Genomic DNA, 72,089 nt, shown 5'->3' with positions numbered 1-72,089 from the left:
AAAAGGTTCAAATGCATTCAAACTTAATACCGGTTATTAAAATTGAATTGCGTCAAATTATATAAAAAAGAACTAGCATTTTATATAGAACCTTCAAAAGTGATTTTCTTTTTAAAATTGATATCATGATTTATTATATACATGTAATAATCATGATATCATATGTTTTTAAACTAGAATTATAAAAAACAAATAAATACCTTTTTGTAAACCTTAAATCTATGCAATCCTTTTGAAGAACACTCGCACGTCTTTTGTATGCACTAGTGGGATAAATGATACCTAACCGTTTAGTGTTATCTTTTGATGGTCAGGATGTATTCGCGATTTCTATAACCAAGTTATATGCCGATTACACAAGTTTTTTCAAATTGGATGATTTGATCATAAATCTTTTGGGATAAAGGATACCTAACCGCTTAGTGTTATCTTTTGATGGCCAGGTTGTATTCGCAATTTCTATTACCAAGTTATAGGCCGATTACGCAAGTTTTTTTCAAATTGGACGATTTGATCAGAAATCTTTTGTGATAAAGATACCTAAGCAAGAGAGTTCTAAGGCATAGATGATATCAAACATGTCTAATTAAATTTGTTAGTGATCCCATAAATCTAGGAATTATATAGCAAGATATAATTGACAATCGATATCTACCAAGTTGAATTCAAATGGATGGGATAAAGGACACCTAACCATTTATTTTTTTTGCAACTTGGATCCAAGACTTTGATAATTAATGTTTTTGGAAACTAAAAGGGTATTAATTATTGAAGATTAAATATTGGAAATACTAAATGATTTTTGTTAAAATTTTGTACTTAAATAATCCATTCCCATTATAATGAATTGTCTTTTTCTTTAATGACTAAATGAAACAGTAACATTCAATAGATACAACTTCAATGAATGAGTTCATGTCTTAAGAGACAATCTCATAAGAGATATGAAATTGTATACACTTAAAGTTCCTAGTCCTAAACTATTGCTTTGAGCAATGAACATAAACATGATGCCTAGTAAAGGCCTCACTGTGATGCTTAAGATGTTTCTAACATCAAGCTAGGAATATGTATTCATGACTTGTAGGAATTCTTGGATAATTTAAACATATATATTTGATGATATAGCAGGTCAAGCAATATTCCAATAAATACAGGAATATTTTATTTAAAGCTAGTTTAAACATTGGAATAATGCAAGGCTAAAAGAATAACCTTATGTGATCCAGAAGGACCATGTTTTATGGACTGAACACCTTTAAGCCCAAGAACTATAATAAAGCCCACATAGATGGATCTTGTTTCTTTTTGTAAAGAAATTGGTAACTGGAAGAGGATTTACTCCTCTTATTTGGAAAGAAAGTCTGGAAGAGACTAGTACTTCTTGTATCTACTAGATAGAACTCATACTTTTCATATAACACTTAGGTACTTGGTACTTAAATGTTAATATAATATTTGTAAATGGCTTGCAAATATTTACTGAAGAGTAACCAAGCTGAGCACAATCAAGTTGTAACTACACTCTAGGAGTTTAGTTTATTATTTATGCTTAGAACATAAATTACTGGTAATATAAAACAATATTTTTTTGGAACAAAGTGTGTTTTAATTTAGCATGTCTAAATTTATGTCTTAGTTATTTTATTCAAATGTTTGATCATTTACTTAATCGTTTTTCATAACAATAATATTCATATTCTGAAATGATTAACTTCTATTATGAGATTAGATCTCTTAATAGAATTATGAAGTAAATATCAACATTTTATAAATAAATTCAAGTTCTATTTACAAGCACTTTTCACTTAAACTTGTTTTAAATCAAACTTATCTTTGATGTTGTTATCTTTATTATATAAATGGCATTCACATATTCCAACTTCAAGAAAGGGATCTTTGAAGGCAAATATTGTAGTTTATTTGACATATGTGAACCTTATTTATATGGAAAAGGATTCCTAATGGTATTTTCACTAATGTGTAGAGAAAATAATTAAGGAACTATACACTTTGGTGTATGATTTCCTTTCTAATGAATGTCTGAGATTAAGCACAAGATACCAAATCAACTTTATGAAAAAATATAGTAGTTTTAATTATATTTTACGTGGCAAAGCATAATTGTGAAATCTTTGTTGAAGATTTCAAAAGTTGACATACAACCCGATAAGAACCATCTAAGGACTGAATGACAATAAAGGATGAATTAAATCTTACTTGGTATGATTTGCTTTCTAATCGGTAGAAATATCATCCTTTAATATTTTTGGGATAATACTTCAATCACTATTAATTGTATCTTGATACAAATACCAACTAATAAGTAGATTAAAAATTTTATAAGATTAAGTATGGAAAGGCTCCATCCTCATCTTACTTAATGTTTTATGGATTTGAAGCCGATCTTGGACTAAAGCTTCTAAACCCAAAATCTACTAAATACATATTTGTATAATACTCAAAATGTGGCTTAGATTGTAATATGCAAACCCACCAAGAATAGGTCCTCTTATTCTTGTGAAAGTTAAGTTAGTAGAAAGCAAGTTTCTAATGACAAAGCAAGTGAGAGGTACATGGAACTTGAAGCAACTCAAGAACCATAACCTTATGTAGTAATAGTTGGCACTAATTTTAATAGGCATTGTTAAGATTGAATAATATCTATTCACAAACACAAATTGTTCGCATTAATGGTAGAATTCATCAATGACTTGAGAAATGTGGAATCTCTCATTGATGAGATTTTATTGATGGTTTCTAGGAAATCCATCAAATACCAAGATGTTATGTTAGATCTCGAATCTAGTAAATGACTTAGAGTCGTGAACATGAGATAAAATCCATGTATAAGAATCAAGTATGGGCTTGATTAAAATTTATCCCTATAGCAAGGCTAGAAGGAGTAAATGATTCTTCTAGAAAGAATAAATTACATGGATAACCATACACATTTAAAACAAGACTTGTAGTAAAATTATTCTCTTACACTCATGTCATTGACTGTGGTCCTCATCATACTCATGACATTGACTGTGATCAAAACTTTTTTTTCACAAGTAGCTATGATTAGATCAACAAGGATATTATTTGCTATAAATTCATATTCTTAATATGCGATATAGTAAATAGATTTCAATAAAGTCTGCTTTTTTTATAGACATCTACTAGAAGATATCTATATAGATTATCCTAGAGGTTTTCTAAATTCAAGTTATCCTAACAAAATGTGTAGAGCTTGAGATCCACTTATGGATATAAAGCAAACATCTAAATGTTATAATCTTCATTTTATGTAAAACCACAAGGTGTGTTTTTATGTCAAAATGAATAGAACATGTGAGATTACTAAGAACTAGTGGGAGCATAGTGAAATCCCTAATCTTGTATGAATGAGTCATATTTAATCATTTGAAATCACATTCTGACTAAGCAAGGTCATTGTCACCTTGACTCGGAAAGTTTTTCTAAAATGAAAGACTTAGGAAGGAGAAGATACATTCTTGGAATGTAAAATCTATAAGGGATAGATAAAATGAATGTTAAAAGTCTCATGTCCTTATACATATATTGGCAATATCTTGAAAGGGATCAAGACACAAGATTCTTTTGGAGAATTCTTGGCATTGTCATATGGCACCATTTTGAGCTAGCCTCAAAAGTAAATAGCTCATAGGCTTGAACTAAATGAAATGATTTATATTCTATTTGCTTGGAAAATAAATTCATCATTTACGCCATATTATGCATAGGAAATATTATTTGATCATGTTGTAAGCATGTCATAGGATACTAATTGAATACATGGTTAAGTCACTAGATGACAAAGAAAGCATTATAAGAGTACTTTAAAAGAACTAAGAGAATGTATATGAGACAATCAGTTTGGAAAGAATCTTTATGAAAAGAGATACACAAGATGTTAATTTCTAAATAGATATAAATAATTATAAATTATAATTGGATTTTTACTTCATTATGGAATGAAAGGTAAGTTTTGTTGGAATAAGGTCCAAGCAAAACATAATGACACAATCTACTATAGAATAAGAATACACTACCTTAGAAGATGAATTCAAATCTGATTGGATGAATGGAATCATTGAAAAACTATGTTGATTTTTTCCATTCGAGGATCACATAGAAATCTTTGTGACTTCGAGAGTATACTTAATCGAGCTAAGAGACTCTATGTCACGAAAGAAAACCAATCATATCTCCAAGATATTTAACTATACCTAGAGTAAAGTTAAGTATGGAGATGAAAGTACTCAAAGAATTCACACAAATTAAATTTTGACATGTCCATTGATAAAGTCATTCTTTTGAGCTAAGTATGATTGGTCACACTTCAGCTATAAGACTTTCTTATTCTATAAATGGGTTTTTTATTTGGATATTGGAACATTATAACAACAACTATTAGATAATGTTATGATATATTGGGATATACTCATCACATTAATACTTGTTGTGTTCTATATTAATATGTTTAATCCATGAATAATGTTATTATTCTAAAAGTTCATAGTCACTTATAATTGTGGGAGCAATTATGAAGTAAGACTAATATGAATTGGATTGGTTGACTCTCACTAGATGAAAGTAGGCAAATGGTTGTAACCAAGTTTCATAGGTACTTGTCGGAGAATTAGTATTGAACTGACCCACATCAAGATCATCTCATGGATCGCTATCTTGAATGATACTTGATTAAAAGGTACTATCTTTGTATCCTTAACACCTGAGATACATAATGGGGCTTAAGTGTAGGGAGTACTATGCTTTGATAATGGTCAAATGTTGTTCCTTAACCGAGCAGTTATAAAATTCATTTTCAGGTATGGTGTGAACTATACAAAAGGCTTATGTAGTCAAGATGGGATTTGTTCCTCTTATGTGTTGATAGTTAGACATCTAAGGCGCCTTACCAAAAGTTGAACATCTAATGAGATTGATCGCGATCCGAATCTCATGTTCAACACGATGTCTGTAGCAAAGGGATAACTGATAAACTTACCTTATACACCAATTGTAGCCTTGATGTCTGCAGACAAGAGAGAAGAGTGAAAGGCCTAATATGCTCAAGAATCATATTAAAGTGATATTGCTAAATAAAAAATGATATTAATGGGTCACACCAACAACAACTTGATACAATTTATTATTTATTAGAAATTGATTTGAATAAATATTCAATAAAACTCTTATAATTAAATTGGAAATTATTTATTATATGGAATAATAAATTCCATTAGCAAGTAACTTAATATATATTAGATGATTTGATTTATAAGTCATGTACAAACTTTTAGACTAGTTGAATCCTTTTGTCTTTTTCCTAAAAGACAAGATTTATATTTTATAAAAGATTTTCTAAAAGTTTGACTTTCTTTCTTGTTCTTTATGCAATTTTCGAGATATGCATAGAAAGAAGAAGTGTATGACTTGTCTAATCATGCTTTAAAGGCATGGGAGACATACTTAAAGTGTTAAGGACTAATGGTTAATAACTTCACTTTATGCATATAAATAAGAGAGCTTGCACTTGGATTATTTGATCGTTCATTCCTTGATGCAAAATCCGAATGCTCTCTTCCCTCTCCCTTTCTCTCTAGTTTTGGTTAGAAAACTTGAAGAATACTTGCATCTTCATGTCTTTTTAAGTTCATATTGGTTATGAACTTAAAGCTTGAGGGTTTAAGAGTTTTGGACTAGCATCTACATCAAGTTGAGTCATTGTTGATCTCTCAAAGGTTCCACATTCTTCATCAACTTCCAAGCCTCCCGAGAGGACCCAAAGAACTACAAAGGTGTTGTTATTTCTTCACCTCTTCTTTGGTTGGTGTTTTAATCTTTCTATAATTTGCAAGAAGATCCTTGGTGGGTATAAAATGTTTATGTTATTTCAAAAAATTAAAGTCTTCCGTTGCCATATTTTTCTAGTTTATGAAACTATTTTTGAACTAAAACCCAACACAGAGGTCGGCCCCAGCACAGTCGCAGCCTAGGCCAAAGCGGTTGAAGACCGCTGATGTCAGATCTGGTGGCCGAAAGGGCCGCACTTGCGGGAAGTGCGGCAAGGCACGCTATGGTGCTTGTCGATCATCATCGGGGTGCTACAATTGTGATCGTCAGGGTCACATGGAGAGGGATTGCTGCCAGCAGACTCCATCACTCAATTCCAGAATTTGTTATCATTGCGACCAGGTTGGCCATGTGAAGGCCAATTGTCCATGGCTCGCTGCCAGACCGGTGCAGGCTACAGCACCTGTTACTTTGAGGATCACTGATGGGAGTCAGGGCAGGGTGGAGCCCCCGAGGGCTCGAGGTCACGCTTTTCACCTCGCTATCGATCAGGCCAGGACAGCACCAGATGTTGTGACTCGTATGTTTCCATCCCTTATCTTATTGATTATGTTTGTTTTATGCTCATTTATTTGTACCTTTGGTAGGTACATTTCTAGTGAACTCCTTGCCTGCTTTAGTGTTATTCGACTTAGGTGCGAGTCGGTCCTTTGTTTCTTGGTCTTTTAGTATGGAGTTTGCTTTGCCTATAGGGGAGTTGGAGTGTCGATCGCGAGTTTCTATCGCCAACGAACATGAGGTTTCTGCTTCTTCGGTTTATCAGGGTTGCATTATGGAGAACTTCGGGGTATCCTTTCCGATCGATTTCATTCATATTCCCATGTGGGATGTATGCATGATTGTGGGTGTGGATTGGTTGAGCCGTATCAGTGTCATGATCGACTGGGAGGGTCAACACGTGGTAGGTCGAACCCCAAGTGGGGGAGAACTGGTTATTTATGGAGAGGTCACCAGGTTGGGTTCAGGGCAGGGCTCGGCAGTATATTCAACATAGGTGTGCAGATTACTTGGCTTATGTGGTGGACACGCGGGTTGGGGATTAGGTATCGGTTGCTGATGTTCCAGTTGTCAGAGAGTTCGTTGATGTATTCTCGGAGGAGTTGTCCGGTGTGCCTCCTGAGAGGCAGGTCGAGTTCAAGATCAACCTTGTGCCAGGTGTGGCCCCTATTGCCAAGGCACCATCCCGATTAGCACCACTTGAGATGTAGGAGCTGTCATCTCAGCTGCAGGAGCTTCTAGGCAAGCAGTTCATCTGTCCGAGCAGTTCTCCATGGGGAGCGCCGATTCTATTTCTCAGGAAGAAGTGTGGATCGCACCGGATGTGCATCGATTATAGAGAGTTGAACAATTTAACGGTGAAGACCCATTATCCCCTTCCACGGATTGATGATCTCTTTGATTAGCTCCAGGGAGCATCTTGGTTCTCCAAGATAGACCTGAAGTCTGGGTACCATCATGTTAGGGTGAGAGAGGAAGACGTGGAGAAGACCGCATTTCAGACTCGTTATGGGCATTACGAGTTCGTGGTGATGCCTTTCGGGCTCACCAATGCGCCTGCGGTATTTATGGATTTGATGAATCGGGTATTCAGACCGATGCTCGACCCTTTAGTTATTGTGTTTATTGATGATATATTGGTGTATTCCAAGACTAGAGAGCAGCATGAGGAACATCTTCACGAGCTTCTGGGGGTTTTGAGGCGAGAATGGCTTTATGCTAAGTTCTCAAAATGTGAGTTTTGGTTGCGAGAGGTTCAGTTCCTTGGACACCTCATTAACGAAGATAGTATTTTGTTCAATCCAGCCAAAATCGAGGCGGTGATGTAGTGGGAGGTTCCAAAATCTCCCTCGGATATTAGGAGTTTCTTAGGTTTGGCAGGGTACTACCACAAAGTTATTCAGCATTTCTCCAACATTGCGGTACCCCTCACTCTTCTGATGAGGAAGGGCTGGATTTCTGGTGGGGCCATGAGCAACAGTCAGCATTTGAGACCCTTCGGCAGAGACTTTGTGAGGCCCTAGTTTTGACCCTCCCTGAGGGAGTCGAGGATTTTTTTGGTTTTCTGTGATGCGTCCATCACCAGGTTGGGAGCAGTCCTCATGCAGAGAGGAAGGGTGATAGCTTATGCTTTACGCCCTCAAGATTTGGAGGCATTACCTCTATGGGGTCCGCTGTACTATCTACACGGATCACAAGAGTTTGAGGCATATTATGGATCAACCGAACCTAAACATGAGGCAGCATAGGTGGCTGGACATAGTCAAATATTATGACTGTGAGATCCTTTACCATCCGGGTAAAGCGAATATGGTGGTAGATGCCCTAAGCCACAAGACGATTGGCTCTTCTGTTCCGTTCTCATGTATGAGGATATCTGTGGATTCTCCACTTGCGAGTTTGATTAGGGAGGCTCAGAATGAGGGTCTTCAAGAGGAAAATTGGAAGATTGACAGTATCAGGGGTGAGATTACATAATTTGTTCCAGACAGTCGTGGTTTGTTGACCCGTTGCGGTCAGGTATGGGTTCTTATGTCTGGTGGTGTCAGACTGATTATGCTGGAGGAGGATCATATGTCTTGATTTTCTATCCATCTAGGGTCCACCAAGATGTATCGGGATCTGAGGTTGAGTTATTGGTTGTCGTGCATGAAAAGGGAGATTGTCTGGTACGTCGAGAGGTGCTTGACATGCAGGATGGTCAAGGCCGAACATCAGAGGTTGCATGGTAAGCTATAACCTTTAGAGGTTCCCATGTGGAAATGGGAGCATATTTTGATGGATTTCATCACCAATTTGCTGAAGACAGCAAAGGGTTTTGATGTTATTTAGGTCATCGTGGACCGATTGACCGATAGTGCCTACTTTCTGGAAATTCGGGAGAGTTCGTCGGCCGAGAAGTTGGCCGATGTGTATATTCGTGAGACCGTTGCTCGCTATGGGGTTCCGATCTCTATTGTTTTAGACCATGATGTTCGGTTCACCTCTCGATTTTGGCAGAAGTTTCATGAGGAATTGGGACGAGGCTGTATTTCAGCACAACTTACCATCCGCAGACCGACGGCCAGAGTGAGCGGACCATTTAGACTCTCGAGGATATGTTGTGAGCATGCGTTATTGATTTTGGTGGGAGCTAGGATGCCTACCTACCTTTTACAGAGTTCTCCTACAACAACATTTTCCATTCTAGCATTGGTGTTCCGCCTTTTGAGCTCCTGTATGGGCGGAGATTTCGCAACCCAGTCTATTGGGATGAGGTTGGTCACAAAGTCATGGGTCGGATAGAGGTGGTTTTGCACACTACAAAGATGATTCATCAGATCATGCAGAGATTGCACACTGCTCAGAGTCAAAAGAAAAGCTATGCCGACCGACGCCGAACTGAGTTGGAGTTTCAGGTCGATGACATGGTGTTGCTAAAGGTCTCACCTTGGAAAGGTGTGATTCGCTTCAGGAAGAGGGGGAAGTTGGCCCCCCGATATATTGGACCATTCCAGGTTATTGCCAGGGTTAGCAAGGTTTCTTATAGATTGGATCTTTCGGAGGAGCTCAGTCAGATTCATAGCACTTTCCATGTTTCGCAGTTGCAGAAGTACATATTGGACGAAGATGTTGTGGTATTATTGGATGATATTCAGGTTGATGAGTGCCTGAACTATGTCGAAAGGTCGGTAGCAATTCTAAAGAAGAAGGTAAAGTTTTTACGGAGCAAGGAGGTACCTTTGGTAAAGGTATAGTGGTAGCATAGGAGGGGATCTGAGTGGACCTCAGAGCCGGAGGCTGAGATGCAGGAGCATTATCCGGATTTGTTCACCGCAGCAGGCTTCGAGGACGAAGCCTACTCTAAGTGGGGGAGAGTTGTAACATCCTAATTTCCAGGTATGGGAGTTATTCTTTAAAAGGCAAGTTTCCCATGGAACTCAGCGAGTTGATGGCTTCAACTCGACGTGTTGGAAGGTTTTGGGTCGCATATCTTTTTAGACCAACTCAGACAAGTTGGTGAGGAAAAATCGATGAGTTGGAAGCTAGATGAGAAACCCTAAATTTTAGGGTTTGCACCCTATATAACCTACTTAATTCTTTGAGGTTGATCTTTTATTAGCCTCCAAACCCTATTATCGGCTTTATGAACCCTAATCTTTATTCTATCCCATAATGTGAGTTACTATGGCATTTTGGAGCAAAAGAGGGAGAAGATTGAGAGAACGAGGCAAGGATGTAGCAAGCTAAGCTCACATCTTTATTTTGGCACTCTTTTGGACCATTATAAGTATTCAAGATCTGAATTTTATCTATCTATGTAGCTAGATCTTGAGTTTGGTCAATTTTCCTCCTTATTCTTGGATGTTGCAATGGATGGAGTTCATAAAGTTTGCAACATTATGAATCTCCAGGCCAAGATGGTCTTATAGTGGGTTAGATCTGGTCTTTTGACAAGCCTTGATGCCATGCATGGAGTTTAGGTCATATTTTCCCTTTTTGACCCATTTTGGGTTGAAGGCATACATGTCTATAAAGCACCAACCTTTGGGACATTTTTAAGACTAGAATCTCTTTTGGAAAGGTTGGGTTCCAGATCTCAAGAATTTTGTGCTTAATGGTCTAGCCTTTCAGTTTTCAAGCCTTATGGAAGGGTTTTTGAGCTTTTGGAGTAGTCCCAAAGGATAAGGTTGGAAACTTTATTCTTTTAGACACATTTGGAGTTCAGATCTGAGCCTTAGAGTCCCTGAATCAAAGAATCATCCAAATGTGTTAAGTTAGGGAAAACTCGACGAGTTTTCTAACCAACTCGGCGAGTTGGCTAGGTTTTCCCTGACTTTATGAGTATTGTAGAACTCAACGAGTTCATAAGTATACTCGATGAGTTGGGTCAACATGGATTGTTGACCTCTACTTTTGACTTTGACTTTGATCATGGTTGACCAAGCCGACCTTTAAGGGCATTTTGGGTATTTCGAGGTTTTAATGGACTTGGTCGCATGGTGGTTGTAAGCATTTGAGTCGGGAGTTGAGGTTCAGTGTTAGATTGTATCATTTCAGCTACTTGTGAGGTGAGTCTTCCTCATTATGCCTTCGGGTTGAAGGCACCAAGGTCGGCTTATTGGTTGATAAACAGATATTTGTTGATATGTTGAGTATGGAATAGATATGAATGCTAGAATTGATATGCTAGTCTGGTAGATCTGTAGGACTACCTGTGATACTATATGTTTATTTGTATATGATATTATATGTTATATGTCGACATATTATGTAGGTTGGGTTGAGGTTGTACTGCTCTGTGCTGTAGCCCACAAACCCTGGAGTATGCCAGATATGAGCTGAGGGCGAGGGAGGGCATGTCAGACTCATACTGAGGACTCATGAGCATTCTAGATATGAGCTGAGGGCCAGGAAGGGCATGCCAGACTCGTACTGAGGGCTTATCAGTATTCAGTTCAAGGATTGATCAGATCGGGGAGCAAGCCAGACATAAGTTGTGGGCCGAGGGTAAGCCATACTTATGATGTGGGTTCAGGGGTAATCCAGTATGTTAAGTTGTGGACCTATTGCATGTTGTTATTATACTAGTGATATTTGTTATGTATCGGTATTTTAGGGGAACTCACTGAGTTCGGGCTTACAATTTTGAATTATGTTTCAGGTACTTCAAATGATCGCGGGAAGGCGAAGGCGTGCACCTCCTCATATTTTGTTTAATGATTTTAGGATTTCTCTGATGTGAAACTTATTTTGAAAATAATTTGTAAACAATGATGGTTTGGGATTTATTTTAAAAGTTTAAAGTTTTCAAGAACTTTTCGAATGTTACAGTCCAGAAGCAATCCTTGGCCCAAAACATCATTAGACAACTCCCAATATGAGCCCAAATCCTCTTCAAATCTTCTATGACCTAATGTCCTTCATGTCTTCACAAATTAATTAGCTTAAAATATATTTTTGCTTCTAATTTCAATTCATCAACTAGCCCATTTTGCAACATCTTTAAATGTCACCAAGCTCCATATTTTTCAATCTGCATGTGCACTTAATTCCCAAAATCCCTAATCGTCTCCATTCCGCGCTAGTCTTCTAAAAATCCGCAATTAAACACAAAAACTAGAAATTACTCGATATAGATAAAATAATAAAAAATATACGCATAATGATTAACCAAAATTAAAACAAAATATGCTAAAATAAACTATAAATAAAATGCACATATCAGTGTATAAGCTTGCTTAATTTTTAGCTTCTTAAAATAATTGTTCGGTGAGACCATTAAATTACCTTATAAGTTATTTGAGATTACTTATTATAAACTAATGAGTGTTTTTTAACGAGTTTTCTAAATGTACCTTTATATATGTTTGTTTCATTACATTAAATGTCAAAAAAAAAATTAAGCTTATAATATCTAAATTAGGGATTGTGCGGTAATTATTAATTGAGTCAAATCTAATTGAGTCAATGTCATATTTACTCAGACCCACTGTCTTTTATCAAACCCTATAAAAGGCATATCCTAAACTATAGGAATGAGTTATATGCTTTATCAAACCCTATAAAAGGCATATCCAAAACTATAGGAATGAATTATATGCTTCTAATTTGACTGAGTCAGACTCAACCTCTAACAAAACCCAATAAAAAACATATCAAACAACCTCTTAGATAGTAACTAAACATAATCGATCATATTTTCAATATAGAAAATATATGTTATCATCATAGTTACTTATAACTGTTAATTACACATCTAAAATGGAGTTGAAAAAAAAAATAAGCATCTAAAAATCATATTTGAACAAAAATAATTTAAAACAAATGATGCAAATAAGTTTTTAGCTTAAAATGAAAAATACCATTCAAATATAATGTTTTGACTTTTGGCTTTCACTTTTGCATGAAATCATAGTAATTTCTAAAAGTTTCAAGTTTAGCTATGTAATTCTTATAAAGAAAATGATAAATAGCCTTTTATTCGAGTCTATCAAATATAGTCTTATATGTTTTCTCAACTCTTACATATGAATCTGCTCCACAAGTTTAAATAGAAGATGAAACAAGTGTACAAGTCCCTAAAATATCATCTTTGACTATGCGAAGTGCTTCGACAACACACTTAGCATCCATTCGATATTGTGGCGATTCCAAAGAGCATGACACTCCAATTTCAAGCAATAAATGCAAACAATTTTGTCTTTTCATGTAACATGTTTTCTCTACTATACCTCTCTCATTCTTTCTCAGAGCAAGGTTCTCATCTTCATCATTTAGAAGCAACGGATCTACGATTTCAAGTGCACCAACACCCATGGATTTCTTAGCATAATGGTGTAGGGTAAGTCCATCTCCAAACATGGCATCCGTAGGTTTCTTACTTGTGATCATCTCTAGCAACAAAATCCCATAACTATACATATCGCCACTTGGTGATACGTGGCTCCCAAGCCCATATTCTGAAACAAATATTTTTCTCATTATATTAGTAATATATGTAATCTGCCAATCAATAACAGTAATAAAGAAAATCTCCGAAATTTAGTAACTATTTTTGAAGTATTGTTTATGTCCTTCAAACAACTTTTTTAAATTGATAATCGCAATCAAGGAAAACCTCCAAAAATAACAAGTGTGTATTCATCACATTATTCTTTTTAGAGTCAACCTACATTGTTTCTACTCGATAGATGATAGGTATCTGAATTACTATATATTTTTTTGATACTAACTGAGAGTTTGTAATTGCTTATTTAAAATATTTATTAGTTTATTGGAGTTTGATATCACTAATACGATAATTTGAAAGTATGTCACGGCAAAATATGTGCTTAAAACCTTTTCTCGGTTTGCTAGCGGAGAAAGGCCGAGTGGTTCCAATCCTCGACGAGGATTCCAAAGTACCCCAAGAATTATGTATTTTTTACAAGCTTTTAAATAAACAACATCGTTACTAACAAGTGCTCACTACCCTATAAGTCATTTGTTTTTAAAAAGTTTTTTAATGACGAAAAAATTATTCCAATACGAGTTGTCATCTACTAACATGTGTTTTTGACATAGTTACCAAATGAAATTAAAGATTTTAAAATATTTTTGCGAGTTACATGAAATGGTTTTTATTTGTGTCACCATCCTAAATCTTACTATAAATGTTAGCGACATAGGAACCTTAATTCCATAAATTATCGACAATTTAAATATACATGAAATCGAACCTAATTTTATCGCAAATCATATATTTATTTTTAGCTGATTTTTCCATATATAGTTTTTTTATTATTTTACAAAGAAATATATAAGTAAAATGATCCAATAATTTGTTCATATGAAGATGTGGACGGAGAAATGTGGATCATTTTACTTACATATTTGTTTGCACAATAATAAAAGAACTATGAAAAAATCAGCTAAAAATAAATATATGATTTGTGATAAAATCTTACTATAAATGTTGGCGACATAGGAACCTTAATTCCATAAATTATCGACAATTTAAATATACATGAAATCGAACCAAATTTTATCGCAAATCATATATTTATTTTTAGCTGATTTTTCCATAGTTCTTTTTTTATTATTGTGCAAACAAATATATAAGTAAAATGATCCAATAATTTGTTCATATGAAGATGTGGACGGAGAAATTAAATTCCCCCCCCCCCCCTCCCTTCTTTCTCTCTCATAATTTTATTTAAATTTTTTAGAAGTGGTTTTTGGTGATGATTTTTTATGTAAATGGTGATGATTTGACACATAAATAATAGAACTTTTTATGTTATAGTGTTATATGGGTAAGTGTACATTTATAGTGCAATGAATTTTTTTTAAAAAACAACTATGTATAAAGTATAAGAACATTCACAATAGAGTTTGTTGGAGAGTTTTCTAAATGAAATAAGTTGGTTAAAATCAAACAAGTTATATTAAAAAGAAAATCACAAGGTAACATTTTACTTTGCATGTAAATTTGCTAATTCTGTACATAAATATGTTTTTTTAATTATAATGATATTTTGTTTGTTTTCCACATAATGGACTTATAAATAATATTTACAAAAGAATTTATCATGATATAAATATCTTGAGTTAGAGTTGTAATAATGTCTCATCAAAAGGCTTTTTTGTTGTGGATGCCTTAAGGTTGGATGGAGTGGGCTCTGTAAGAGCTCAACACATTCGAGTTGTATTCGACAAACACTACGTCACGAACTAGGCATGTTGAGTTCGGTAGTCTAACTCGGCAATTGTGTTTTGATTAGAGAGAAAGTGAATAAAATTTAAAATTTGTATCGTTTTTTTTTTCAAAATAATTACCTTTTTTTCTTAAAAATTTCAAATTTTTAATACTCTTACAACCTTTATAAATACAAACAACTATCTTATTTTATAACACACAACAATCTTCAATTTTTCACTCAAACACTTCTTATTTTAAGAAAAAATAGTTTCTTCCAATTTTCCATCCAACCAAAAACTCCAAGAAAAAGCAAAAAATAAAAAAATAAAAAAATAAATAAAAAGGTAAATGTCACTGTAGCCCAACCAACTTACTGGTTTTGGTTTAAATGATCCCTAAACTTAATTTTTTTGCTTTTTAGGGTCACAAAGTGCATGCTGACCGGTTTAAATGGTCTCTTTCACCGTTGAAAACCGGTTGCTTATGCCACCTCTACATTTGAAGCTGATGTGTCACCCACATCAACATCATAATTTCAGGTTTTCTTAATGACGAAGAATTTTTGACTAAAAAAAAGAAATAAAACTAAAATCATCCATCTTGTTCTTCTTCAAAAAAGCTTTTTGTTGCTCCCCATTCAGAGAATCCAACCACCCATCTTCCTCAAACAACTTAAGATTGGAACCTCATCGGGACTCTACAGATGCACTCTATGGCAATAAGTTTTGATTTTTTTGGTTTTGTCGGCAGTCCATCTCATCGACTCTGCCATTGCAAGTGATTGTTTAGGGTCCGATCAGATCTGTGAAAAACAAATCTCAGTGGTGGCTATAGAGATGGAGTCTTTGGGGATCAAACTAGAGAATCGATTCAACGAGTATCAACTTCTTAACCTCTTACATTGAATCAATGAAATGGGTATTGACTCTCAAGCGAGCTCAAGGAGTCCTTCAATTCTGGAGATTCCAACCATTTCGACGACTACGGTTTCTTCTTCGATGGAACCTGATGCATCAGTCGATGTACTTTCCTTCATTATCACTGTATCATCATGTGGATCCTCATTATTAACAGCAACGTCTTCTGAGGGTGTGTGGTTAGTACATAAATTTTGATAATGGAGATGATGTTTGTTAGTGGCTAGATTGTCTTCTGAGGGTGTAAGTTTGTTGATTGATTAGGTGGTGAAGGTGCAGATGGGGAGACGGATGTTGAATTTTGGTAAGGGCGGTTGAAATCAATGAAGTGATTTCTGGTCACTGTGGCAACATAGTCTTTTGGTAGGGTAAGGATATTTATAGGGATGTGTCCTAATGAACTTGAATCCTATTTGAAATTAGTAGGGTTCATGTGATCTAGTAGTGAAGGAGAAAGTGAGAAAGAGATGAGGGAGAGTCATCGCCATTGTTCACAATGGTCTGGTTCTGAACGATCCACCGACTTCTTTACTTTTGTACTTACATGGATCCGAACCGAAACAAAGAAGGCGATAAAGATAAAACTTAGTAGGCGGTGAGCGGTCAACAAAGGGAAGGGTTTCAATTGGGGTCGGTGGACCTCTGATTAGGAGATTCAGATGAAGCCTCTGATTTAGGTGAATTCGATACCGGTGAATGCATCTTTTAGATTCTGGCTTCACGATACGGATTCACTGAAATAGGAGGAATTTGGATGTGTTTGTCGATGAGGTTTCGTCAGGGAGAAAGGGAGTGGAAGGGGTAGCTGATGTGAGGAAAAGAAATGGTGTTGACTATTGTTTTTTATTCCCTCTTAATGATCTGTCTTCTTCGTGTCGATGATACGAGATATATATATATATATATATATATATATATATATATATATATATATATATATATATATATAGAGAGAGAGAGAGAGAGAGAGAGAGAAAGAGTTTGAATTCCCTTTTTTTTATTACTCCAAAAGTAAAAATGTCATTTAATCCAAATTTAACTGGTGAAACCGGGAAAAATGAAATTCAATACCTTTTTTAATAAGTCAATTCTAAGTTTAAGGACCTATATTACCAAAAAAAAATATGTAAGGGACCTTTTAAAACAAAACCGGAAAGCTGGTTGGACTACAGTGACATTTACCAAAAAAAATACCCAAAACACAACCATTTCAAACCCTTCATCAACTACCTTCTTCCAAAATCAAATTAATCATATATATTCATATCCTAGTTACCATTATCCTGGTGCGTACTACACTTCATATCCTATTCATATTCCAATCTCAATCTCAATCCTAACCATAGTTCCAATTCTAATCTCAAGTACAATCATAACTGGAAAATGACTTCAACCATTTGACAACCTTCCCAACTTTCAATTCCAATTCTAATCACAATCTCAAAGCTAATTCCAAACTCACTCTCAACCTGAAATCATATCTCAAATAGATTTTGAGCATGAAGAGATTGAACCTCAACCAAAACCCAAGCAAAAGGAAAGGTACCTTCTAAGAATTGGACACCAAAGGAAGAAGTGGCGTTGGCTCATGCGTAATTAGATGTTTCGGAAGACCCAAAAGTCGAGAACAACCAAGATGCGCTAACTTTTTATCGGAAATGTGAAGGCGTTTTCTATTAGAAATGAAGCTTGGAACTACATAAAAAAAGATCAATTTTACTTGAAGTGGATGACCACCAACAAAATTGTCATGGAGTTTAATGTGATATGTGTGACTGTGAAGTGGTAGTGACAAAATGGTGCGAACGATGAAACAATATTGCAGAAAGCTCTGTCACTTTACCAGACTGATAACAGGGCACCTTTCAGATTTCTTCATTTTTGGAATATTGGGAAGGAGTCGAAAAAGTGGAAAGATATCAAACTTCGGAATCATTCACGGGTGGTTCTAAAAGAACCAAAACATCTGAAGCCACTCATAATCAATCGCCGGATGCGTATTTCGGGATTGACCTCAACGAAGATTAGTCTATTAAGGTTGCAAGAGCTAGTCGTCCCATGGTAAGAGACCAAGCAAGGGTAAAGGGTTGCAAATAGTTCGAGTGACATCAAAAAAATAACAGTCGGGATGAACAACTTAAAAACTACTTCGAAGTAACACTTGAGTGTTGCGAAAGAGAAGGAAAAAAGTCGTGACATGAAAATCTTAATGAAAGATATTAGTTACCTTACTCGAAACAAAAAAGAATTACGTTAACACCCCGTTCCCGAGTTCAACTTAACGAGAGAAAAGAAATGAAAGGGATGGAAGTGAGAAGAAAGTAAAAGAAATAAATGTTCCTGAGTTTCATTAAAAGAAGGAAATGGAAGGAAATTGAATAATCATATTTCCTCCTAATTTTCCTTCCGATGTCGACGGATTTGGAGAGAAAAAACAAAATGTTTAATCTTTCTTTCATTTCTCTCTGACTCGGGAACACGAAAAATAAATTTATTTTCCTTTTATTTCTCTTCTTTTCTCTCTTACTTTTTTTTCTCTTCTTTTCTTTTTCATTTCTAAAACTCGGGAACGAGGCGTTGTCAAAGACGTGATTGCAAAAAAATATAATATGTAGGTTTATCTATGTTTTGTATTTTTAATATCTATGTTTTATTTTTATATTTTTTTAAGTGTTATTGTAATTTTCCTTTCAAGTTAATGAAATTTTAGTTTTTATAAAAATTAATGTGTTTAAATTGATTTTTTTTTATATATAAATTAATGTTAGTTTAAAAAAAAAAAAAGTATAGCATTACAAAAGTGACAAACGATTCCTTCTAATGATAATCTTTTGAAGAGGCCTAGCAAATGTGACGTAACCTAGAAAATTTAGTGTATCAAGAGTAGCACCACACCCTTTAGTCCCTTTAGTCTAAACACTAAAGGTTTTCTTTGCATTTTCAGTTGCACAATATGTAGTAGAAAAATAAAACTATATCATGATATCTTTTTGTATGTCTAGATATGGGTATATTTGTATTATGCATATGTATATGTGGATGTCAGTATGTGTACGTATATATGTACGTAAATTATGTAAATCAGATAAATTAGTTGAGGTATCAGCACAACATACCTGGAGCTGCATATCCGACGGTTCCTCTAACTCCAGTTGAGCTGCTCTGCTGTCTAATTTTGTACTCAGGTTGAAGGATCTTTGAAAGCCCGAAATCTCCAACATGTGCAACCATGTCTTCATCAAGTAGAATGTTGCTTGGCTTCAAATCACAGTGCACAATAGTCTTTCCTGCGTGACGATGAAGATATTCAAGTGCGTAAGCCACATCCAATGCTACACACACTCTTTGAAGTAGACTGAGTCGAGGGAGCTTGTTTTGCACGTCATGCAACCATTGATCTAAAGTTCCATTAGGCAAGAACTCATAAACAATGGCTTTAAATTCATTTCCTTGGAAGTCGATGCCACTGCAACAAGTTATAACCTTTGCAAGGTTTCTATGTCGGGCATTTTTCAGAGCTTCACACTCAGCGATGAAACTCTTGGAACCTCCTCGACGATGGAGGTTAAGTACTTTGATAGCGACAATCCCACTATCTGCATCGAGGTTTCCTCTATAAACTGATGAAAAGCTACCCTCACCGATGAAGTTTTTAGTGGAAAACCCATCAGTTGCTTTGTAAAGCATCTCGTAAGAAACCTGAATGAGAGACTCTCGGGACATAGGCTCATGACTTACATCATCTTTGATTTCACTTTTTCTTCGATAAAACACAAAAAACACCACCACAGCTATGCCAATCAGAACTGCAACAAAAATGATAGCTAATATAACTGCAAATCTCCGCCAGTTTTTCCTCTTTGGATTTGTAGAATGGCACTTCGGCAACCGGAGTTCAGGTACGCCACCACAAAGCCGACTGTTTCCAACAAGAGATACTGTACTTGCGTTAGCAAACACTCCTTTGCTCAATACCTCCCCTTCAAAACCATTGAATGATATGTTGAGATTCTCCAAAGGAATTTCTTCAAGGTAAGTTGGGATCTTCCCTGTAAAGTTGTTATGCGAGGCGTCAAAAGTTTGAAGGGCACGCAAAGATCTCAACGACGATGGAAGAGTTCCCTGAAAGAAGTTGCTGCTTATGTCAAGATTCACAAGGCTGCTACAGCTGCTAATGGTGGTAGGAAGATCTCCTGACAATCGATTATTTGCCAGAATAATTTCGTTTAAGTTCTTAAGGTTGCCAACCTCTTGTGGAAGTTCTCCCGACAATCGATTGCCACCCAAATTCAAGCTAATGGATAGCGTTGAGAGTTCAAATAGTTTCCTGGGTATTTCTCCAGTAAGGTTATTTCGATCTATGACTAACTTTATCAACCTCTTGCAGTTCCCTAAACTTGATGGCATGCTACCATTAAATTCATTTAAGCCCAGGTCGAGTTCAATCAATAATGAAAGATTTCCTAAAGAACCAGGAATGCTCCCTGAGAAAGAGTTATTCTTAAGATCTAGTTTCTGTAAACTTCCAAGATTGCTAAAGTTCACCTGATTAATTGTGCCTGTGAGTTTGTTATTAGACAAGTCTAGAGAAGTTAGGCCGGAAAGATTACCAACCGATGAAGGAAGGCCACCAGAAAAAGCATTTGAAGCGAAGCTTAGAAAACTTAGTGTATTCGACAAGTTTCCTAGAGAATATGGCAAAAAACCTTTCATCTGATTGTAACCAATATCTAACATTCTTAAGTTTTTGCAAATCGACAAAGCCTCTATGAACGTCATTTCATCATCTTCCCCGCTCCCAAAATGATTCGAACCTAGGTACAAGACTTCAAGATTACATGCTTCACGAGAAGTGATTACTAGTTTTCCAGAGAAGTTGTTTCGAGAAAGATCAAGGATTCTAAGATTTGAGGAACTGAGAACAGATGTTGGCAAGGGACCTGAAAAGTGGTTATCGGGAATAGAAAGTGCCTGAAGATGAGGCTGCATCGAACCTAAGTTCGTGGGTAGTCTACCAGTGAGTCGATTATCATCTAGAAGTAGTATCTCTAAAGAGGAAAGATTGTAAAGAGAAGGTGGGATGGAGCCAACGAGTTTATTTTCAACCAATACAATAAATGTGAGGTTACTCAACCGATGAAAGACATCTGGAATGCTGCCACCGAGTCCACATCTACCAAGGGAAAGAATTTCAAGGGATGTAAGATTCCCGATGAACCTTGGAATCCCACCTGAGAAATTGTTGACCGGAAGTATGAGTTGGTTTAGCATCAACAAGGATCCAAGTTCATCTGGGATCTTTCCAACCAGATTATTTTGACCCAAAACAAGCGACCGGAGGTTGGAGCAATTCGATAAGCTGGCGGGAATGTTACCAACCAGAATATTTTGACTCAAGTCAAGCACCTGGAGGCTTGAGCAATTCGATAAGCTGGCCGGAATGTTTCCCTCGAAAGAATTGTTATAAAGAGATAGTTCTTGTAACAGAAGCAGCCGGCCAACTTCAGGTGGAATCTCACCGGAAAGGAAGTTGTTTTGGAGCTGAATCTCCCTGAGAAAGGTTAGATTTGCGATGGAAGGAGATAAGGAACCGAGTAAGCCTCCATTGGAGAGATTCAAGGCCATGACTCTTTGGTGGGTGGGGTTGCAGGTCACACCTTCCCATTGGCAATGAAGGGAATCGTTCCATGAGATCATGAGATCTTTTGGGTCTTCTTTAATCTTGGATTTGATTGCAAGTAATGCGACACGATCCTCAACACAGGTGGTGCAGTTCTGAGCATGGATGACTGCCGGAAACGCGGCAATGTTCATCAAAGTGATGAAGAGAAACGGGGCTGCATGTCCCTTAAAGAATGGTAGCCGTTTGGCACTCATTTTTTGGAAGCTAAGGCAATGGTGAGTGTGAGTGGGTAACTAACGATTTCTGGTACTACTTTGTGCTTTATTTTCTTTAAATTTACTACATATAAAGAAAGTATCTGTTTCAGCATTTTACACTTTCATGGCGTCTCGATTGTGACGTGAGTGGCTGATTTTTTGTCTAACATATTATAGATATAAATGGAATCAAACCATAGTCAACGGGGTGAATGTTTTCATACTAATTTTGGTTTGTTCTTTAGATTTTTCTTGAAATTGAATGCTACGTATAGGAGTCACGATCGACAAAGTCAAAACTATATGTCCATCATATTAGACTTTCATTGCGTCTCGATTGTGACGTGCGTGGCTGATTTTTGTTAAAGAAATTTATGGATATATGACATAGACTCGTAGTAAATGGAGTCAACGAGTGAATAATAAAAACCCATTTAAAGGAAGTCGACTTTGATTTTGTACATTCACATTTCCATCGTATTAAGTATGTATTAAGTATCGGAGTTGATATATCCACTTGTTTATTTCATTCTTCCACTTAATATAAAAGTGGTTTTCCTTTTGGGAGCTGATAATTCTACAGATATTTTTGATACATCCACTAATTTTTCAAAGAAAATGACAATTATGTCCCTGGATCTATTTAGATTTTAATTGATTATTCACAAGCATATTTTTATTAAAACCATTATACCAAAAGAGAAACGTGGTTTCCAGGAATACACTCCACAAGAATCCCGTCCTCCGCTGTCGTCACTTTCACCTTAATTTGCTCTTAAAGGGAAAACCACCCTGCAAAAACCAGAAGGAATTCATTTTGGAAGTGAAGAAGGAAACAAATTCTTCAGCGACATTCCCACATTTATCCCATAGCACCACTCACGAACGGATTAAATCGGCTTCTGATGGGTATGCCAAAGCCAAATAAGTTATGCCAACCAAAAATTCAGGTCTGAGTTGGCTTTAGGTTTAGAACGGAGTCAGCAACGTTTTCATTCTGGTGATGCGAACTCCGAGTGACTCCGTTTTTGCTGTTTTTTTTTTACTGTCGAGTCGACTCACACGATCCTAAAGCGTGCTTGCCAAATGGGTATGTTGAGAGGAGGAACCCTACATTGGCGAACATTAAACACGGTGTTCCGATGATTGGGTGGCCGCTATATACGAAGCAGAGGATGAATGTGACGGTATCAAGCAATGAGATATAGGTGGCAATGAAGTTGCCGGTGGCGGAGAGACAGTGGTGGTGATGGTGGAGATATTGAGAAAGATGATATAGCAGGTGGTGAGCGTGGTTATGGAAGATGAGGAGGAGGGCAAAAGAATTGAATAGTTGGATGTTTAAAGAATCTGAATGAGATTTAACGATTAATTAATTATAAAGGGGGCACAATTGTCATTTTGCTTTAAAATCCGTGGAAGTATCGATTACAATCCTTGGAATTATCACCTCCCTTTCCTTTTTGTGCCATTCTTTTAATCAACAAAGATATAAGAAAAAAATATTTTTAATTACCAAAAACATATAAAAAGAGAGAGAAAGGAACTGTTTTTTTTTTTTCTTAATTTATCAATTGCTTTTTTTTCGTATATAAAAATATCAATTTCTTTTTGTTTAATTTTTCTTTTTATGACGATGAACACCAATTTTCATTATATATCACCTTGAATATTTATGTTTTTTTAACGGTGAAACTTTTGAATCCATTCCAATCATTTACAAATGGAAGCAACAATCTTATGACAATGTCCTTTCCAATCAGCTTTAACATTTAAAACTTTGAATCTATTCCAATACAAATGGAATCAACAATCATATGACTGTTGGGTAATCTTGACATGGGTCATAGGTTTATTGAAGTTATGAGTATGGGTAAAAGGGTAGTATTTGAATGTTTATTTAATGTTTGAATAAAGGACTTTGACCAAGTTCAAATTAAGAAAACGTGATGTATACTTGGTCACTATAGGGTGCTTTTCTTTAGGAGTGATGGCTAATTTTTAGGTTTTAGGTTGTTTATTCCCGTTGGTTTTTTGTAGGCTATTTATAGCATGTTGCTTTTGATTAATAGAGAATGGTTGAGTCGAGATTAAAGAAAAGTTTCCATCTGCTTTCTCCTTTTCTTTTCGTGTACAGCAACAACAATGAACACTTCCTTCTTTTCTTTCTTATTTTGTTCATGGGTTGTAAGGGCTGGTCCAACATTCGGTATCAGAGCCCTAGGCTCAACACGTGGGATCTTTGAAGAGGTCCTATGTGAACCTGTTGCTGTTGTGGTTCTATGTGAGCCAAAGCTCTGTGTGAGCCGAGTTCATAATCCAAGAATCTGTGTAAAGAGAGTTTTGAACAGCAATCTGGGTGAGGTGAAGCAAATCCGAGTTCAAAAGCATGAAACCTGTGTGAGTGAGTGAGTGTTGAAGATTGATCTGTGTGAAGAGAAAGTTGTGTGCTAAGAAGTGTTGTGTGCTAAGAAAGTGTTGTGTGCTCAATTCAAGTTCTGGGTGAACAAAGAAGACTTGGACCTGTGTGGTGAAGCCAATCTATGTGAAGAAGTTAGTCAAAGTGAGAAAGATCAAAAAACAAGATTTATGTGCACCTGCAAGTGTTGGTGGGTGGTTTGAAGAAAGAAAAAAAGATCGAAAATAATTTAGATCTGTGTCATCTGTGTGTGTGTGTGATCTAAATTGGTTGGTTCTGTACAAGAAGAAAGGTCAAGTTAAGGAAGATGTCAGCAACAAACCCGGGAGGATCAAGACAAGTTGTACCCATGACCAGTCAAAGTATCCTGTTGCAATTCCCCAAGTTAACAGCTACAAATTATACAAGTTGGTCGATTATAGTGGAGTCGATCTTACAAGTATACGGCTTATGGGAAGTGGTTAATCCGGAAACTGGAAAAGCGATTTGATAAGAATAAGGAAGAATTAAGAACAAACCAAAGTGAAATTCAAAAGTAACTTAATGCTTGCATGAAACTCAAAAGGCCTGAGTTCGAGATTCAGGAGTCTCCACATGAAAACAAGAAAACAAGGGAAAAAAATTCTCTGCCCCTCCTCCAGCCGTCAATGCCTCCCTATAACCCTACCCTAGCAAAAAACTAGGCTTCCTAAAATAACTCAATAATATCCAACTAAATAATTATTAACAGAAATTAAAAATATAAAACTGAAATTGACTAAACACCCCCTGCAACTTTCTTCCCTCTTCTGCGATACACCTTAGACCATCTCCCGGAACTATTCATATCAATACTCCCTCCCTGAAAATTCACCTTGTCCTCAAGGTGATGCTCCTGAAACTGATTCTTGATAAAGTCACGATCTTCCCAAGTAGCTTCTTCCTCTAGTAGCCCAACCCACTTCACCAGCCATTCAATGCTGCCCGAACTATCCCGACTCTGCAACACCTTTTCGGGCAACAACACTGTTTCAACCCCAGTAGCCAACTCTCTTGGAATATCAACCGAGACCGGCTGGTCTCCCACTGCCTTCTTAAGCTGTGAAACATGGAAAACAGGGTGAATGGCAGCAGTAACAGGTAAACCAAGTTTGTAAGCCACCTTACCTATTCTCTCCACAACCTCAAAAGGTCCATAAAAACGCGGAGCCAGCTTTTCGTTCCGTTTGTGCCCAACAGTAACCTGTCGATACGGTCGAAGCTTCAAGTACACTCGATCCCCCACCATATACTCCACATCACGATGTTTCCCATCCGCTTGAGCTTTCATCAACTGTTGAGCCCTTAGCAAATGACCCCGGAGTTCCTTGAGAACTTGATCCCTACGACTCAAGTATTCATCCACTGCGAATGTAATAGCCAACCCATGGTCATAAGAAATTAATTTGGGAGGGTCCCGTCCATACAATACTTTAAAAGGATTCATGCGAATCAACGAATGGTATGAAGTATTGTACCAATATTTTGCCCACGGCAACCATTTTACCCATTCCTTCGGCTGAGCTGATGAGAAACACCGCAAATAAGTTTCCAAACTTCGATTTACTACTTCCGTCTGACCATCCGTTTGAGGGTGGTAAGCGGTACTTCTTTTCAAAGTAGTTCCTTGTAACTTAAAGATTTCCTTCCAAAATAAACTCACGAACATCTTATCTCTGTCTGATACAATTGAACAGGGTATACCATGTAAACGTACCACCTCACGGATGAAAGTAGCCGCCACTGATGCTGCCGTGAATGGATGTTTCAGCGGAATGAAGTGGGCTGATTTGCTCAAACGATCCACTACTACAAATATAACGCTATACCCTGCTGATTTCGGCAAGCCTTCGATGAAATCCATAGATAAATCCTCCCAAATCTGGTCCGGTAACTCCAATGGTTGTAACATACCCGCTGGTGCCAAGCTTGAATGCTTATTACGTTGACAAATGGTACATTCAGCCACGAATCTTGCAACATCGCGTTTCATCCCCACCCAAAAGAACTCTCTTACGAGGCGTTGATACGTTTTTTGCATCCCCTCGTGTCCGCCGGCTACCCCTCTGTAACGCCCGCAAATATGGGCTAGTCAATTTAGAGGCAATAGGGGTCGAAAACGACTTTTCGACAAAAGATTATTTAGAATAAATAATCTTAACCAAGTTGTGGAATATGTCACAAGGTTTCCGTACATATAAGGAACGCCGAAATCCGAGTTATAACGAAGAAGTTATGGCCCGTCGAAGTTTCGCGACAGAACCGGCACGATACCGGAAAGCGTAAATAATGAATTTACGATAGAGCGAGATTTAGCCTTAGCGATCTAAACGGAAGTCGTAGAATATGTTAAACTAAGAACATCGATAAAAAGAACGCCCAAATCTGACTTCGTATGAGAAAGTTATGATTTTTCTAAGATTCGGCTTAGCAGTGCACGACCCGAAACTCGAATTTTAGTTCGAGTGGTTTTTGGCTTACGCGACCTAAATGAGAGTTGAAGATCTCATTAATAGGAACTCAACGGCAAAAAGATGGACGAAAACGGAGTTCGTATGAAGGAGTTACGAATTCTTCGCGGTCATTTAACAGTCTAAAGGCCTCCTACTGTTAAATTTGAGATCGGTCGAGAATTAGCCGACGGAGTCTAAATGAAAGTTGTAGATCTTGATTTTACCTACGCGTGGATATAAAGAACGTCGAAAACGGAGCTCGTATGCGAGAGTTATGATTTTTCTAAGTTCGAAGGCTGACACGCGATAGGGGGTGACGTGGCACCACCAGAATTGGACACATGGCACCACCAGAAGGCCACCACATGGACCAACTCGGCGAGTAGGCCCCCCCTACTCGGTGAGTAGACCAGTCAGCACCCCTATAAATAGAGGTGTCGGGCATTCACTTCTCTTCACACCTCTCCAACATTCTTTCTCTCTCTACACTCTCTCTCTAAGCCTCCTTAAGCCCCCTAAAGCCTAGGTAAACCCCCTAGCACCCGAAGGAAGCCCCGAGGCTCCCGGAGTCCCGAGAAAAGAGCCTTTCGGCTCGGGAACGCTGCTCCAGCGAAGCCCGGTTTTGCGAAAAACCCGCTGTAAGTGAGCTGTACCTACCCTATCTTTAGTATAGCTTATGTTTTAATATAGTAACATTATTAGGGACTTATAATGAGTATTTGGGCTATTATTATGAGTTATATTGAGTGTTATTTAACGCTTATATAATAATAATAATAATAATAGCTAGACTATTAGTTTGTCGCGGTTATCGTTAGACTAAACCCTAGTAGTATTGATACTAGGTTTTCTCGAAGGAAATTGTTTTGAGAGTATCGAAGCGCTGTCCGAGTGCTGAGTCACCACCTACTCCGGTGAGTGCATAGTTACTTTCATCTTACACATAAATATGAAGTATTTTATTATAAATTTACATGCTAGGTGTGCATATTGTCTAAATACTTGCTGTCTATGCTGGTGAAAGATTTTTATACATGTTTTAAATGATGTAAACTGTATAAAGTATTTTATATCTACAAGATATGTTGGGTAAAACATGGGTAGATGAATGATGACGGATAAAAGCTGAAATAGAGGAACATTAGTAGTACGGACCTAGTGCCCTATAGGTATACATTGGCAGCAGTGGACCTAGTACCCTATAGATGGGCACTGGCAGCTGCGCTCCAAGGATAGTATCGGCAGCTGCGCCTAATAGGGAGCCTTATGACCATGACAGTAGTGTTTAAAGGTCAATACCGGCAGAAGCGCCTCATAGAAAATGTCCTAATTCTGGCAGCTGAGCCTAAGTGACAATAATAGCAGCTGCGCTTGACCAATGTGTCATTGGCAACAATGGACTTCATGTTGTTTCCTTATGATGATCCTTAGGAATGAATGAATGAGAAATAGCTGATTCTTAGGGTAGATCTTTAAGAATAAAGAAGATAATGGGGATGGGTAATTGGGTTGATTGTTTGATTGTTTAAACATAATAATTATATTATTGTGGGTTGAAAACCCTATGTACTCACCAGGTTTCCCAACCTGACCCACTCAGTTTATTTATATCACAGGTGTTGATATGAAGTGACATTACACTGAGAGATTTAAAGAGATGTAGATCACTAGTGTAAAAAAAAATTGTAAGTTCTGTTTATGCTTATGTTTCTGTATTAACGATGACATCCCAAACGTTTTAAAATGAAATAAATACGTTTCTTCGAAAATGTTTTAATAACGTATTTACCATGTTTTTCTGGGAACAAATTCCGCAACATTTTTATAAAATGAAGTACTCTGATTTTTATAAAGCATAAACAACATCGGTCTTTTCTGGCCGTGAAAATGGGGATGTCACACCCTCCATGACATTCTTGACAAAGCAGCAACACCCATTTGGATGCTCGGGGAATGACTAGACGACCCTTGTATCGCACGTGCCCTTGATCGATGCTATACCCGGGCAATTCCTCACCTGAAGTCTCTAATTTTTTTTGTATCTCCTCCAACTTAGGTTCATTGAGCAAATCAGCCAAGAGCTCACTACCATGACTTACCTGTGAAATTGTAAGTTCTGCTAACTTGACACCTTCTCCTCGCCTGAACAACGCATCGGCTGCCCCATTTTCCTTTCCCGTCCGATATAAAATTTCAAAATCGAAACCGGAAAGCTTTGAGACCCATCGCTGATGCTCACCCGCCACTACTCGTTGTTCTAAAAGATACTTTAGGCTTTTTTGATCGGTTATTATCGTGAACCGGCGTCCCAACAAGTAGGGTCTCCATTTTTGTACCGCCATTACAATAGCCATTAGTTCTTGTTCGTACACCGAATTGAGTTGTGCCCGGTTGCCTAAGACTTGGCTAAAATAAGCCACGGGCTTATTTTGTTGCATAAGAACTGCCCCGACTCCGAACCCTGAAGCGTCTGTCTTTATTGTAAAAGCTTTAGTAAAATCCGGTAACGCTAACACAGGCACTTGTGTCATCGCTTTTTGAAGTTGCTGGAATGCTTGTGATGCTTCCTCTCCCCAAAGAAATTTGTCTTTATTGAGTAAGTCGGTCAACGGTCTCGCGATCCTGCCATACCCCTGCACAAATTTTCGATAATACCCGGTTAGTCCCAAAAAACCTCGCAGTTCTCTGATCGTTTTAGGTACTGGCCATCCTAACATTGCCGAATTTTTGCTAGGATCAGCTGCTACGCCCTCACTGGTCACCACGTGACCCAAATAGTCAACTTGAGCTTGACCGAAGACACACTTTTTTCTATTGCAAAATAACTTCTCGTTTCGCAAGCATTCAAACACCACCTTTAAATGTTGTTGATGATCGGCTAAAGTTCGACTGTACACGAGAATATCATCAAAGAAAACTAAGACGAACTTACGTAAATAGGGACGAAAGACCTTATTCATGAGAGATTGAAATGTTGACGGAGCGTTTGTGAGCCCGAAGGGCATTACTAGAAATTCGTAATGCCCTTCGTGAGTTCGAAAGGCCGTTTTTGGCACGTCTTCCCATTTCATCCGGATTTGGTGGTAACCCGATTTCAAGTCCAATTTTGTAAAAATTGTTGCTCCGTGAAGTTCGTCTAGTAACTCGTCAATGACCGGGATTGGGAACTTATCCAACACCGTAGATTTGTTTAATGCTCGGTAGTCTACACAGAAACGCCAGCTTCCATCTTTTTTCTTGACTAGAAGGACCGGGCTTGAGAACGGGCTAGAGCTCGGCCGTATGACTCCGGCAGTCAGCATCTCTTCCACCATTCACTCTATCTCGTTTTTCTGTAGTTGTGGGTAGCGGTATGGTCGCACATTAATGGGTTCGATGTCGTTTTTTAACGTGATGGCATGTTCGTGACCTCGAGGGGGTGGCAACCCTGTCGGCAACTCAAATACATCCGCGAATGCCTTCAACAGGCCTTCTAGTTCCAGGTGAGTGCGGTCCTCCTTATGGTCGTTGGCTTCCAGTTGTCGTACCGCAATCAAGAACCCTTGGCTAACCTGGGTTATACCCCTCACTAACGATTGTAGGGACGACTCTGATCGGTTCAACCCCGGTTCACCTTGTAGAGTCACCTTACGACCCTTATCCTTAAATGTCATGGTTAGCTCGCGCCAATTATTCCGTGTGTCGCCTAGTTTTTGCAGCCACGCGATACCCAATATGACGTCCGTGCTTCCCAATTCCAGCGGGTAAAAATCGTGAGTCAAGTCATAACCGGGCAGCGATAGTAGCACATTTTTACAAATCCCAATGCTTCAATCTACACCTCCGTTGCCCAACCTAATCTCCTTCTCGCGCGTGCCTGAAATGGACAACCCTAATGGCTGGACCAGCCATAATGATAAGAAATTGTGGGTTGCTCCACTGTCAATGAGTACCACTACCTCGCGTTGTCCGATGGTACCCCGTAGCTTCATAGTGTGTGGTGCGGTCAATCCGGCGACCGAACTAGCAGATACCGCCATCATGTCTAAGTGTGTGTGTTCTCCCGGCTCTGTCTCTTCATCTTCCTCTTCTTCCCCTTCTTCATCACCCACCAACAACACCTGAAGGGTTTTCTCTGGGCAGCGATGACCTGGACCGAACTTCCCGTCGCAGCGAAAACATAACCCTTTGGCTTTCTTGTCTGCAAATTCCGTGTCGGTCATTCGACGGAAGGGGGTGCGGATTGCTGTGGTTTTAACCGCGCCCAGCGGGCGGTTCACATTGACTTTTGTACTTCCTTTGTCTGACCCTGTGATTGTTCCAATTCCATTCTCATCTACCACAAGTGCCATTTTCATCGCCTGTCCCAATCCATGTGGTTGCAAGATCCGAACCGACTTGCGCAAGTCCCGTTTCAACCCCTTGATGAAAGTCCCCTCCAAAATTGACTCCTGGATGCCCTCCAGGTGTGCAGCCATCTGTTCAAAACGCCCCACGTATTCACGGGCTGATCCTATCTGTCGTATGTTCAAAAATTGTTCTTGCAAACTACCCTCCTGTGACGTCTGGAAACGTTCCAGCAACCTATTCTTTAAATCTTCCCAACACCGGAAAGGCATCCGATTATCACTCCATCTATACCATGCCAGTGCCGACCCTTCCAAACATAGGGCCGCTGCACGTAGTCTCTCACCCAACGTTGCCAACCATTGCATATCAAAGAAACGTTCCGCTTTGTAAACCCACCCGTAAACATCTTCCCCTTCAAACAGCGGCATCTTGAGTTTTCTCAATCTATAATCAATGTTTGGGACCCATCCCCCTCCATGTCCTAGGTTAGACCCAAAGCATGGTCCCATTCGAATGGGTTGTGTGACCGGTTGTTCCTCGGTTCCCCAGCCCTCCCCCATATGTGCTCGGAATTTGGTGTTGCTTGACCCAAATTTTGGACGCATGTTGTGCAGCGGAACCGGATACCCTGTTCGTCGTATAAAAGCGATGACATGGTCAAGGGCGGTTGCATGTAGATGATAGGGGTTTGTGGCCATCCTCCTGTTCCTGGGCGTTGGTGATTTGGAGGTGGCATCGAAAAGTTCAGGGGTGGCAGCGATTGAATAATCGGTCGGCCTGTGGTGATGGGTGGTGGTAATGATTGGATGATTGGCGGCAGCTGCGTGACGGGCGGCGGTCCTGTAGCGGTGGCGGGTGGCGGTTGGGTGGCAGGTTGGGCCACCTTAATTAGGAGTGCCATAACTTTTGCATGGCGCTGATCAGCTAAGGTTTGGCGCTTCTCTGATTCGGTCCTGATCTCTATTAATTCCGCCTCCATCTTCTCCATCCGATCCCATGATGAACTCTCTTCAAAGACTGAATCTTTATTCAAATTACGGGCAGCGGTATCAGATCTGGTGTCGGGTTTCGGCATCGTGCAGGAAGGTGAACAGTAAAACGACGTGAACAATGTTTCAATGAACAGTAACGAGGTGAACAGTACTCCAGGAAAGTGCTCTGGTACCAATTTGATAAGAACAGGGAAGAATTAAGAACAAACCAAAGTGAAATTCAAAAGTAACTTAATGCTTGCATGAAACTCGAAAGGCTTGAGTTCGAGATTCAGGAGTCTCCACATGAAAACAAGAAAACAAGGGAAAAAAAATTCTCTGCCCCTCCTCTAGCCGTCAATGCCTCGCTATAACCCTACCCTAGCAAAAAACTAGGCTTCCTAAAATAACTCAATAATATCCAACTAAATAATTATTAACAGGAATTAAAAATATAAAACTGAAATTGACTAAACACCCCCTGCAACTTTCTTCCCTCTTCTGCGATACACCTTAGACCATCTCCCGGAACGATTCATATCACGATTGAGGAAAAATCTGATGGCAAGAGCATTTGTGTTTCAAACCCTACCTGAAGATATATTGCTTCAAGTGGCTAAGCATAAGGATGCAAAAGATGTGTGGGAAGCGCTTCGTGTGCGGTATTTGGGAGCCAAAAGAGTTCAAAAGGCAAGACTTCAAACACTTAGAACCGAGCTGGAGATGTTGAAGATGAAAGAGGGTGACACGATTGATGAGTTTCCGGGGAAACTTAGTGAGATTGCATCCAAATTCAAGAGTCTTGGATCTAGCTTAGAGGATGAGATAGTGGTAAGAAATCTATTAAATTCGGTTCCTAAGAAATTTTTGTAGATTATTGCGTCTGTTGAGCAATACTCAAAGATAGAGGACATGTCACTTGAGGAAGCGGATGAGATAGTGGTAAGAAAACTATTAAATTCGGTTCCTAAGAAATTTTTGTAGATTGTTGCATCTATTGAGCAATACTCAGATATAGAGGACATGTCACTTGAGGAAGCTGTGGGAAGGTTGAAGGCATATGAAGAGAGAATCAAGGTTCTTGATGAAGATGAGAATGATCAAAACAAACTTTTACTGTCAAAAGAGGAATGGCAAGAGAGAACCAAGCGTGGTAACTTTAGTCAAGATCAATCTGGACAAGGAAGAGGTCAGGGTCAAGGAAGAGGTCGAGATGGCCAATTCAAAAGCTATGAAGATCGAAGGGAGCAAGGTATGTATCGAGATAAGCGACATATTAAATGTTATGATTGTCAAGAATATGGACATTATGCAGCTGAGTGTCCTAAAAAGGAATTAAAAGATGAAGAAGTTCACTTGACTAAAGATGATAATGAGTCAACAGCACTGCTTTGAAGAATCAAATTCATGTCAAGCTTAAGGGGTTGAGTGTTGGGTAATCTTGACATGGGTCATGGGTTTATTGAAGTTATGGGTATGGGTAAAAGGGTAGTATTTGATTGTTTATTTAATGTTTGAATAAAGGACTTTGACCAAGTTCAAATTGAGAAAACGTGATGCATACTTGGTCACTGTAGGATGCTTTTCTTTAGGAGTAATGGCTAGTTTTTAGGCTTTAGGTTGTTTATTCCCGTTTGTTTTTTGTAGGCTATTTATATTTATAGCCTGTTGCTTTTGATTAATAGAGAGTGGTTGAGTCGAGATTAAAGAAAAGTTTACATCTGCTTTCTCTTTTTCTTTTCGTGTACAGCAACAACATGGAACACTTCCTTCTTTTCTTTCTTATTTTGTTCAGGGGCTGTAGGGGCTGGTCCAACAATGACAATATACTTTCCAATCAGCTTTTAACATATTGACAGTTTGATTCAAAACATAAAAACCTTATTTAGTAGTCAAATGAAATCAGCAGATGAGACAAATGAAATTAGCAATATAATCAACAAATTATAAAAAAAAAAAAATTGAAACACATGAAAATCAACTATATGATCATCATATTAAACCCATATCAGATAGATAATCCCTGATTTTAGGTGATGAATCGTCTAAGATATAGGTTGCTTATAACTCCATAAATCAAGGTGTAGATTGATAATTTTCATATCAGATAGATATGGGTTTAATACATCACATTATGAACATACTAAAACAACATAATAATCAAATACCTTATGAACCGATTAAAAAAATAAATTCATAAAAATAAGACAAATGATATCAACAAGATAACCAAAATGTCCTTAAAAGAGATGAGTCATAAGACTTATTAATCAATTAATCAAGAATATAATCAAACTTGTAAGATGTTTTATTCTTTAAGTCTGATGACTAAACAGATGAAATCAACAATAACTAAAGCAGTGGCGACAGGGGAAGTACCTGCAGTGGCCGGCGAGAGGCGAAAAAGGACCGCAACCAGCAACCTGCGAAGAAGGAGCGGCGAATAGTGATGAAAGAACGGGATTTTTGAAAGCCGATTAGGAAGGATGTTGGCTTAAGCCGTTTCAAAAAAAAATTCACTCTTCATATTTTTTTTCTAATTTAACAATAGGGGTATAATTGGAAAACTAATTTTCTATTAAGTGGAAAGATAAAATAAAAAAATGGATATATCAGCTCCCATATCATGATTTAGTTAAGTTGGAAGTTAGATTTATTTGTATAAATGTTTAGTAAAAATTAGTTACAAGCTTCCATATAAAATTAATAAAAGTTTAGATTTAACTAAAAACTCAGGAAAAAAAACTTCATGTTTCTAAAAGCTACTTAATTCAAGTAGCATTAATTTTGAATAAAAACAATTTAAAAATAAAAGTTTGTTGTTCGTTTATCTTATCGGCTACATAAAACTTTTTTATTTTATATATATAAAATAAAAGCTTTAAGACTATATTCTCAAACTAAGCTTTGATTTAATGAGTTTTTTTTAACGTCTAAAAAAATTGTTGTCAAACATGCTTATTATGTTTTTTCTTTTCTTTTTTTGGCGTGTTCGGCAAAACTAGCTGGTAGTGGGTAACGGTTAGCGGATAGTGTTTGATTTTGGAGCATTTTGTTGAAAGTTACTCCGTGTAGCTTTTGATTTTGGAGCGTTTTGTTTATAATAAAACTAGTAATTCAGGGGTTGTTATGCCCTTTTTGTTTTATTGATTCCAAGAATTCACGTCAATACAATCGATGGTATTTATACAAATGGCTAAACAAGGATAACTATAGAATAACTTAGGATAACTACTAGAAGATAAACATACAAATAAGATAAACATATGGAAATTCAAAATCCTTCACTCCCCCTCAAGGTGGATCGTGAAGATCACGAACGCCCAACTTGCCAAGTAAGAAACCAAACTGTGTCGCGCCAAGAGGTTTGGTAAAGATGTCAGCAACTTGATCATATGTACGGATATAACATGGCTGAATATGCTTGGATTCGACTCGTTCACACACAAAATAACAATCCATTTCGACATGTTTGGTGCGTTCATGGAAAACCGGGTTATTTGCAATATGTCTATCTGCCTGATTGTCACAATAAAGCGGTGTAGCCCCTTGTTGAGGAGCTTTCAGATCATGTAAGAGCCAGCGTAGCCATAAGACCTCACTAACAGTGGTAGCCATGGCTCGATACTCAGCCTCCGTCGAGGACTTGGAAACCACAGATTGCTTTTTAGTTTTCCAAGAAATGGGAGCACCTCCCAATGTAATGAAGTAACCAGTTTTAGAGCGTCTAGTGAGAGGACATCCAAGCCAATATGAGTCGCAATAGGCCTATAAACGTAGATCACCATTAGAGAGCAAAAAAATCCCTTGACCCAGTGTAGCTTTTAAATAACGAAGTATACGATGCGCAGCATCAAGATGAAACTGTCGAGGTGATGCGACAAATTGACGCAAAGTATTTACTGCAAGGGTGATGTCGGGACAAGTGACTTGGAGATATAAAAGCCGACCAATAAGTTATCGGTATTGCCCTGCATCAATGAGAGGACTATCCTTTGCGTCATCAAGACGAATGTTTTGTTCCATTGGAAAAGAGCTGGGACGGCAGCCTTGAAGTCCACTATCAGCAAGAATATCTAGTGTATATTTTCTTTGACTTAGAACCATGCCGTCAGATGTCCTGGAAACCTCAATACCAAGGAAATACTTTAATGTCCCCAAATCTTTGATACTGAATTTTCTATCCAAATAAGTCTTTATCGTGGCAATTCAATCGGTGTCATTTCCAAGTAGTATAACATCGTCAACATATATAAGGGCAGCAACAAAGGTGGTACCTTTCTCGAGAATAAAAAGAGAATGATTCGCCTTAGAGTGCCTAAAACCAACAGCCAACAATGCCTCTGTGAATTTGTTATACCAATTACGAGACGCTTGACGCAAACCGTACAGCGACTTGTGAAGCTTGCATACTCTATTGTCTTCGGCTTTAGAAAATCCTTTAGGTATCTTCATATACACTTCCTCTATGAGATCCCCATGCAAAAACGTGTTGTTTACGTCTAGTTGATGAATAGACCACTTTCTTTGAACCGCTACAGCTAGAATAGTTCTAACAGTAACAAGTTTTGCAACCGGAGCAAATGTTTCATGGAAATCAATACCTTCCACTTGAGTGAAACCCTTAGCCACTAGTCGTGCTTTATAGCGCTCAACTTCTCCTAAAGGCCTATATTTGATCTTGTAAACCCACTTCGAGTCAATAGCTTTCTTGCCAGGTGGTAGCGTTGTTAATGTCCAAGTGTGATTTTGTTCAAGAGCAGTGATCTCATTCTGCATTGCTTATCTCCAATTCGGATTTTTAATGGCTTGTGAAAAATGTTTAGGCTCATCTTGTGTAGAGATAGCCATTAAGAAATCTTTGTGTTCATTAGTAAAATTTTGATATGTAACAAAGTGAGAGAGAGGATGTACCGTCGAGGTTGTTGAAGTGGCGTTGGGAAGAGAATGGTCGCTGGAAGGAGGCAAGTTGACTTCATTATCACTGAACCTTTGTGGTTTCGTTTTAATTCGATCAGGTTTATGTTGTTGAATAACTTCAGTGTTGATGGAAGAATCTTGATCTTGTGTCGGCGTGAAAACTGGGCTGCTTGTTGGATTAGTTTGTGGCCCATCATTGGAAGAAGTGGGCTGCTGATTTTCGATGTTATTGGATTGCCACTGGTCAGAATTTTCTGCTTTAGTGGGCGGTAATGGGAGTGGGTCAGTCACGGCAGTCCAATTATCATCAACATGTAGCTCTCGATGCTTGCTGGTGGTATTTTGGTTTGTGACTTGAAATGGAAAATTGCATTCAAAGAACCGGACATCTCGTGAGACGATTACTTTCTTTTATCTTAAATCATACACTAGATAACCCTTCTGTCGTTGTGGATATCCAACAAAAACACAAGACCTCCCTCTTTCTTCAAACTTATCCTTTCCCATTTTGTTATCCTTTATATAAACTAAACAACCAAACACCCTTATGTGATCATAATTTGGTGGGTGACCAAGTAATATCTCGTATGGTGTTTTGTTTTGGATTGTTCTTGACGGAAGCCTATTTATTATGTAAGTAGCGGTCAACACACACTCACCCCAAAACTCAATAGGTAAGTTAGCCTCAAACCTTAAAGCTCTTGCAATCTCTAATAAATGTATGTGCTTTCTCTCAACAACCCCATTTTGTTATGGGGTGTGGATGCATGATGTTTCGAGAGCTATCCCATTATCTTCATAAAATTTCATCATATGGTTTTGGGACAAACTCACCACCATTATCACTTCTAATTCTTTTAATTCTCTTTCCAGATTGTGTACTAATCATATTGTAAAATGCTATTAAGTTGGAACTTGCATCTGACTTATTTTTTATTAAGTACACCCATGTAAATCTACTGTAGTCATCATCAATTGTTAAAAAAATAATGAGCACCAGACATTGAAGGTACACGATATCCTCCCCATATATCACAGTGGATTAAATAAAAACAAGCAATGGTTTTAATAGAACTATTTGCAAAAGGAAGTCGATTTTGTTTTGCCCGTAAACATGAATCACAATTTTCTATACTAACTATGCTACCTATCGAATGAATGTGTTGAAGTCTAATTTTTGATGCATGCACCAATCTTTTATGCCAAATTTCCGAGTCGATCTTTACTGTGTGACATCCCCATTTTCACGGCCAGAAAATACCGATTTTTGTTTATGCCTTATAAAAGTCAGAGTACTTCTTTTCATAAAAATGTTGCGGAATTTGTTCCCAGAAAAACACGATAAATACGTTATTAAAACATTTTCGAAGAAACGTATTTTATTCATTTTAAAACATTTGGGATGTCATTGTCAATACAGAAACATAAGCATAAACAGAACTTACTTTTATTTACACTAGTGATCTACATCTCTTTAATCTCTCAGTGTAATGTGACTTCATATCAACACCTGTGATATAAATAAACTGAGTGGGTCAGGTTGGGAAACCTGGTGAGTACATAGGGCTTTCAACCCACAATAATATAATTATTATGTTTAAACAATCGAACAATCAACCCAATTACCCATCCTCATTATCTTCTTTAGTCTTAAGGATCTACCCTAAGAATCAGCTATTCCTCGTTCATTCATTCCTAAGGATCATCCTAAGGAATCGGCACGAAGTCCATCGTTGCCACGGTTTACACAATGGGCACTAAGTCTGCATAGTCGTCAGGGCTTAAGCACTAAGTCTGCATAGTCGCCAGGGTTTAGGCACTAAGTCTGCATAGTCGTCAGGGTTTAGGCATCAAGTCTGCATGATCACCAAGGTTTAGGCATCAAGTCTGCATGATCACCAAGGTTTAGGCATCAAGTCTGCATGATCACCAAGGTTTAGGCACCAAGTCTACATGGACGCCAGGGTTTAGAGTACACCGGGTGAACACATCGTTCACAACACCTACAGGTTGCGAGCCTGCTAGTGTTCCACTGGACTGTCTAGAATAGTCTGTAATTGTCATCCATACTCTGTTGAATGACGGGGCCATCATTTGGGAAAGGCTTCTCACATCGTCCACCTCTCACCCTCACCTCGTGGTCTATAAAACCTCTCAACTCATATTCCATCTTTTACATCTACCCATGTTTTACCCAACATTATCGTAGATATAAAATACATATACATTTTAAATCATTTAAAACATGTATAAAATCGTTCATCTAGCATAGACAACAAGTACTCAGATAATATGCACACATAGCACATAATTTATATAAAATACTTCATATCTATGTGTAAGATGAAAGTAACTACGCACTTACTTGATTAGGTGGTGATTCCGAACTTAGACAGCACTTCGTTATCTCAAAACAATTTTCCTCGACAAAACCTAGTATCAATACCACTAGGGTTTAGTTTTTAACGTTAACCGCGACGAATTAATAGTCTAGCTATTATTACTATTATATAAGCGTTAAATAACACTCAATATAACTCATAATAATAACCCAAATAATTATTTTATGGTTCTAATAATGTTACTATAATTAAATAAAAGCTATATTAAATATAGTATAAGCGTAGCTCACTTACAGCGGGTTTTTATTAAAAATCGGGCTTCGCTGGAGCAGCGTTTCCGAGCCGAAAGCTTTTCTTCTCGGAGCCGTCGGGCGCTCCGGGGCTTTCTTCTCGTGATAGGGAGGGGTTTAGGAAGGCTAGAGAGAAGTTAGAGAGAGAAAGAAATGCTTATGGTGTGAAGAAATAATGAAGGGTTCACCCTTTATTTATAGGGATTTTATAGTAAAGTATCCACTAAGTTTCGTCCGTATATTCCGCGTATGAGCTCCATTTTCTACGTTCTTTATATCCACGCGTTGGTATTTACGAGGACTACAACTTTCATTTAGACCTCGTCGGCTAATTCTCCTTCTATCTCAGATTTACAAAAACGGTATCGTATTTATCGCGCTCGAAGAGTAGCGACTAAGCTTCATCCATATCTTTCGCATACGAACTCCGTTTCCAACTTTATTTATATCCACGCGTTGGTATTTATGAGTACTACAACTTTTATTTAGACCCCGTTGGCTAATTCTCATTCTATCTCGGATTTATAAAACTGTATCGAATTTATCGCGCTCGAAGAGTAGCGACTAAGCTTCGTCCATAACTTTTGCATACGAGCTCCGTTTTTTACTGTCTTTTTATCGTTTAACTCCTATTAATGATATCTTCATTTCTCGTTTAGATTATTTTGGCTCAAAATCGACCGATCTAAAATTCGAATTTTTGGGTTGTGCACTGCTATGCTAAATCTTAGAAAAATCATAACTTCCTCATACGAAGTCAGATTTGGGCGTTCTTTTTATGGACACTCTCGGTTTAACATTTTCTACGACTTTTGTTTAGATCGATAAGGATAAAAGTCGCTCTATCGTAAATTCACTATTTACCCTTTCCGATGTCGTGCCGGTTCCGTCGCGAAACTTCAACGGGTCATAACTTCTTCGTTATAACTCGGATTTCGGCGCTCTTTATATGTACGGAAACCTTGTAACATATAATACAACTTGGTTAAGATTATTTATTCTAAATAATCTTTTTCCAAAAATTCGTTTTTGACCCCTATTATCTCTAAATTGACTAGCCCGGATCTACGGGCGTTACATATTGCCATCGCTGCAATTCTCTTATCCGTCCCTTCCATGTTGTAAAGACCATTCTCACATTTCCCCATGCCAATCAACTTCCTCGAGGGTAAGTCCTGTATAAAACAAAAATCCGGAAAGAATGTCACAAAACAATTAAGGTTTTTTGTAATTCTACTAACTGACAACAAGTTGCATTTAAATTTTGGTATATATAGGACATCATTAATTTTCATGTCGTTTGGCAAGAGAACACTTACAAATCCTTTGACAAGGACATTCTCTCTATTCGGTATATTGACTGGAGTTCCATCTTTCGTTTCCTTTAGACTCGCCAAAACGGAGTTACTGCATGCAATGTGTTCGGTTGCTCCCGAGTCAATGATCTAAGGTGTGTTAAAGTTAAACTAACTAGCCATGTTGACTTCTAGATTTAGTGTATCTCCTAGTTGTTTTATCAATTTTGTGTATCGATCAAAAGTAAGACCTGGTATAGGGCGAGTCTCCATATCCACAGCAGCTGCCTTCGGCTTTGGCTTTAACGGTTTTCGTTGATCTCCGGTTTGCTTACTTTGGCGGGGATCCCACCGATCCGGGTAGCCTATCTTTTCAAAACAGCCTTCCACGGTGCCCTACTTTTCCATAATGTTTGCATTTGAGTCCTTCACAATTGTTTTTCTTCTCAGCTTGAACTTTATCAAAAGCTACTTGAGTCTTGATCTGGTAAGCAGTTGCATCAACGGTTGGCTTCCTAGCAGCAGCAGCAGATATGTTGCGTTGTTGTTCGTCCTCTGCCACAAGATGGTAGGTGGTGCCAAGCGAGGGCATCGGCTTGGTACTCAAGATTTGGGTCTTGACAGTACCAAACGTGTCATCAAGCCCCTTATCTTTTGTTTCCACGAGTCTCTTTCTAAGATTGCATGTGCATTTACCACAGGTACATTGTGGAACAGGAGAAACTAATTGAAATTTCGTCCCAAATAGCCCTCATCTTTGTGAAATAAGTCGAGACTGATGCATTATCTTGCCTTAACGTGGTCAATGCTCGCTTCAATTCGTAAGCACGTGGCACGCTTTCTTTTCCGAATCTTTCTTCAAGATCGTCCCAAATTTCTTTAGCAGTCACATCATATTTTACACGGTTACGTATGTCCTTTTCCATGGTTGTGGTAAGCCATCCCTTTATGAGGGAATCGCTTCGTTACCATGCTTTAAATTCTTGTGAGTCTTCCGCTGGTTTCAGGATCATTCCATCAATGAAACCGACTCGGTTTTTAGCCAGAAGGAAATCTTTCATCTCCCTAGACCAATCGGCATAATTGTTGTCGTTCAGATTGTCATTGACATGAACCCGCCGTGGGTATTCATTAGGGTGGATGTAAAACAAAGAATTTGGATCCGAAGAAGGGTTAAGAGGATTGCTGCTTCCAGGAGTCTCAGATCCCGTCATTGTCGTTTTGTTTCACGATTTCAGCAGGTTATCCGACCTGCTCTGATACCATAATAAAACTGGTAATTCAGGGGCTGTTATGCCCTTTTTGTTTTATTGATTCCAAGAATTCACGTCAATACAATCGATGGTATTTATATAAATGGCTAAACATGGATGACTATAGAATAACATAGGATAACTACTAGAAGATAAACATACGAATAAGATAAACATATGGAACTTCAAAATCCTTCAGTTTAGGTTAAAAGTTAAACGCTCCTGTCGCCGAACGAGACTTTTTCTTTTTACTAGCGTTTTCTTAAAAGCTAGAAGCCAGAAGCTCCCAAACGTTAAAAATAGACAATATATAAAAACCAGGAGCGGCTCAACTAATTTGGAGGCTCTAAGCAAACAAAAAAATTAGGGCCCTTCAAAAAATCAAATAGTTTTGAACTTGCGACCCTTAGTTTTATAAACTAGCGCTTTTACCACTAAGCCAAGCTCTATATAACAGGAAAAGCTTTAAAATTTGAGGCATTTTAGAATTGGAGGCCCTAAGCTCTTACTCAGTTTCGCAAAAAATAGAGCCAGCTCCAATAAAAACACTACTCGTTATTGCTTTTTACCGGAAAAAAAATCTTGACCGTTAAAAAACTTGCATTATATTTTATGTGTTTTATTTTCTTTTTCTATTTCGTATCTTTCTAGGTTGTTTTGCTATGAAAGTAGAGATTACTTAACGATGACTTTGTCTTTTTTTCTTAAATGAATGTAATGTTATAGACTTTTAGTGTTAACAATTGAGATTTTTCTCATATCAAAATGATCGTAAAGTGCAAGTTTCAATGCTCAGAGTACAAGCTGAAGAGTGAAGACCCAAAACACACAAAAACAAAAATCGTGTATATTAGGTATAACATTTGATCTTTTAGTGTTGGCTTAAGGAAAGGTTCATATAGTCACGTCTAATCTCCACTCTTCTTTCTTTCTCGGCCAAAGGTGGTTAAGTTATCTATCCACGAGAGTATAATACAAACTAGTGTAGGGACCCATGCGAAGGTATTTTTTTTTTCTATTTGAGAATTGTCACTCAAACCAATTCAGTAACAGAGCTTTGAGCATCACTATGACATGCAACATCTCCAAAATTGTTTGAATATGTAAAAACCAAAGAATACATGAGATATACTTTCATACTGTTGACATCAACAAAATTTTATGAAATGAATAAGCAAAATGAATACGTAAACCTAATCACGAGGGTATAATAGGAAATTTTAGCTGTCAATCTGTCATATGGGCAACAACACTCCATTTAGCATTTCTAAAGTAATATTATATGCATCTCCTTTTATTTTTAAATATACTATACTTATCTTATATCAACATCTATCAATCTATAAAATAAATAAAGTTTGTTAGGATTAGTTTTACTTTGTCATTCCTTGATGGAAACAGATGATTCAAGATGTTGAAGTGTTCCATCAGTCATTACACTTGCAGTCCATGCTTCAACATTCTTTTGTTGCTTCAATTGATGAACAACAGTTTTCAAACGATCCCTCTCCTCAGTAACTGAAGAAAGATGTAATAATATTTTAATTCATAAGAATATCAAAATTTTCTTATTAAAAAAGAGAATAGAAATGGAAATAATCTTTAAGCAAATAAATGTATGTGGATTCAAAATAAAAAAGCTACAAGATACAAACTTACCGGCAACTCATCTCTTTTAAACTCCAATTTCAAAAGGTCAACCTTCTCTTTGGTCAATACATACTCTGTTTGGCAGTCTTGGCTGTTTTTGCATTTAGCGTTTTAAAAATGTCTTTTTTTTCTATCCTATAATGAAGTAAAAGAGGATACCTTGAATCAATGTATCCATGGAAACATAGCCTCCTATGTTTTCAATAAACTAACTCACTTTTTCAGCCATATCACTTTGAATAAACTGCAATATGTTACTAACATCATTAAATAACTTATGTAGTATAAAAAATATTGTTTTCTTTAATGTAAAAATAACTGATATAATGACTCAGATTCACCTCAAGGCAAAACACATTGACCCAAATACCCTTCAGCTTGTAGGTAGAAAGCGATCTGCTAAACATAACCACACCTCCTTTCACAAAAAAAGAAAAAAGAAAACATCATAATAGAATTATAAAATCCAATTGAACATGTTTTACGATAAAGACCAACAAAGAATCCAACACATGCCACCAACAAATTCGCGTCTTTTGTATCCTTACAAGTTGTATAGAATCAATAATACTTTGTTAATGACTAATAAAACAGAATTTACATGATCTACTAAAATACATTACCCTTTTTGCTACAATTCGATTAATTTCATTGAAAGTAAATACCAATTCTAAGACATAAAATTTATGAGTTTTCATGTACCATTCACACTAAATTTATCCTTTTACCTGAAAGGTAAATTATATGTATTAAGTATTTTTCATTTAATGTAAAAGGTGCAGAGATGTTTCCCTACAATGATAAAAGGGTATTTATGACCTTACTCATTTCTTGTTGGTTGTTGCCTCTGGAAGGTTTGTTGACAGTAACTTTTCAAGTCCAAAGAAACTCCCCCATTCGCCACATCGACATCTGTAAAATAGTTATCACTTGACAACATACTTAACAACGCATCTTATATCTTATACATATAAACACGCAAAATCTGATGCTCGAAAGATAGAAGTAGAAGGCAATGAACACATCTCAAACAAATAATTGATTAAAACTAAAATGCTTTCCACAATTATTGAAAGCAAATGAGGAAAAGATAGAAAACTAATACAAATGCCCACTTAACAATATTTTCATATGCTTCATAAAGTACAAATAATAAGAAAAAAAACCAGCAGAGCTAATAGCAAGAACAAAACAAAATCATGAGGATATAGAGAAGAATTGAAATCGACAATTGTAAGAAACCTTATCAAAGCAAACTTAAACAAATGACCGACCGATGAAAGCAGAACCTCATTAGCCTCTTGAGAATCGAAGATAAAAAATATCGGATGACAAGAGATTTGGGGCAAATCAAACAAAACATAGGTGGTGTGAAGACAGAAAGCCAGAAGCGGAAGTAGAAGACAGGTAACAGAAGTGATGGAGAGAACGTGGCAAACATAAAATCGACGATTGAATGTATCAATTACCTGGATTTTGGAAAACCTATGATTGTCCAACAACCCGTCTCTCTTACTCCCAGTCTCGCTAAGAATCCATTTCCATTCCACGGGAAATCCAAAAAATTATAATCTAGCAAAATAAAGCCTTAATCTTGAGCTTCGACTTGAGGTCGAGATTCGGTTTGTGGTGAGCGATTATTTTTTCACATGTGGAAACCGACGAAGACGTTGCAGACACAGTTCCGATCGGTGCTATTTGATTAGGAGAAGAGGAGGTGACCAGAGGTGGAGTCGATGGAGGATAAGGCGGTGGATAATCTTTGTATGTGATTAAAGAAGCTCAGCAGATGAAGGCGATGGAGAATCTCGATTGGAGAAGGTGATCGATGGAGAAGATGGAGGAGACATCGAGAAGTGTTAAGAGTGTGAGGTTTAGAAGCCGATGATAGAGGCGGTGGATCGATGGACCCATTAAAGAAACCTTGGTTGTGTTAAAGTAACCCACGAACAGTACTTCGGTTAAGTACTATTCATAAGAATGTTTGAAATTAATTATATATTAGAAAAGGACACGCGACTTTGCCGCTTTTGGACAGTGTCATAGAAGTTGAAAATCGACAAACTTTAAAAGATGTGTTGAAAATATAAATCGCCACAAATAGATGAGAAAGCCGACAACCCTTAAAATTAAATGTCAAAAGTGTACAACCGTTAAAAAGAACACTGATAGAGAAAAACCAAAAATGTTGTGGCTATAATGTGAAAGCTGTCAAAGTTGGGAAAATATGATGGCGAAAGTCTAAGGAAGGTTTTTTGTGTTTTTATGTCAAAATATAAAAGTTTTGACTACAAGGTTGAAAAGTGTCAAAGTCACTAAAAATTTGTTGCAAAAACATCAAAATATAAAACTTTAGACTGTAAGGACGAAAAGTGTCAAAGTCTCTAAAGATTTGTGGCAAAAACCTAAATACACAAAAACTTAATCAAAACTTAAAAATGTAAAAGTTTTACTTCGAGGATGAAAAATGTTAAATTCAGAAAACAATTGTGGCAAAAACCTAAAGTCAAAAAAATTATTATCCCTAAGGTCCTTTTGATTTAATATATACTAGAAGGTAATCCGCGCTTCGCGGCGGTTCAAATATTTTTTTTCATTGTTACATGTTGTGGTGTTTCTTTGATTTTTTTTCTTGTTTGTTGTTTCTATCTTGTGTGTATAATGTTATGAAAAAAATAGGGTCGTGTAGTAGATTATCAAAGATAGCGGAACGAAAAATATCAACTCCACAAACTAATGTGGTAAAAACTTGAAGTGTCATATTTGGTAAATATAACTAAAAGTGACAAATTCTTGAAACCTTTATGGCTAAAACTGTCAAACTCCAATCTAGAGACAAAAACTGTCAAACCCCAAAATTATTGTGGCTAAAACCTAAAGGGTCTAAACTTTGGACTAAAATTGTAAACATTTAAAACTATTGTGGCCAAAAACTAAAGTCTCTAAAGTTAACTATTCCTAATAATGTTGTGGATTAATATAGTATATTAATATAATTCATCTTTTAATAAGTCATATCGGTTTTGTAATTATCTCTCACGTCAAACCTACCAACACTCTTTCAAAAATGGAATCCAATGACACCTCAACAATTCATTTATATATTATTAAAAAATTAAAAATACCAATATATATATATATATATATATATATATATATATATATATATATATATATATATATATATATAGAGAGGTTTATGTTTTATGGAAAACAAAAAACCCTAAAAATCATAAAAAATGCATAAAAAATACTTAGAGATCACAAAACTTTTTTGCTAAAAAAAAATTTATTAAAAAAATGATTTTTTATTTTTTTCAGTAAAATTTTAAAAAAAGTTGCGATATTTTGATGTGTAAAGTCAAAAAAAAAGTTGTGATGTCTAGTTATTTTTTTATGTATTTTTATGATTTTTAGGGTTTTTTTGTTTTCATATAACCCTTCTGTGTGTGTGTATATATATATATATATATATATATATATATATATATATATATATATATATATATATATATATATATATATATATATATATATATATATATATATATATATAGAGAGAGAGAGAGAGAGACATAAGTTCCGTTGAGATTAAAAATAAAATAGAGATCTCGAGATTCAACCCCAGCCACGCATTTCACATCTGCCGCAATAATCTTTCGGCGTACCGGCGCGGCAGGTTTGGAATAATCATAAACGATTACACAGCGCCGCTCATTCCTTTATCCTCCGCCACCATCCCCACCACTATAACCGCCACCGCCACCACTCCTACCACCACCTCTGACTCCAGCCGACTCCACCACTGTCACCTCCGTTACTTATACCACCGCTATCTTTGTCACCGCCACCTTTTCTGTCACCAACTGTCGTAATCATATATGATTACTCAGTCTGTGAACAGACATATGTATAATCATTAATGAATAGGCATAGTCCGCTGCTGCCGGTACGCTGAAGCGTTAGAGCGGCAAGTAAGAAATACGTGGCTGAGGTTCAATCTCAAGATCTCTAATTTTTTTTTTATCTCAAGCGAACCGTCCCATATATATATATATATATATATATATATATATATATATATATATATATATATATATATATATATATATATATTTCAAGTGTGTAATATAATTTGGCTTTCATTTATAATCTAGTACATAAATAAATAAAAGAAAGATTGTTAATTTCTATTCTTAAAGATGGATGTTATTTATTGTATTTATTATATTGTAAGTAGGAGATATGTTTGTGCTTCGCCACAAGACTTAAGGATGTTTTCTCTTGTATATCGTATTGATTACTAACCGTGGGAAAATCATACACAAATCATTAGGTGTTGTTTGGTTCGCAGAATGTTGCTGAAGGAATTGGAATTGGAAAAGGAATTTGTCAGGAATTTGAATCCAATTCCATATATTGTTTGCTTGGCAGGAAATGTAATTGGAATTAATTCCAGAATCTGTTTGGTTTGCAAGAGATGAAATTGGAATTCATGTAAAATGACAAAATTACCTTTTCTGCGTGTTTTGCTTAATTTTACCTTGTTTTCTAACTTGTATGTAAAAATACATTATGAAAATTATAAAAACAGTAAAATTTCGATGGTGGTGGTAGTGGTGGTGGGGGCAGTAGCAGTGGTGGCGGTGATGGTGGCTACGATGGTAGTGGTGATGGTAGCGGTGAAATTGATTGTGGTGGCGGAAGTGGTGGTGATGGTGGCAGTGTCAGCTAGTGGCGACAGCAACGGCGGTGATGGTGCTGGTGGTGGCAGTGGCAGCAGGTGGCGGTGGCGGTGGCGGTAGCGGTGATGGTGGCAGCATTGGTATTTGTGGTGGTGGTAGTGTTATTTGTGGTGGTGGTGGTGGCAGTGTTGGTGGGTGATGGCATTGGTAGTGGTGGTGGTAGCGGCAATGGTGGCGGTGGTGGTAGTGGTGGTCGGCGGCGGCGACAACGGTGGTAACAACAATGATGGTAATGGTGGTGTCGTCGCAGGCAGTGGCGGTGGGAGGCGGCGGCGTTGGTGATGGTGAATGGTGGTGGCGGCAACGGTGGTGGTGGGTGGTGATCATGGCGGTGGTAGTGGTGGTCGGTGGCAATGGCGGCGGTGGTAGTGGTTGTGGCGGTAGTGGTGGTGGTGGTGGTGGTCGGTGGGGCGGCAATGGTGGAGTGGATGGCAGCGGCGGCGGTGGTGGTGGTGGTGGTGGTCAGTGATTGTGGTGGTAGTGGTGGTGGGTTTTTTTGATAAGTACAAGGGTATTTTTGTAATCTGCCACTTCCTTGATGAGAATGAATATTTTCCTCCACATGGTGGAAAGTTTATTTCATTTAGGAATTCTTTTCCCTCCTCTAAGTCCAACCAAATCCATGAATTCGAGGGAATTGAAATCATTTTCCCTCAAATTCCATTCCTTTTCCTGCCAACCAAACGCACCCTTAGTTTACTACTTTCTCTCTTTATCTCATTTTCCTTTTAAAACATCGTATTAAGGAGCCTTTTTTCTAAAATGTAATGTTGATACACAGAACCAAAGTATAATGTTACATCGGGTATACCTAGTAGCTGAACTTTGATTTTCACCAAAAGTCGTTGCCACCATTTTCCCTTCTCTTTTCACATTCATCAAATTTGATCAACTCAAATGACACACACGGTCGATGGAAGCATGGAAAAGGAATGGAACCAGAGCCACCTCTCTCAGTATTAGATAAATACATTACTGCAGTAGCTATCTTGTAACCACCTCTGACCTGGTTGGTCTTATTAAAAGAGAGAAAATGAGATAAATACAAAGAGAAAAAAATACTAATTTCAAGATTTAGGGTATGTATAAATAGCAACCTACTTTCATTTTAGGGGAAACAAAAAGAAGTAACTTCATATTATACGACTATTTGCAAGAAATGGCAACCTGCTTTCATTTATTTGTTTTTATAGCATTCTACTTTCATTTCTTTCTACTATATCCTTGTAATTTCATATTTTTCTCTATTAACACATTAGAATTTAAAAATTACTCGATGGTAGCATTATAATTATATATATATATATATATATATATATATATATATATATAAATATAATATGTATTTTTTACAGTTGGTGTAGCACCCGTTTTTTGAGATGCACTTTGTTAGTATTTAATAATGAATTTCGAGATTATGTTCCTACGTGAGCGTAGGTGAAATACGCCGAGCGTAGGTATGTCTACGATGAGCATAGTGTCGTTGTTTGCACAAAACCCTAGATTTCGGGTTTGGACACTATTTGAGCATCTCTAAATATAAAGATTTCTATGGATCAACCTCTATCCTCTAAAGAACAAATCCATAGCCTCCATTTCCCTTCCCTCCCTCCTTTTCCTTGCTGTAGGTGCCATTTTGGAAGTGTTCAAGGAAGTTCACCATTCTTTAGAGCTTGAGTGAGTGTCTCCAAAAGAGATCCAACTTCTTGTGCTTCTTGAAGACCTCTATAAGTCATCAAGCTCCCAAATTTATGATTCAAGCTTTCTAGATCCTTCATATTATGGTATTTGAGTCCCTTTTGTGGTTTTGATTGGATCTTAAGGAAGAACTCCAGATAAAGCTTGCAACTTTATCAATCTTGAATATCCTTGGAGTGTTTTATCTTTTGGATTTGGAATTTGGATTTATTTTGGTGTCATGTGATGTGTGTGAAATGCACTGGTTTTAATCCTACTTTTAAATGATAAATTTAGCATACAAAGGCAGTGAACCTGTCTTTTAGTGGTATAGTTGGATAAGTAGAGTGTCGAACTCAGGGGATGGAAATTAAACTAATAACTAATTTTAACTAAGCAAATAATAAAAGTAAAGGTTTTTCTCTAGTTTTACAAGACTAGAAACTTAAACACACCACCTAACCAGTGATTAACTAAAAACAAGTAAAAATTCACCAAATTTGATAAAGAGTTTCTGTTTAGGTCCAACCAATTCACTCTTATGGTTATTTGTGTAATAATGTGATAAATTAACTGTTATTGGTTACCAACTATAGTGATTAGATTCATGTTCACTAATACTAACCCTTAGACAATAAATCAATTCAAGTAGTGGCCAATTGTTTAAATTAATTAATTCCCTAGTTCAATTATTTGGATTAAATAATATTTGTAATTGGTTAATCAAGTGGGTGTTTCAATTAACCTCTTGCTTGTTGGTTTCTCAAACAAGCTTACACATTAATTTACCCATTCTCTTATTAATTCTAGTTTCATGTTCATTATTCCTAGACATATGATAAAGTGGTCACATAAACATATGAGGTAAACAACTAAGAGATGTTCATGCAGCTTAATTGTCTTCAAATTAACAGAAAATAGTTGTGGTTAATGCTGTTGGATAAGGTGTCTAAGTCCATAACTATTTCTGGTAAGTACTTGACCCGACCCGGCATGGTCCATTTGGGTTGCATGGCACCATGCAATTGGATAGACTAAATGAGAGAAATAACACTTGGAGATTATTAATATATTATAAGTTCTAATATATTAATAATATTATTTGATTAGTTTGATCAAGAACTAATTTAGAATTAATTAAGTGATCAAAAGATAACTAATTAAATATATGGGTTGATTATGTAAATCATCCATATCTTGTATAGTGGGATAAGAGGCTCCATGGATTATCAAGTTGGGTTCCACCCATAGGATGCTCCATGGGAGTTACAAACCCATGGGTCATGGAAATGAAGAGTCATGACACATTAGGGTTTACATGGTGTAACCCTAGATGTGTCAACACTATATAAGAGTCTAATACTCCACCAAAATCGGTTACACATATGAAACAAGAGGGCTAGGCCGATTTTAAGAAGTGTGTATTCTCTCAAAAGTCTTTCCAAGAGCATTTGGTGTTGTGTGAAGCATTTGAGGCATCACACTTGGGGTGCTAGGCTCACAAGGTTTCAAGGAACATAAGCAACAACAAGGTAAGTTATTCTATCTTTCATTCAAGTTAAAATTGTTCCCTATGTATGCTAGATAGGAATATAACCTTGGAATTCAACTTTGCATGATAATTAGACAAACATAGATCCAAGGTTATTAGGGTTGCATGTACACTTAGGAAGTGTTAGAATGCTCAAAACCCATCAGTGGTATCAGAGCCTAGGCTTGTTTGTTTGTTATTTGTGCTAAATAGTTGAAAAAAGTCGATTTTGTGCAATCTGCCTGATGAACTCGCCGAGTCCATGGGGGGACTCGCCGAGTTCATGTGTATCTTCATCCTACTCGCCGAGTAGGTTCATGCACTCGGCGAGTAGGAGCCTCAGAATGCAGATTTTCGACTTTAGTTGCTGGAAATGGACTAGAAACATTACCCTAAACTGTTTTGGTACTTGAAAACTTGTTTTAGATGGTGTAATGTCTTTGCTAATCCATTTACAACAACAAGTTATCAAAAATTACAAAGTTTTAAGTGTAATTTTGATTCATGAAAGTGTTCATGTTCATGTTCTTGATCTTATGATGTTTAGATGATCATAGGAATTGTTTGTAACCTATGTGGTAGATTAATTCTTCATCATTATGTGTTTTATTGGAGTCCATAACTTGGCCTCAAGTTATGGAAAACCAAAAGTCACTTTGCTTTAAAACCATTAAAAGAACACATGGGTTATAAAAATGAAGAGTCTTCATTTTTAATACCCTAATAAACTCATGAGTTACAAGAAATGAAAAGTTTTGAAAGTTTACAAAACTTTCCCTCAAGTTTTGGAACAAGTAAAGTCATGTTAAAACTTTAGTTCCAACCCTTAGAATTTTAAAAAGTTAAAATTCTACCCTTATACTTATAATATTATAAGTTAATAATAATATATATGTATAAGATCAAAGTCGTCTTACCGCTAGTACGCCTCATTCACGAAGCCGATCTATAAGGTGGGTATAAGGTTGTTGCCTATAAAATGGCAACTTAATGGGTGTCCACTCTCACCCACCGCTTGCTTGACTGGTGGAGGGTCGTTATCCGAATGGGTAGGACAAGGACTTATAAATTCTCATTAAAAGTATGATGAATATTATAAAGTAACTAAATGCTTTTATTAAATTCCCAATCTTAGTTACTTTAGGAAAAATGTGAATAAGGTGCTAATCCATGAAATTACACTTTACACTTTGTTTAAGTCGTTGGTGGAGCGTGTGTGGTTAACCGGCACACTAACTTGGACTTAACAAGGTAGGTAAAGGGTGACTTAAGGTTTATCATAGTATCGGTGGAGCGTGTGTGGTTTACCGGGACATCGATTGAGTGATAAACTTTAAGGGTACCAAGTGATTTGCATGGTTACTTCACACCTCGTTTTGTGATCCTCGGTATCCCAGTCACAAAACTTAAAGGGCACACTCGAGATTGAAACATGTCTTTGAAAATTTCATTGAATCTCAAAAGAATCTAGGAATTTCTAAGAACCAATCAAAAACCTAATATTTAATATTTCGGTTTTCGTGGTGGAAATTGGTGAATCGTCATTCACATACCTTTCTAATATGTTATAGCTTGGATTACGGCATACCTCTTCTAAGTTATAATATATTGTGATTGGATCCTAGCCTTAATATTACATTTGGGTGTTTTATTAAGGACTCTCTTAATATCTAAACTAATCTTGTCCTCTTCCTTCAGATGTCTTCAAACAATGTTGCTTCTGGCTCTAATCCTAATGGCTCCTTTACCCTTATGAACTTGTGTGGGAAAGTCACTTTTGATGGATCCAACTTCAATGAATGGATCAGAAACATCAGGATGATTACCCGCTACGAGGACAAAGAATATGTCCTCGACAAGGAACTTAAGGAGATTGATGAGACCACTGCAACTCCCCAGGAGATCGCTGACTTTCAGGCACATGAAAGGGATGCTACCAAAGTGGCATGCATCATGATGGCCACGATGACAGCGGAACTCCAAAAGTCCTATGAGGACTTCTACCCTTTTGAAATGCACCAAGATCTGATGGAAAGATACCATCAAAGTGCACGACAAGAGAGGTATGAAATCATCTGCTCCATGATAACAACCATGATGAAGGACGGGGAATCCGTCACGAGCCACATGCAGAAAATGCAAAGGTATGTGGATCGATTGCTGAAGCTTAATGTGAACTTCCATGAGGAGCTTGTGCAAGATATTATTTTTCACTCCTTACCATCGTGCTATGATAAATTCCACATGACATATCACATGAATAAGGAAGAAGTCGCACTCAGTAAACTTCAGGGTCTTCTCAAGACCGCAAAATCAGGTCTTAAGGGGAAGACGGTTGTTAACACTCCTACTCCAAACTCCACTCTGGTTTTGGCAATCGGGAAAAGTCGAGGGAAGAAGAGAAAGAGCTCTTCGAAGGGTACTAAGGCTAGGACCCTTGATGGCTCTTCTTCAAGTGGAACCAAGAAAGGTTTCATCACTCCTTCTTCTAACCCAAAAGAGGCGGAATGCTTCTATTGCCATGAAAAATCACATTGGAAGCGAAATTGGAAAGTTAAACCCAACCATGCAGGTATTTACACTATCTTATCTAATAACTCACCCCATTCTAACTCTTGGGTCCTTGATATCGGTTGTGGTATTCATATATGTTCTGATTTGCAGGGACTAAGAAGAAGTGAGAATGTGGAGCCAGGAAGAATAAACTTAATCATGGGGAATAGGAAATCTTTACCTGTCACCAAGATTGGAGTTTGGACTTTATCGCTAAGTAGTGGGTTTAGTTTAGATTTGAATAAGTGTTGTTATTCGCCAGAAATGGCAAGAAATATTATTTCCTTTCATGCATTGTATAAACAAGGTTTCACCTTTTCATTTGATAATGAAGTTGGTTCGATTAATGCTTTATTTAATAATGCTCTTTATTTTAAAGCATTACCTTGTGATGGCGTGTATGAAACAGTATCTGTGGTTGATAACCTAGGAAATAATGTATTGTGTATTGATTCTGTTAATAATAACTTGGATAAAGCATCATTATGGCATTGTCGTCTTGGACATATAAGCAAGAAACGCATAGGCCAACTCCAAAAGGATGGAGTCTTGGAGTCATTTGACCTAAAGTCAGATGATAGTTGCGAATCATGCTTACTTGGAAAAATGACAAAGTCACCCTTCATAGGTTCTTGTGAGAGGGGTGAAGGTTTGTTGGATATTGTGCACACGGATGTGTGTGGACCATTCAAACATGCCACAAGGAATGCTAATCGTTATTAGTTGACTTTTACTGATGATTATAGTAGATATGGATATGTCTACTTAATCAAGCATAATTCAGAGACTTTCGAAAAGTTTAAGGAATTTAAACAGGAAGTCGAGAATCAATTGGGCAGGAACATTAAGATGCTTCGATCTAATCGAGGTGGTGAGTATCTTAGTTCAGAGTTCCTCGACTATCTTAGGGAATGTGGGATTGTCTCACAATTGACACCACCCAGGACACCGCAGTTGAATGGTGTGGATGAGAGGCATAATCGAACCTTGTTGGATATGGTTCATTCCAGATGAGTCGAGCTTCGCTACCAATCTCATTCTGGGGGTATGCCTTAGAGACTATCGCCCATATCCTTAATCTAGTCCCTACAAAGAAAGTTGCCAAAAATCCTCATGAGATGTGGACTGGTAAAGTACCCAAACTAGACCACATCAAGATTTGGGGTTGCGAGGCTTTCGTGAGACGCAAGACTCATGATAAGCTCGAACCTCGAAGCGAGAGGTGTATTTTCATCGGCTACCCACAACAATCCTTTGGTTACCTCTTCTACAAACCTAGTGAAAATGTGGTCTTTGTAGCTAGGAGGGCTTTCTTTAGAGAGAGAGAGAGAGAGAGAGAGTTCATAAGCCAAGGAAACAGTGGGAGGCAAGTTGATTTTGAAGAAATTCAAGAGTCAAGCGGTGAAGGAACTTCAAACCCTAGCACTCAACTTGAGGAGGAAACTCCTGTTGAGCCAATTGACAAGTCTGTACCTCTGAGGCGTTCCACAAGGGTTAGGAATGCACCTGAGCATTACTATGGATTCCATATTACTGCAGAAGGTGATACACTTATCAGTGATGAGACACTGATAGGTCTGGATGAACCTAACAGTTACGCGGAAGCCATGGCAGGCCCTGAGTCAGCCAAGTGGAAAGAGGCAATGGACAGCAAGATACAGTCCATGTACGACAATCAAGTTTGGAACTTGGTTGAGAATGTACCAGGTCGTAAGACAGTACGGTGCAAATGGATCTTCAAGAAGAAGACCGACATGAATGGTAAAGTACACACTTATAAGGCACGACTGGTTGCAAAGGGTTTCTCACAAACTCCAGGAGTTGATTATGATGAGACCTTTTCTCCAGTGGCCAAGATTAAGTCTATTAGGGTTCTGTTAGCCATAGTTGCATTTCATGACTATGAAATATGGCAAATGGATGTCAAAACTGCTTTCCTTAATGGAAAGTTGGCCGAAGATGTTTACATGAGTCAGCCAGAAGGTTTTGTCAGCAACGAGTACCCTAATAGAGTGTGTAAGCTTGAGAAATCCATTTATGGATTAAAGCAAGCACCTCGCAGATGGAATCTTTACTTTGATGAGAAAGTCAAGGAATTTGGCTTTTCTAGGAGTGAAGATGAATCTTGTGTATATGTCAAGGCTAGTGGGAGTATAGTTAGCTTTTTGGTATTGTATGTGGATGACATACTACTCATAGGAAATGACATCCCAACTCTGCAGGAAGTTAAGTCCTGGCTTGGGAAGTGTTTCTCTATGAAGGACCTAGGAGAAGCTGCCTATATTCTAGGGATAAGGATCTTGAGAGATTGGAGTAAAAGACTAATTGGACTTAGTCAGAGTACCTACTTGGATAAGGTGCTGAAGAGATTCAGCATGCAGGACTCCAAGAAAGGAGAGTTACCCATCCAGAGTAATGCCAGATTGAGTAAGACACAAAGCCCTAGCACTGAGGCTTAGATAGCAGAAATGAGTCGAATACCTTATGCTTCGGCTGTAGGATCGATCATGTATGCTATGACGTGTACTCGACCTGATGTAGCCTTTGCCCTGAGCATGGTTAGCAGGTATCAGGGGAACCCTGGCAAGGCACACTGGACTGCGGTAAAGAATATTCTCAAGTACCTACAGAGTACTAAGGACTGGTCCTTACCCTTGGTGGGAGTGATGACTTGAGGGTTGTAGGGTATAGTGATGCTAGCTTTCAGACTGATAGGGATAATTTCCGCTCTCAATCAGGCAGGGTCTTTACCCTAAACGGAGGAGCAATTTCTTGGAAGAGTTCCAAGCAAGAGATAGTGGCTGATTCAACTTTGTGAATCAGAGTATATTGCAGCTAGCGAGACAGCAAAGGAGGCGATATGGCTGAAGAACTTCATTGGAGACCTTGGAGTTGTACCAGCTATTAAAGAGCCAATGGAAATTTTCTGTGATAGTGAAAGCGTTGTTGCCTTAGCCAAGGAACCAAGGGATCATGGGAGATCCAGACACATCAACAGAAAATACCATTTTATCAGACATCGAATAGAAGAAGGACTCCTTGTGGAAAAGAGGGTATCATTGGATGAGAATCCAACAGATCCCCTCACGAAGGGACTGAATCGGGTTAAGCATCTCCAGCATGCTCGGAGCATAGGGCTGAAGGATGATATTAGATTTAGTAGTTAGATAACCTAGAAATTTGTAAAGTGTAATTGACATTAGATGATGAATAAAAGGTGTTTTATTTATGAGTAAAGTGTTGCTATCTCTTGTCGACCGTTTACTATATTTCTTTTGCATGTTTTGACTTCCAGAATAATTATGTTTGGTATATCATATTATTCAAACCTCCACAGTCGGTCATATGTCGAAAGTAGGTATGAATCAAGATTGTCATGATTGGTTGTAGAGGTCTAAGGTGTTAGACATGGCTACAACAATTATGAGTGCTCATAAGCTCTGAGCATTGGACTCAACCCATGCTCACTGGAATCACTTCATGGAATTTATCTCGAGTGATCGTGAGACGGTAATATCATATAAGTCTTCAAACCTAGAGATATGATTTGTTACTTACAAGTTGGTTATGCATTGATTGTACGAAAACGCATTGGTAACTCGATGTTATAAAACGTGCTTTTGTGTATAATTCAATGAGTGGTAGAACAAACATATGAGTCGAAGTTTATTTGTTCCTTCTTGGATTAGAAGCTGATATCTGGGTCCCTCGATGATTTTGTTTTGACCTATGTACCGGGCCCGGTCAGAACTAAGTTGATGTGTTCAATTAAGTTCTTTGTCAAACAAATCGGAAATCGGGAAACAAACTGTTGGACAATAAGTAAGAAATTGTTCCATGTATTTGTCCGGCTGATATCTAGAACAGAGGATTATATGATCACTTATCTTAAATGGCGTATCATCATCTTCTCAGTTCCGAGAGACCTTGAAAGAGCTACGATTGCCGGTCGGTTCCTGAAGTATTGCAGTTATAGTTATTAGACTTATCTAAGTGGGAGACTATTGGATAAGGTGTCTAAGTCCATAACTATTTCTGGTAAGTACTTGACCCGACCCGGCATGGTCCATTTGGGTTGCATGGCACCATGCAATTTGATAGACTAATTGAGAGAAATAACACTTGGAGATTATTAATATATTATAAGTTCTAATATATTAATAATATTATTTGATTAGTTTGATCAAGAATTAATTTAGAATTATTTAAGTGATATAAAGATAACTAATTAAATATATGGGTTGATTATGTAAATCATCCATATCTTGTATAGTAGGCTAAGAGGCTCCATGGATTATCAAGTTGGGTTCCACCCATAGGATGCTCCATGGGAGTTACAAACCCATGGGTCATGGAAATGAAGAGTCATGACACATTAGGGTTTACATGGTGTAACCCTAGATGTGTCAACACTATATAAGAGTCTCATACTCCACCAAAATCGGTTACACATATGAAACAAGAGGGCTAGGCCGATTTTAAGAAGTGTGTATTCTCTCGAAAGTCTTTCCAAGAGCATTTGGTGTTGTGTGAAGCATTTGAGGCATCACACTTGGGGTGCTAGGCTCACAAGGTTTCAAGGAACATAAGCAACAACAAGGTAAGTTGTTCTATCTTTCATTCAAGTTAAAAATTGTTCCCCATGTATGCTAGATAGGAATATAACCTTGGAATTCAACTTTGCATGATAATTAGACAAACATAGATCCAAGGTTATTAGGGTTGCATGTACACTTAGGAAGTGTTAGAATGCTCAAAACCCTTCAAATGCATAAGGTTATTTAACAAACTTAATTTAATAAAATCACCAATAAACAATTAACAAAAGTAATAATTAAACCATAGGAGTAATGTGGTTCTTCCTAAACAGAAACCATCCGAATTTTAGCTCATGATTACAAAGAAAACAAGCTCAAGAACGAATTTGATTAAGCTAAACATAATTCAATCCTAAGATTAAGTGGAAAATAGAACCTAATTCGCCTCGAAACTTCAAAGATCAAAGGTTAGGGTTCTTCAGGTCTTCAAAGGTTTCTCCAATCGTAGCTCTATCTCCAAGGAAGCCAGAAAAGTCCCCCAATTCGGATTAAGACCCCATATTTATCGTTATCACAAAACAGGGGCTACTCGGCGAGTAGGTCGTGGACTCGCCGAGTACTAGTGTTAATTCCATGTACGGTAAGGATTTTTGACTTTTCTTCGGGAACATTCTCATGTACTCGCCGAGTTTTCGCGTGGACTCCCCGAGTAGGTGTGTGGTTTTTCCTTTTTCTTCATTCTTTGGTCTCTAACCGCTTCTCCTTATTCCTTTTTGCTTCCAAGCATGTCTTTGGACTGAAAACACAATTTAAGCATTATTAAGTACCTTTTGTCCACATTATGCACATAATTAGCTAAAAATGAATAAAAATATATGCTAAACATATGGCTAATTATGAAAATATCAAAATACCCCACACTTGACTTTTGTTTTCCCCCAAGCAAAACTGAATTCTAACACATTAGAATCACATAAAACAACTCCAATCGAACCCAACCATTATGCCAAGACCGCAACTAATGCATTTGTGTCTAAAATTTTCCTAATAACCCCCCATACTCTAAATACTCACAATCCTCATAAACATTCGCCCACTTTTCCCGAACAATGCTCATTTTATGCATCCCTCCGAATCCATCCGCAGAAAACCTCTTAACCTCAAGGTGTTTTTGGTTTAGCAACCCAAGCATACATAATCTATACAATTACAATTTATGATACCACATTGGAGCTCTTTGGAATTCTTCACTTCTTTGATCTTTAATCTTTAATTTCTTTGAATTCACCACCGTGTTGTTTGATTTTTGGTATCTTCAACTTTTTGAATTTCTTCAGAATTTTTTATCTTTCACTTCATACTTTAACTTTGATGCTCAAAAAATTCTTCAAACTTTTCTTGTAATTCTCTCTTTTTTTTACATGTAACTCACACTTTTTTCACTCAAAACCCTACATGCTTAAGCAGGGGCGCTCAACTTCAACCTTTATTGGTTAACGATAATAATTTTCCTGGATACATTTCTGGTACACGATGCTAAACATATTGCATCCTTCGGACTAAGCGAGGTCGTATTTTTGTCCCATGATTTCACTAGAATAAGGGGGCCAAAAATACACTATAACGTATATAGGCTCAACTAAACATTTGAGTCTTCATGCAATCATCCACATAATTCTAACATGGAATCCTAATTACTTTTTACCAAAATTTTCTAAATTAAATCCTAAGTAACATTTTTAGTATGCAATAGTGCAATTTTTTTTAAAATAGACCTAAATTATGATATTAGGATTCTAAATTTGCTAAGATGTAACCAACCCCCTACCCCACACTTAATTCATGCAATGTCCCCATTGCATGGTATGCATGAAAAAAATGAAATATAGAGAGAATTAGAACAAACTCCCATGGGGTATCAGTCGCGAAGGTGATTTTCTTCAGCTAAGCTCCAACTTTGAATGACTTTAGACATGGGAACAGCTCTTCCATGTCTTGGGTGTCATGTTGCGTGTGGTAGACTTGCTAATGACTCAAATATGTAAGACAAAGCTCCTAGAAACCTCCAGTAATGACTCTTCACGAAAAAGTTGGATAAAACTACAATGAACGTGCCCAAAACAACTCTGGGATTCGAAAAATGATGATGGAATCGGTGAGTAAGTCGTGTACTCGGCGAGTATATTGCCAACTTGCAGTAATTTCGGGTAATTATCCATGTACTCGCCGAGTAGGATATGTGCACTCGGCGAGTAGGCGCTGAGTTAAGAAAAATGCTTTGCTCGTTTACTTCTCGACTGAGGTGATGAATTGGGGCAATTCAGCGAGTCTTCTTCTAATTACTTCAGTAATAATGCACTCTATCACTCCCAATTCTAACGGACTCAACCTTAATGGAAAACACTTCGCACTCTCATTTGAACATTCCTCACTTGAACCTTGACCCTTAAGACTTCTGAATGCATCCTAACCTCCCAATCCTGAAAAAAATGCAACCATAAGTAAAAGCAACCAAATAAAAGTCTAAAAACATAATTATCCAAGTTCAACAATAATCGAAAACCAAACACCATAAAAACAAATAAAAACACAAAACATCAAATCTTCAATCTTCCTCATCCATGTTCGCTCCTCCAACACCGCTACATCCTTCTTCATTGTTCCTACACATCCTTTCATCCCAATTCATGATATAGGGAAAACCGAGCCCGGGTCTTGGGTCGATGTTCATTTGTTGCAAAAGATATTCGATTGACGCATTGTTGTAGTTAACTCCCCACCCAATATCATCCAAGTACCTTCGATATTCAACTTGGTTCCACCCGGCATTCTCATCTTCCACCAGAATAACCGGTGGGTCTTCTTGGGCCCTCTCGCTCCTTTGCCTCACCTGTCGCCCCGGCTCCTCAGGAATAACCGCCTCATCCTCATGCGGAATGGCATAAGAATCTCCAAATTTTTCTACAATCCGTTCCCTCCGTTATAAAGTAGTGTTGAAAAGAGGGAGAGAAATGACAGTTAGTGCCCTCGCCTCTTGCAAATCCAAGATCCAGTATGATCGCGCGAGCCTAGTAACGAACATTCCTCCATTGATTTTAGAGGTCACCTTTTCTTTGACAGCCCCATCCGAGATATATTTAGCCAAGCAGTAAGGAAGGTTGCAAAAGACATCGGGAGTAATGATGCTACAAAGGTAAAAGATATCAAGTTTCGGGACCTTATCATCATCCTTGCGCATGTTGATTGTGCTAGCAATGAAGCGGTGGATGAGACGATGAATTGGTGAGTGGATGTGGCCTTCCTGTGCGGAAGATGGAATGCATACCCGGTTGGCAATGGTGTTCCACCAGGTGGAAGCAACGACCCCTTCAGGGAGGTCTTTATGGCACTGATCCAAAAAGGTTTCAAAATCTTCATTTAACATGGAACTTTGATTGTAGATGCCAATTCTCCATGCTAGCTCCGCCATGCTGCATTGTTGCAGCTCCACACCAAGTGAAAATGAGATAACATTGGAATTATAATACTCACTACCTCCCCGGAATGAGATGGTAGCGAAGAATTCCCAGCACAACTCCGCAAAAACTGGCTCTTGAATCTTGAACAATTGTAGCCATCCATCGCAAATGATGGTAGAATCCCCCACATCGCACGACTTCACCAAGTAAGGTGTCAGTTCTTCCTCCAACCTAATCTTCCCTAACCAATCCCAGTTTATTGCATTGGGAAGGTGGATCTCCTTCTGCTTTAGAGCTTCCAATATGTTTTTAGCACGGTTCTGTGAGGATTTAGAAGTTATTTGGCGAAAAGAAAGCCACGGGATGTCTCCTTGGCTTCCCCCTCGTGAAGTTTGGCCTCTTCTGGACATGGTTCCTGCAAAATAACATTAAGAAAGCACAAAAAAACAACACCCAACAATTAAAATTAAACAACACAGATATGTCAAGGCCTCTACTCGTCGAGTTCAAGAACTACTCGGCGAGTAGGAAGAACATCGGGACAGATTTCTCTCGGACCCATATGGGTTAATTAAAATACCCAATTTTGCATAGGGGTTTGTTGTACTAAGTCCAATAAACACTAATCCAAAAGAAATTTTGTCTAAAACCTCCTAATTCATAGTAAAATCAAAACCCTAGAAACTGAGGAAACCCCCAAATTCGAGTTTTAGACAAAATAAGGGCTAAGAAGTGATAAAGCTTTAACCTTTAACAAGTATTAGGAGTAAAGATCTTACCTTTATGCTTGAAAGATGACGATTCAACAAAGATTGAAGAAATGGCTTGAGAGTAGATATGCAGGGCGAGTATGAGGGTAATGTTTAGAATGACTGAAAAAACCTTATTTACAGATTATAAACTACCTGTGTAAATTTTCTACTCGCCGAGTAGAAGAGTGCTCCTCGCCGAGTAGATCCGCGTATTCACGATTTTCTGGGCTTATAAAGATGTACTCGCCAAGTCCACAATTATACTCGGCGAGTAAGTCTTGCAGATTGAAAAAACTTAAATTTTTTTTTATTTTTAAACCACCACCCCACACTCTAAGCATTGCTTGCCCTCAAGCAATCATTTAAAACATGTTTTCAGAGGAAGAATGAAAATAAAACATTACCTAAGAAATTAAAAAGAAAATAAAGGGAAAAGAAATGCAAACTCTAAACTCGGGTTGCCTCCCGGAAGCGCTTCTTTTTTAAGGAGTCATTAGCTGGACTCCTTCCATGCTATCCAGCAACAGCCCTTCTTCTATGTCTTCATTCCTTGGGACTCCTTCTTCATATCTTTTTACTCTATGTCCATTGACCTTGAAAGGGGTACCATCTTTTGATAGTAACTCTATAGCACCATGTGGAAACACCTTCTTTACCAGAAAAGGACCTTCCCATCTTGACTTGAGTTTTCCTGGAAAAAGTTTCAGTCTTGAGTTAAAAAGTAACACCTTTTTCCCTTCATGAAACTCTTTATTACCCTTGATCCTCTTGTCATGAAAACTTTTGGTTTTCTCTTTATAGATTAAAGAACTAGTGTAAGCATCATTTCTAAGTTCCTCAAGAGCATTCATTTGCATCAACCGGTTGTTCTTGAGCTCCGCTATGTTGAAATTGCACATTTTTAAAGCCCAAAAAGCTTTATGCTCGGTTTCCACCGGTAAATGACATTTGTTTCCATAAACTAGCCTATATGGTGTAGTACCAATAGGTGTTTTGAAAGCTTTCGGAAGGCCCAAAGTGCATCATCTAGCTTGTCCGACCACTCTTTCCGATTGCTCCCCACCGATCTTTCCAAGATTCTCTTCAAGGTTCTATTGGTCACTTCGGTTTGCCCACTCGTTTGTGGATGGTAAGATGTAGAGAATTTATGAGTTACCCCATATCTCCTCAACACCTTTTCTAGTTGATCATTGGCAAAATGAGTGCCCCGGTCACTTATAAGAGCTTTTGGAACTCCAAATCTTGAAAATAGCTTCTTCAAAAATCGCACCACCACCCGAGCATCATTAGTTGGTAATGTTTGTGCCTAAGCCCATTTGGATACATAATCCACTGCCACCAATATATACTTTTTGCCTTTTGACATGGGAAATGGTCCCATGAAATCAATCCCCCAAACATCAAATACCTCGCACACTTGAATACTTTGTTGTGGCATTTCATTTTGGGATGAAATGTTTCCCGCTCTTTGGCATGCATCACATTCTTTGACAAATTGGGGTGCATCTTTAAAAATGGTGGGCCAATAAAATCCAATGTCAAAGATCTTTTTCGCAGTGTAGTGTGCTCCATGATGTCCTCCGGTGGGCCCGCTATGACAATGCTCCAAGATTTGTCGACTTTCATTCCCGAACACACATCTTCGTATGATTCCGTCCGCGCAACTTCGGAAAAGGTAAGGCTCATCCCAAAAGTAATATTTTATTTCTGAAAAGAATTTCTTCTTTTGTTGGCGGGTAAGATCTTTTGGGATGTACTTGCTAGCTAAGTAATTAGCTATGTCCGCGAATCATGGCTCTTCTCCCGTGGTCACCATAATGTATTCGTCCGGGAAGTCATATCCAACTCTATCTTCTTGTAATTGTGGTTTTTCAAGCCTTTATAAGTGGCCGGCTGCTATATTCTCCATTCCCTTCTTGTCGTGTATCTCGATGTCAAACTCTTGAAGAAGTAGAACCCATCGTATCAATCTTGGCTTCGCATCCTGCTTGGCAAACAAATACTTGATAGCAGAGTGGTCAGTAAAAACAGTTGTTTTAGATAAAACTAAATAAGGGCGGAATTTATCAAAGGCATACACCACGGCTAATAATTCTTTTTCGGTGGTGGTGTAATTCTCTTGGGTCGGATTTAGAGTTTTACTTGCATAATAAATGGGTCGAAAGTGCTTATCAACCCTTTGACCAAGGACAGATCCTAAAGCAAAATCACTAGCATCACACATGATTTCAAATGGTAACTCCCAATTCGGGGCAATAATGATCGAGGCATTAGTCAATTGTTCTTTCAAGAATTCAAACGCCTCTAAACACTCTTTAGTAAAATTGAATGGTGCATCTTTTAAAAGCAATTGTGTTAGAGGTCTAGTTATTTTAGAAAAATCTTTTATAAAACGCCGGTAAAAACCTACGTGTCCAAGAAAACTTCTAATGCCCTTCACATTAGTTGGTGGAGGTAATTTGGCAATGGTGTCAATCTTTGCCCGATCCACTTCAATTCCCGATTTGGAAACCGTGTGGCCTAGAACTATACCCTCCTTGACCATAAAATGACATTTCTCCCAATTAAGAACTAAGTCAGTCTTTTCACACCTAGCAAGCATCAAATCAAGGTTAGTGAGGCAATCATGGAAGGAAGATGCAAAAACAGAAAAATCATCCATAAAGACTTCCATGAATTTTTCCACCATGTCGTGGAGTATGGCTGTCATACACCGTTGAAATATCGCGGGTGCATTGCATAACCCAAAGGGCATGTGTCGATAAGCAAAAGTCCCACTTGGGCAGGTAAAAGTGGTCTTTTCTTGGTCCATGGGGTCTATGGGTATTTGGAAATAACCCGAAAAGCCATCCAAGAAACAATAGAAACTATGGTTTAATAATCGTTCTAGCATTTGATCAATAAAAGGTAAAGGAAAATGGTCTTTACGAGCGGCATCGTTTAGCTTTCGATAATCGATGCACACTATCCAACCGGTTACCGTTCGTGTCAGAATAAGCTCATTCTTCTCGTTGGTTATGACCGTCATTCCTCCTTTCTTGGGCACCACTTGGACCAGAATCACCCACGGACTGTCAGAAATAGAGTAAATGATCCCCGCATCTAAGAGCTTGACTACTTCTTGCATGTTTGGGTTTAATCTTCTTTGGTGCTGTACAATCGGCTTTGCTCGTTCTTCCAGGTTAATCTTGTGTGAACAATAAGAGGGACTTATTCCCTTGATGTCGGTAATGCTCCATGTTATATCCCGTTTCTGCCTCTTCAATACTTGAACTAGTTCTTCTTTTTCAGATTCGGAGAGGTCAGAGGCTATTATAACTGGCTTTTGATGGCCATCTTCAAGGAAAGCATACTCCAAGTGCTCTGGTAATGTTTTGAGCTCGGTTTTTGGGTTCTGCTAGTTGTACTCGCCGAGTGTAGTAGAAGGACTCGGCGAGTCAGTTGCTGAATTTACGAATTCCATACTTTCTTCACATGGACTCGGCGAGTAGATCAGCCCTACTCGCCGAGTATCTCTGTCAGATTGCTTTTTTATTTCTTCATACTCAGTTTCTTCCAGCAGCCTCTCGATCTCCAGTAGGTCTTTTTCAGCATCAAATTCTTCATCAAAGATAATGGACTTGTTGGAATCTTCATTATCACCCTCCTCCATCAATTCATCAAACATGTCAATCGAGAATGCCATGTCATCACTATTCCTTGCATGCTTCATAGCTTGATCAACCCCGAAAGTTACTGAATCTTCTCCTACCCGTAACGTAAGCTTCAAGTCTCTCATGTCCACTATAGCACTTGCCGTGTTGAGGAAAGGTCTTCCAAGGATGATCGGGACTTCAGGATCTGCTTCCATGTCTAGAATTATAAAATCTGCGGGAAATATAAACTTGTCCACCTTGACCAATAAGTCTTCACATATTCCTCTTGGAAATGTGACTGTCTTGTTTGCTAAGTGAATTGCCATGCGGATTGGCCTTGGTTCCGGGAGATCCAATTTCTTAAAAAATGAATAGGGCATGAGGTTCACACTTGCTCCCGAATCAGCCAAAGCATGGATGGTGGCCAAATTGCCAAATTGGCAAGGAAAAGTCAAGCTTCCCGAGTCACCCTTCTTCTTTGGTAATTTGTTTAACATGGCAGCTGAGCAGTTTTCATTAAGAACTACTTCTTTCACCTCCTCCATCTTCCTTCTATTGGTTAGAAGCTCTTTGAGGAACTTTGCATATTTTGGCATTTGAGCGACGGCTTCAATGAAGGGTATGTTGATTTGAAGGGATTTAATGTGGTCGAGAAACTTCTTGTACTCCTCTTCCTGCTTTTCTCTCTTAGCTCGGGCTGGATATGGAATTGGAGGCTGAAAGGGCTTTTCAGGAACTTGTTCTTTCAAATCTGGCAGTGGACTCGTTGAGTCCATATTATGGACTCGGCGAGTAGAGTCTGTGTCATGCAGAATTTTATTTTTATTTTGTTTTTCTGCATCCTCCTTTTGCATGTCTTTGGGTGCTTCATTCTGAATGGGGTCCAGAGGTGTAATTATCTTCCCACTTCTTGTTGTGACTATGTTTATGTGCGCGCCTCGTGGGTTGTTTTCGGTTTTACTAGGAAGTTCGTCGGGTGGTCTTTGATTGATTTGTTGAGCAAGTTGCCCAAGTTGTGTTTCAATGTTGTGGATAGAGGCTTGCTGGTTTCTAAGCATGGTTCTTGTTTCTTGGATTGCAACATCATGATCATTATGTCTCTTTTCTAGAAGCAGCTACAAACTTGGTATGCATCTCTTCCAAACTTGGTTTTCTTTCTTGTGCCGGCTCCTCCTTTTGGTAAAAACCTCTTCCCTTTTGCTTGAACTTCTCCTCCTTATCCTCCTTGTACTCGTCATAAGGGAGCCACTCCTTCTTTGGTTTGCGCCAATCTTCATCATATCAGTCCCCACTTGAGTAACAAACTTGCACCTTTTTGTTGCCATTCTCATCCAAGTCGCAGTCTTTAGTAAGGTGAGGCCCATTGCAATTTTCACAACCCACCCGAATAGCATGTATCGTTTGATCCATTTTATCCATCCTCCTATCCATGGTTTTTAGCATAGCCATGACTGCTGACAAGTCTTCTGAAGCTGCATAGGGCCCCCCTAGTCACATCATTTCTTGGATTATGGTATTCTCTAGAATGCTTAGAGAATTCTTCAATCAATTGCTTTATTACTGGAGGTGCCTTCTTCGTGAGTGGACCTTGCGAGTCAAGTAATTGCCTAGTGGTAACATTTAATCCATCATAAAATATGGAGACTTCTTGTTGACTATTGAGGTCATGATGTGGGCAATTCCTTAGCAAGCTCTTGTACCTCTCCCAAGCTTCATATAGTGACTCTCCTGCTTGCTATTCAAAGTTAGCAATGGCTTTCTTGAGCTTGGATATCTTGGATGGCGGGCAGAATTGATCAATGAATTCATCTTTCATTTGGGCCCATGTAGTGATCGATCCAGGGGCAATGACTTGAGCCAATCCTTTGCAGCACCCTTCAAAGTAATCGGAAGCATGCGAAGTAGCTGAGTTTCCTGAGGCACATTTGGAACATTGAAATAATCAGCCACATCATTGACTTCATCCAAGTGCTTGTAAGCATCTTCACGGTCTTTTCCGGTGAAGGGGATCTCCTTGAGTAAAGCAAGAATGTGACCCTTAAGCTCAAAAGTAACTGTTGCGGGAATTGCTGGTTGCACAAGTCCCGGGCCAGTGTCATCGCGAATCCTCTTCTTCCATTATCCCATGGGAATTTCATCAATGTTAGCCATGGTAAGTGCTAACTCGTCGCCGGAATCGTAGTCGTGCCCGAATGTAGGTTCTTCTTCCTCCTCGGTGTCGTACTCGGTGTCTTCTTTGATCGAGTCTTCGCCTCCTAAAGATGCGCTGGAAGCTCCTGATTTGCTGCTCTTCTTTTTCCCAAAAACAGTCTTCAAGTTAGACAAAGGTGACTTCTTAGGTGTATTTGAGCTTTCCACGTCCTTGCCTTTGTTCTTTCTCAATGCGGATTCCGGGTCTTCAAGCGGGGGTATGATGTGTGTAAAACCAACTAGTTTTAATCCTACTAACTTAGACACAAAATAAACACACGAAAGGCAGTGTACCTATCGATTAGTAATATAGTTCAAGCAAGTAGGGTATCGAACACAGGGAACGGTAAACAATTAAAATAAATGCTAATATTATCTAAATAAAACAAATAACAAAAGGGGGTTTTCTCTAGTTTTACAAGACTAGAAACTTAATTAGAATAACTAGCAACTAAAACAATTAATTACCAACTAAATTCAATAGTAAAGAGGACTTCTGTTTAGGTACGACACATTTGTTCCCATGGATGATTTTAATGTATCGGATTAATTCTTCATTGGCTACCGATTAAGATAATTAGGTTCACGTTCGCTATTCCTAATTCTTAGAAAACAAATTAACTCAAGCAATGGCCAGTTGTCTAAATTAACGGGTTTCCTAGATTATTGATTCGGGTTAAGTAAGACTTGTAATGGTTAATTAAATTAACCCTTCAATTAACCTATTGCTGATGTTCATCAAACAATCTCACACATTAACTTACCTATCTTCTAGTTAATTCTAGTTTCACATTCGTTATTCCTAGACATACAACTATGTGGTCACAATAAATCATATGAAATTAATAACTAAGAGATGTTCATACAACTTAATTACTAATTTATTAACAGAAGAATAGTTATTGTCAACACATAAGGTTCTTTAACAAGCTTAACAAAACATAATTACCAATTAAAAATAATCCTACTCAAATAATCAATCCATGTTCACAAAATTGTCTACCCTAACAGAAGAATAAGTTTTTAGCTCATGATTGCAGTAAACATAAACTCAAAAACGAAATCAAAGTATGTAAACATGATTCAAATCAAAAAGTTACTAAGAATAAACCAAAATTGTCTTGATTCTCTTCACAATTGAATGTAGGGTTGATTCTTTAGTTCCTCACGACCTAGCAGCACTTCCAATCGTTTCTCAGCCTCCTAGGGTTTCTCTCCATGCTCTGATAACGATCTGAAAGTCCCTTTATATAGATTTTCACAAAACAGAGGCTACTCGGCGAGTCCGTCACTTAAAACCCGTGTACGGCAAGTCAGCGCGTCCAGAATCGCGAAAGTTCGATACAACTCGCCGAGTAATCGACCCTACTCGCCGAGTACGTTTCGAATCAGCATTTTCTCAAAACACGAAAGTCGTCCGAAATTATGTCTAATTTTCAGAACATTTTGAATCTCATCAATCGGAGTTACGGTTCATGAGATATGGCCAAAACACTGACGAGGGGTCAAGCTGTCCAGCAACATCCTTCTTTCTTCAAAATCCAAGATCCATGCGTCCAATCGCTAGCTCCGCTTCCTTTTCCATCCGAGCATGTAATTGTTGCTGAAAAATGAAATTATAAACTAATTAAGCACCTTTTTTTCATTAAATGAGACAAAAACAACATAAAGTATTAAGATAATGCATGAATTTTATAACTAAATATGCCCATATCAAAATACCCCACACTTGACCTTTGCTTGCCCCCAAGCAAAACTGAATTTTAGTACACTAATATTACATAAGACAATCCCAATCGAACCCAGCCATTATGCCAAGACCGCAACGCATGCATTTGTGTCTATAATTTTCCTAATAACCCCCCATACTCCAAATACTCACAATCCTCATAAACATTCGCCCACTTTTTCCGAACAATGCTCATTTTATGCATCCCTCCGAATCCATCCTCAGAAAATCTCCTAACCTCAAGGTATTTTTGGTTGAGCAACCCAAGCATACATAATCTAGACAATTACAATTTATGATACCACTATGGAGCTCTTTTAGAATTCTTCACTTCTTTGACATTTGATCTTTAATTTCTTTGAATTCACCACCTTGTTGTTTGATTTTTGGTATCTTCAACTTTTTTTTTTCAGAACTTTGATCTTTGAACTTCATACTTAACTTTGATGCTCCAAAAATTCTTCAAACTTTTCTTGTAATTCTCTCTCTCTTTTTTTTTATAACATGTAACTCACTTTTTTTTTCACTCAAAACCTACATGCTTAAGCAGGGGCGCTCAACTTCAACCCTTATTGGTTAGCGATAATAGTTTTCCTGGATACATTTCTGGTACACGATGCTAAACATATTGCATCCTTCAAACTAAGCGAGGTCATGTTTTTGTCCCATGATTTCACTAGAATAAGGAAGCCACAAATGCACTAGAACGTATATAGGCTCAACTAAACATTTGAGTCTTCATGCAATCATCAAATATAATACTAGCATGATCCCTAATTGCTTTACCAAAATTTTCTAAATTAGCCCTAGCAATTTTAATGCAAAAATTTCAAAATTTATCATAAATTAACTAAAATTTTAACTAATTTAACCAACCCCCTACCCCACACTTAATTTATGCAATGTCCCCATTGCATATTATGCATGATAAAGAACAATAAAAATAAGAAGAGAATTGGAACAAACTCCCCTGGGATAGTAGTGGCGAGGTTGATATTTCGTCTTTAAGCTCCATCTTCAATTGACTTTAGACATGGGAACAGCTCATCCATGTCTTGGGTGTTAAACATCTCGTGTGGTACAGCCTTTATAAAAGCTCCAAATATAAGGGAAAAACTCTTGGAAATGCTCGGAAAATGATCTTCAAAGAATAGAACCAATGCCCATATCAAATGTCATCAAATCTTCAGCTCAAAAGTAAGAAGAATGAGCGACTCGTCGAGTAAGTATGTAAACACGCCGAGTTGAAGCGTAAATGGCAGAAGAATCATAAATTTTCACATGGACTCGGCGAGTCCATAAGATGCACTCGGCGAGTAGACCACTGTGTGACAAAATTTTTATTCTGCCCAAGTCCGTTTCTGATGTATAGGGGTTATATAAACTAATAATTCCTCATTTTTCTTCAGGGAATAAACACTCTATAACCCTTCTATCAATTGGACTCATAGCTTGACTCAAAACTTCGTTTCCTCTCTCGCCTAGACTCGATTTCTTACTTCGTCAGCCTTGACTC

At 37.8% G+C, this 72,089-nt stretch overlaps 3 protein-coding genes, 1 long non-coding RNA gene and 1 other non-coding gene across 8 annotated transcripts; 1 reads left to right on the top strand and 4 right to left on the bottom strand.

The window, feature by feature from the left end:
* Positions 1-12,826: 12,826 nt before the first annotated feature.
* LOC145063555 (uncharacterized) lies at positions 12,827-21,870 on the bottom strand. The gene is made up of 2 exons (XM_079011150.1): positions 19,062-21,870; positions 12,827-13,307 (listed from the first exon to the last, which is right to left on the bottom strand). The coding sequence occupies exons 1-2, from the start codon at positions 21,820-21,822 to the stop codon at positions 12,895-12,897; spliced, it is 3,174 nt and encodes a 1,057-aa protein (XP_078867276.1). The 5' UTR covers positions 21,823-21,870; the 3' UTR covers positions 12,827-12,894.
* Positions 21,871-41,235: 19,365 nt separating this feature from the next.
* On the bottom strand, positions 41,236-41,788 carry LOC145063827 (uncharacterized). The gene is made up of 2 exons (XM_079011405.1): positions 41,655-41,788; positions 41,236-41,536 (listed from the first exon to the last, which is right to left on the bottom strand). Exons 1-2 carry the CDS (start codon positions 41,786-41,788, stop codon positions 41,236-41,238), a joined length of 435 nt encoding a protein of 144 aa, XP_078867531.1.
* A 1,409-nt stretch (positions 41,789-43,197) lies between these two features.
* On the bottom strand, positions 43,198-45,665 carry LOC145062998 (uncharacterized). 4 transcript variants are annotated; one of them, XR_013687804.1, is made up of 5 exons: positions 45,235-45,665; positions 44,107-44,677; positions 43,925-44,009; positions 43,775-43,856; positions 43,198-43,633 (listed from the first exon to the last, which is right to left on the bottom strand). It is a non-coding gene; the product is annotated as an uncharacterized LOC145062998 (long non-coding RNA). The 4 variants fall into 4 exon arrangements; XR_013687803.1 differs by having other exon boundaries at positions 43,775-44,009; positions 44,107-44,180; positions 44,590-44,677; positions 45,235-45,660; XR_013687802.1 differs by having other exon boundaries at positions 43,775-44,009; positions 44,107-44,183; positions 44,590-44,677; positions 45,235-45,659.
* A 19,233-nt stretch (positions 45,666-64,898) lies between these two features.
* LOC145063826 (uncharacterized) lies at positions 64,899-68,103 on the bottom strand. The gene is made up of 4 exons (XM_079011404.1): positions 67,960-68,103; positions 66,565-67,769; positions 65,049-65,610; positions 64,899-65,003 (listed from the first exon to the last, which is right to left on the bottom strand). Exons 1-4 carry the CDS (start codon positions 68,101-68,103, stop codon positions 64,899-64,901), a joined length of 2,016 nt encoding a protein of 671 aa, XP_078867530.1.
* A 212-nt stretch (positions 68,104-68,315) lies between these two features.
* LOC145065114 (small nucleolar RNA R71) lies at positions 68,316-68,422 on the top strand. Its single transcript, XR_013688265.1, has one exon. It is a non-coding gene; the product is annotated as a small nucleolar RNA R71 (small nucleolar RNA).
* The last annotated feature ends 3,667 nt before the right edge of the window (positions 68,423-72,089 follow it).

The sequence above is a fragment of the Lactuca serriola genome, chromosome 7 (genome assembly GCF_051521515.1).
Source record: "Lactuca serriola cultivar US96UC23 chromosome 7, Lser_US96UC23_V15, whole genome shotgun sequence".
Taxonomy (NCBI): Eukaryota; Viridiplantae; Streptophyta; class Magnoliopsida; order Asterales; family Asteraceae; genus Lactuca; species Lactuca serriola.
This window is presented reverse-complemented; position numbering and strand designations above follow the sequence as displayed.

Coding starts and splice junctions, on each gene's coding strand:
- LOC145063826 (XM_079011404.1), bottom strand. CDS start 68,103: ATGGCTATGCTAAAAACCATGGATAGGAGGATGGATAAAATGGATCAA. Junction 67,770..67,959: donor ATGGCAACAAAAAGGTGCAA/GTTTGTTACTCA, acceptor CCAAGTTTGTAG/CTGCTTCTAGAAAAGAGACA. Junction 65,611..66,564: donor AGGCTGCTGGAAGAAACTGA/GTATGAAGAAAT, acceptor GATGCTTGCTAG/GTGTGAAAAGACTGACTTAG.
- LOC145063827 (XM_079011405.1), bottom strand. CDS start 41,788: ATGGAAAAGGACATACGTAACCGTGTAAAATATGATGTGACTGCTAAA. Junction 41,537..41,654: donor CGAGCATTGACCACGTTAAG/GCAAGATAATGC, acceptor ATGCAATCTTAG/AAAGAGACTCGTGGAAACAA.
- LOC145063555 (XM_079011150.1), bottom strand. CDS start 21,822: ATGAGTGCCAAACGGCTACCATTCTTTAAGGGACATGCAGCCCCGTTT. Junction 13,308..19,061: donor CGTCGGATATGCAGCTCCAG/GTATGTTGTGCT, acceptor TATTTGTTTCAG/AATATGGGCTTGGGAGCCAC.